This window comes from Taudactylus pleione, unplaced genomic scaffold, assembly GCF_031769625.1.
Source record: "Taudactylus pleione unplaced genomic scaffold, aTauple2 ptg000461l, whole genome shotgun sequence".
NCBI lineage: Eukaryota > Metazoa > Chordata > Amphibia > Anura > Myobatrachidae > Taudactylus > Taudactylus pleione.
The window spans coordinates 1,885,635-1,957,723 of NW_028284863.1; the positions used below are offsets into that span (position 1 = coordinate 1,885,635).

Here is a 72,089-nt window from a genome sequence, read left to right on the forward strand (position 1 = left end):
AGAGAGAGGTCACAGTGTCACATACAGCAGAGACCCAGAGAGGGGAACACTGAGAGTGATTAGATAAGTAGGATGAGACACAGGATAGGACAGTGACCTGAGGACCTGGGGATGTAGTGTATGTATGAGGAGAGAGCAGTCACAGTGTCACATACAGCAGAGACACAGAGAGGGGAACACTGAGAGAGTGATTAGATAAGTAGGATGAGACACAGGATAGGACAGTGACATGAGGACCTGGGGATGTAGTGTCTGTATGAGGAGAGAGAGGTCACAGTGTCACATACAGCAGAGAGACCCAGAGAGGGGAACACTGAGAGTGATTAGATAAGTAGGATGAGACACAGGATAGGACAGTGACCTGAGGATGTAGTGTCTGTATGAGGAGAGAGCAGTCACAGTGTCACATACAGCAGAGACCCAGAGAGGGAAACACAGAGAGAGTGATTAGATAAGTAGGATGAGACACAGGGTAGGACAGTGACCTGAGGACCTGGGGGTGTAGTGTCTATATGAGGAGAGAGCAGTCACAGTGTCACATACAGCAGAGACCCAGAGAGGGGAACACAGAGAGAGTGATTAGATAAGTAGGATGAGACACAGGATAGGAGAGTGACCTGAGGACCTGGGGATGTAGTGTCTGTATGAGGAGAGAGAGGTCACAGTGTCACATACAGCAGAGACCCAGAGAGGGGAACACAGAGAGTGATTAGATAAGTAGGATGAGACCCAGGATAGAACAGTAACCTGAGGACCTGGGGATGTAGTGTCTGTATGAGAGAGAGGTCACAGTGTCACATACAGCTGAGAGACCCAGAGAGGGGAACACTGAGAGAGTGATTAGATAAGTAGGATGAGACCCAGGATAGGACAGTGACCTGAGGACCTGGGGATGTAGTGTCTGTATGAAGAGAGAGCAGTCACAGTGTCACATACAGCAGAGACCCAGAGAGGGGAACACAGAGAGAGTGATTAGATAAGTAGGATGAGACACAGGGTAGGACAGTGACCTGAGGACCTGGGGATGTAGTGTCTGTATGAGGAGAGAGAGGTCACAGTGTCACATACAGCAGGGACCCAGAGAGGGGAACACAGAGAGTGATTAGATAAGTAGGATGAGACACAGGATAGGACAGTGACCTGAGGACCTGGGGATGTAGTGTCTGTATGAGGAGAGAGCAGTCACAGTGTCACATACAGCAGAGACCCAGAGTGGGGAACACTGAGAGTGATTAGATAAGTAGGATGAGACACAGGATAGGACAGTGACCTGAGGACCTGGGGGTGTAGTGTCTATATGAGGAGAGAGCGGTCACAGTGTCACCTACAGCAGAGGCCCAGAGAGGGGAACACTGAGAGTGATTAGATAAGTAGGATGAGACACAGGATAGGACAGTGACCTGAGGACCTGGGGGTGTAGTGTCTGTATGAGGAGAGAGCAGTCACAGTGTCACATACAGCAGAGACCCAGAGAGGGGAACACTGAGGGAGTGATTAGATAAGTAGGATGAGACACAGGATAGGACAGTGACCTGAGGACCTGGGGATGTAGTGTCTGTATGAGGAGAGAGCAGTCACAGTATCACATACAGCAGAGACACAGAGAGGGGAACACTGAGAGAGTGATTAGATAAGTAGGATGAGACACAGGATAGGACAGTGACATGAGGACCTGGGGATGTAGTGTCTGTATGAGGAGAGAGATGTCACAGTGTCACATACAGCAGAGAGACCCAGAGAGGGGAACACTGAGAGTGATTAGATAAGTAGGATGAGACACAGGATAGGACAGTGACCTGAGGATGTAGTGTCTGTATGAGGAGAGAGCAGTCACAGTGTCACATACAGCAGAGACACAGAGAGGGGAACACAGAGTGATTAGATAAGTAGGATGATACACAGGATAGGAGAGTGACCTGAGGACCTGGGGGTGTAGTGTCTATATGAGGAGAGAGCGGTCACAGTGTCACATACAGCAGAGACCCAGAGAGGGGAACACTGAGAGAGTGATTAGATAAGTAGGATGAGACACAGGATAGGACAGTGACCTGAGGACCTGGGGATGTAGTGTATGAATGAGGAGAGAGCGGTCACAGTGTCACATACAGCAGAGAGACCCAGAGAGGGGAACACTGAGAGTGATTAGATAAGTAGGATGAGACACAGGATAGGACAGTGACCTGAGGACCTGGGGATGTAGTGTCTGTATGAGGAGAGAGCAGTCACGGTGTCTCAAACAGCAGAGACCCAGAGAGGGGAACAGAGAGAGAGTGATTAGATAAGTAGGATGAGACACAGGATAGGACAGTGACCTGAGGACCTGGGGATGTAGTGTCTGTATGAGGAGAGAGAGGTCACAGTGTCACATACAGCAGAGACCCAGAGAGGGGAACACAGAGAGTGATTAGATAAGTAGGATGAGACACAGGAGAGGACAGTGACCTGAGGACCTGGGGATGTAGTGAAATATGAGGAGAGAGCGGTCACAGTGTCACATACAGCAGACACCCAGAGAGGGGAACACTGAGAGTGATTAGATAAGTAGGATGAGACACAGGATAGGACAGTGACCTGAGGACCTGGGGATGTAGTGTCTGTATGAGGAGAGAGCAGTCACAGTGTCACATACAGAAGAGACCCAGAGAGGGGAACACTGAGAGAGTGATTAGATAAGTAGGATGAGACACAGGATAGGACAGTGACCTGAGGACCTGGGGATGTAATGTCTGTATGAGGAGAGAGCAGCCATAGTGTCACATACAGCAGAGACCCAGAGAGGGGAACACTGAGAGTGATTAGATAAGTAGGATGAGACACAGGATAGGACAGTGACCTGAGGACCTGGGGATGTAGTGTCTATATGAGGAGAGAGCGGTCACAGTGTCACATACAGCAGAGACCCAGAGAGGGGAACACTGAGAGTGATTAGATAAGTAGGATGAGACACAGGATAGGACAGTGACCTGAGGACCTGGGGATGTAGTGTCTATATGAGGAGAGAGCGGTCACAGTGTCACATACAGCAGAGACCCAGAGAGGGGAACACTGAGAGTCATTAGATAAGTAGGATGAGACACAGGATAGGACAGTGACCTGAGGACCTGGGGATGTAGTGTCTGTATGAGGAGAGAGCAGTCACAGTGTCACATACAGCAGAGACCCAGAGAGGGGAACACAGAGAGAGTGATTAGATAAGTAGGATGAGACACAGGATAGGAGAGTGACCTGAGGACCTGGGGATGTAGTGTCTGTATGAGGAGAGAGAGGTCACAGTGTCACATACAGCAGAGACCCAGAGAGGGGAACACAGAGAGTGATTAGATAAGTAGGATGAGACCCAGGATAGAACAGTGACATGAGGACCTGGGGATGTAGTGTCTGTATGAGAGAGAGGTCACAGTGTCACATACAGCTGAGAGACCCAGAGAGGGGAACACTGAGAGAGTGATTAGATAAGTAGGATGAGACCCAGGATAGGACAGTGACCTGAGGACCTGGGGATGTAGTGTCTGTATGAAGAGAGAGCAGTCACAGTGTCACATACAGCAGAGACCCAGAGAGGGGAACACAGAGAGAGTGATTAGATAAGTAGGATGAGACACAGGGTAGGACAGTGACCTGAGGACCTGGGGTTGTAGTGTCTGTATGAGGAGAGAGAGGTCACAGTGTCACATACAGCAGAGACCCAGAGAGGGGAACACAGAGAGTGATTAGATAAGTAGGATGAGACACAGGATAGGACAGTGACCTGAGGACTTGGAGATGTAGTGTCTGTATGAGGAGAGAGCGGTCACAGTATCACATACAGCAGAGAACCAGAAAGGGGAACACAGAGAGTGATTAGATAAGTAGGATGAGACACAGGATAGGACAGTGACCTGAGGACCTGGGGATGTAGTGTCTGTATGAGGAGAGAGCACTCACAGTGTCACATACAGCAGAGACCCAGAGAGTTGAACACTGAGGGAGTGATTAGATAAGTAGGATGAGACACAGGATAGGACAGTGACCTGAGGACCTGGGGATGTAGTGTATGTATGAGGAGAGAGCAGTCACAGTGTCACATGCAGCAGAGAGACCGAGAGAGGAGAACACAGAGTGATTAGATAAGTAGGATGAGACACAGGATAGGACAGTGACCTGAGGACCTGGGGATGTAGTGTTTGTATGAGGAGAGAGCAGTCACAGTGTCACATACAGCAGAGACCCAGAGAGGGGAACACAGAGAGAGTGATTAGATAAGTAGGATGAGACACAGGATAGGACAGTGACCTGAGGACCTGGGGATGTAGTGTCTGTATGAGGAGAGAGCAGTCACAGTGTCACATACAGCAGAGACCCAGAGAGGGGAACACTGAGAGTGATTAGATAAGTAGGATGAGACACAGGATAGGACAGTAACCTGAGGACCTGGGGATGTAGTGTCTGTATGAGGAGAGAGCAGTCACAGTGTCACATACAGCAGAGACCCAGAGAGGGGAAAACTGAGAGTGATTAGATAAGTAGGATGAGACACAGGATAGGACAGTAACCTGAGGACTTGGGGATGTAGTGTCTGTATGAGGAGAAAGCAGTCACAGTGTCACATACAGCAGAGACCCAGAGAGGGGAACACAGAGAGTGATTAGATAAGTAGGATGAGACCCAGGATAGGACAGTGACCTGAGGACCTGGGGATGTAGTGTCTGTATGAGGAGAGAGCAGTCACAGTGTCACATACAGCAGAGAGACCCAGAGAGGGGAACACAGAGAGAGTGATTAGATAAGTAGGATGAGACACAGGATAGGACAGTGACCTGAGGACCTGGGAATGTAGTGTCTGTATGAGGAGAGAGCAGTCACAGTGTCACATACAGCAGAGACCCAGAGAGGGGAACACTGAGAGAGTGATTAGATAAGTACAATGAGACACAGGATAGGACAGTGACCTGAGGACCTGGGGATGTAGTGTCTGTATGAGGAGAGAGCAGTCACAGTGTCACATACAGCAGAGACCCAGAGAGGGGAACACAGAGAGTGATTAGATAAGTAGGATGAGACCCAGGATCTGACAGTGACCTGAGGACCTGGGGATGTAATGTCTGTATGAGGAGAGAGCGGTCACAGTGTCACATACAGCAGAGACCCAGAGAGGGGAACACAGAGAGTGATTAGATAAGTAGGATGAGACACAGGATAGGACAGTGACCTGAGGACCTGGGGATGTAGTGTCTGTATGAGGAGAGAGAGGTCACAGTGTCACATACAGCAGAGACCCAGAGAGGGGAACACTGAGAGAGTGATTAGATAAGTAGGATGAGACACAGGATAGGACAGTGACCTGAGGACCTGGGGATGTAGTGTCTGTATGAGGAGAGAGCAGTCACAGTGTCACATACAGCAGAGACCCAGAGAGGGGAACACTGAGAGTGATTAGATAAGTAGGATGAGACACAGGATAGGACAGTGACCTGAGGACCTGGGGATGTAGTGTCTGTATGAGGAGAGAGCGATCACAGTGTCACATACAGCAGAGACCCAGAGAGGGGTACACTGAGAGTGATTAGATAAGTAGGATGAGACACAGGATAGGACAGTGACCTGAGGACCTGGGGATGTAGTGTCTGTATAAGGAGAGAGCAGTCACAGTGTCACTTACAGCAGAGAGACCCAGAGACGGGAACACTGAGAGAGTGATTAGATAATTAGGATGAGACACAGGATAGGACAGTGACCTGAGGACCTGGGGATGTAGTGTCTGTATGAGGAGAGAGCAGTCACAGTGTCACATACAGCAGAGAGACCCAGAGAGGGGAACACAGAGAGAGTGATTAGATAAGTAGGATGAGACACAGGATAGGACAGTGACCTGAGGACCTGGGGATGTAGTGTCTGTATGAGGAGAGAGCAGTCACAATGTCACATACAGCAGAGAGACCCAGAGAAGGGAACACAGAGAGAGTGATTAGATAAGTAGGATGAGACACAGGATAGGACAGTGACATGAGGACCTGGGGATGTAGTGTCTGTATGAGGAGAGAGCAGTCACAGTGTCACATACAGCAGAGACCCAGAGAGGGGAACACAGAGAGTGATTAGATAAGTAGGATGAGACACAGGATAGGACAGTGACCTGAGGATGTAGTGTCTGTATGAGGAGAGAGCAGTCACAGTGTCACATATAGCAGAGACACAGAGAGGGGAACACTGAGAGTGATTAGATAAGTAGGATGATACACAGGATAGGAGAGTGACCTGAGGACCTGGGGGTGTAGTGTCTATATGAGGAGAGAGCGGTCACAGTGTCACATACAGCAGAGACCCAGAGAGGGGAACACTGAGAGAGTGATTAGATAAGTAGGATGAGACACAGGATAGGACAGTGACCTTAGGACCTGGGGATGTAGTGTATGAATGAGGAGAGAGCGGTCACAGTGTCACATACAGCAGAGAGACCCAGAGAGGGGAACACTGAGAGTGATTAGATAAGTAGGATGAGACACAGGATAGGACAGTGACCTGAGGACCTGGGGATGTAGTGTCTGTATGAGGAGAGAGCAGTCACAGTGTCATATACAGAAGAGACCCAGAGAGGGGAGCACTGAGAGAGAGATTAGATAAGTAGGATGAGACACAGGATAGGAGAGTGACCTGAGGACCTGGGGATGTAGTGTCTATATGAGGAGAGAGCGGTCACAGTGTCACATACAGCAGAGACCCAGAGAGGGGAACACTGAGAGTGATTAGATAAGTAGGATGAGACCCAGGATAGGACAGTGACCTGAGGACCTGGGGATATAGTGTCTGTATGAGGAGAGAGAGGTCACAGTGTCACATACAGCAGAGACCCAGAGAGGGGAACACTGAGAGAGTGATTAGATAAGTAGGATGAGACCCAGGATAGGACAGTGACCTGAGGACCTGGGGATGTAGTGTCTGTATGAAGAGAGAGCAGTCACAGTGTCACATACAGCAGAGACCCAGAGAGGGGAACACAGAGTGATTAGATAAGTAGGATGAGACACAGGATAGGACAGTGACCTGAGGACCTGGGGATGTAGTGTCTATATGAGGAGAGAGCGGTCACAGTGTCACATACAGCAGAGAGACCCAGAGAGGGGAACACTGAGAGTGATTAGATAAGTAGGATGAGACACAGGATAGGACAGTGACCTGAGGACCTGGGGATGTAGTGTTTATATGAGGAGAGACCGGTCACAGTGTCACATACATCAGAGACCCAGAGAGGGGAACACTGAGAGTGATTAGATAAGTAGGATAAGACACAGGATAGGACAGTGACCTGAGGACCTGGGGATGTAGTGTCTGTATGAGGAGAGAGCAGTCACAGTGTCACATACAGCAGAGACCCAGAGAGGGGAACACAGAGAGAGTGATTAGATAAGTAGGATGAGACACAGGATAGGAGAGTGACCTGAGGACCTGGGGATGTAGTGTCTGTATGAGGAGAGAGAGGTCACAGTGTCACATACAGCAGAGACCCAGAGAGGGGAACACAGAGAGTGATTAGATAAGTAGGATGAGACCCAGGATAGAACAGTGACCTGAGGACCTGGGGATGTAGTGTCTGTATGAGAGAGAGGTCACAGTGTCACATACAGCAGAGACCCAGAGAGGGGAACACAGAGAGAGTGATTAGATAAGTAGGATGAGACACAGGGTAGGACAGTGACCTGAGGACCTGGGGATGTAGTGTCTGTATGAGGAGAGAGAGGTCACAGTGTCACATACAGCAGAGACCCAGAGAGGGGAACACAGAGAGTGATTAGATAAGTAGGATGAGACACAGGATAGGACAGTGACCTGAGGACCTGGGGATGTAGTGTCTGTATGAGGAGAGAGCAGTCACAGTGTCACATACAGCAGAGGCCCAGAGAGGGGAACACTGAGAGTGATTAGATAAGTAGGATGAGACACAGGATAGGACAGTGACCTGAGGACCTGGGGGTGTAGTGTCTGTATGAGGAGAGAGCAGTCACAGTGTCACATACAGCAGAGACCCAGAGAGGGGAACACTGAGGGAGTGATTAGATAAGTAGGATGAGACACAGGATAGGACAGTGACCTGAGGACCTGGGGATGTAGTGTCTGTATGAGGAGAGAGCAGTCACAGTGTCACATACAGCAGAGACCCAGAGAGGGGAACACTGAGAGAGTAATTAGATAAGTAGGATGAGACACAGGATAGGACAGTGACCTGAGGACCTGGGGATGTAGTGTATGTATGAGGAGAGAGAGGTCACAGTGTCACATACAGCAGAGACCCAGAGAGGGGAACACTGAGAGTGATTAGATAAGTAGGATGAGACACAGGATAGGACAGTGACCTGAGGACCTGGGGATGTAGTGTATGTATGAGGAGAGAGCAGTCACAGTGTCACATACAGCAGAGACACAGAGAGGGGAACACTGAGAGAGTGATTAGATAAGTAGGATGAGACACAGGATAGGACAGTGACATGAGGACCTGGGGATGTAGTGTCTGTATGAGAGAGATGTCACAGTGTCACATACAGCAGAGAGACCCAGAGAGGGGAACACTGAGAGTGATTAGATAAGTAGGATGAGACACAGGATAGGACAGTGACCTGAGGATGTAGTGTCTGTATGAGGAGAGAGCAGTCACAGTGTCACATACAGCAGAGACACAGAGAGGGGAACACAGAGTGATTAGATAAGTAGGATGATACACAGGATAGGAGAGTGACCTGAGGACCTGGGGGTATAGTGTCTATATGAGGAGAGAGCGGTCACAGTGTCACATACAGCAGAGACCCAGAGAGGGGAACACTGAGAGAGTGATTAGATAAGTAGGATGAGACACAGGATAGGACAGTGACCTGAGGACCTGGGGATGTAGTGTATGAATGAGGAGAGAGCGGTCACAGTGTCACATACAGCAGAGAGACCCAGAGAGGGGAACACTGAGAGTGATTAGATAAGTAGGATGAGACACAGGATAGGACAGTGACCTGAGGACCTGGGGATGTAGTGTCTGTATGAGGAGAGAGCAGTCACAGTGTCATATACAGAAGAGACCCAGAGAGGGGAGCACTGAGAGAGTGATTAGATAAGTAGGATGAGACACAGGATAGGACAGTGACCTGAGGACCTGGGGATGTAGTGTCTATATGAGGAGAGAGCGGTCACAGTGTCACATACAGCAGAGACCCAGAGAGGGGAACACTGAGAGTGATTAGATAAGTAGGATGAGACACAGGATAGGACAGTGACCTGAGGACCTGGGGATGTAGTGTCTATATGAGGAGAGAGCGGTCACAGTGTCACATACAGCAGAGACCCAGAGAGGGGAACACTGAGAGTGATTAGATAAGTAGGATGAGACACAGGATAGGACAGTGACCTGAGGACCTGGGGATGTAGTGTCTGTATGAGGAGAGAGCAGTCACGGTGTCACATACAGCAGAGACCCAGAGAGGGGAACACTGAGAGAGAGATTAGATAAGTAGGATGAGACACAGGATAGGAGAGTGACCTGAGGACCTGGGGATGTAGTGTCTGTATGAGGAGAGAGAGGTCACAGTGTCACATACAGCAGAGACCCAGAGAGGGGAACACAGAGAGTGATTAGATAAGTAGGATGAGACCCAGGATAGGACAGTGACCTGAGGACCTGGGGATATAGTGTCTGTATGAGGAGAGAGAGGTCACAGTGTCACATACAGCAGAGAGACCCAGAGAGGGGAACACTGAGAGAGTGATTAGATAAGTAGGATGAGACCCAGGATAGGACAGTGACCTGAGGACCTGGGGATGTAGTGTCTGTATGAAGAGAGAGCAGTCACAGTGTCACATACAGCAGAGACCCAGAGAGGGGAACACAGAGTGATTAGATAAGTAGGATGAGACACAGGATAGGACAGTGACCTGAGGACCTGGGGATGTAGTGTCTGTATGAGGAGAGAGAGGTCACAGTGTCACATACAGCAGAGACCCAGAGAGGGGAACACAGAGAGTGATTAGATAAGTAGGATGAGACACAGGAGAGGACAGTGACCTGAGGACCTGGGGATGTAGTGTCTGTATGAGGAGAGAGAGGTCACAGTGTCACATACAGCAGAGACCCAGAGAGGGGAACACAGAGAGTGATTAGATAAGTAGGATGAGACACAGGAGAGGACAGTGACCTGAGGACCTGGGGATGTAGTGAAATATGAGGAGAGAGCGGTCACAGTGTCACATACAGCAGACACCCAGAGAGGGGAACACTGAGAGTGATTAGATAAGTAGGATGAGACACAGGATAGGACAGTGACCTGAGGACCTGGGGATGTAGTGTCTGTATGAGGAGAGAGCAGTCACAGTGTCACATACAGAAGAGACCCAGAGAGGGGAACACCTAGAGAGTGATTAGATAAGTAGGATGAGACACAGGATAGGACAGTGACCTGAGGACCTGGGGATGTAATGTCTGTATGAGGAGAGAGCAGTCATAGTGTCACATACAGCAGAGACCCAGAGAGGGGAACACTGAGAGTGATTAGATAAGTAGGATGAGACACAGGATAGGACAGTGACCTGAGGACCTGGGGATGTAGTGTCTGTATGAGGAGAGAGAGGTCACAGTGTCACATACAGCAGAGACCCAGAGAGGGGAACACAGAGAGTGATTAGATAAGTAGGATGAGACCCAGGATAGAACAGTGACCTGAGGACCTGGGGATGTAGTGTCTGTATGAGAGAGAGGTCACAGTGTCACATACAGCTGAGAGACCCAGAGAGGGGAACACTGAGAGAGTGATTAGATAAGTAGGATGAGACCCAGGATAGGACAGTGACCTGAGGACCTGGGGATGTAGTGTCTGTATGAAGAGAGAGCAGTCACAGTGTCACATACAGCAGAGACCCAGAGAGGGGAACACAGAGAGAGTGATTAGATAAGTAGGATGAGACACAGGGTAGGACAGTGACCTGAGGACCTGGGGTTGTAGTGTCTGTATGAGGAGAGAGAGGTCACAGTGTCACATACAGCAGAGACCCAGAGAGGGGAACACAGAGAGTGATTAGATAAGTAGGATGAGACACAGGATAGGACAGTGACCTGAGGACTTGGAGATGTAGTGTCTGTATGAGGAGAGAGCGGTCACAGTATCACATACAGCAGAGAACCAGAGAGGGGAACACAGAGAGTGATTAGATAAGTAGGATGAGACACAGGATAGGACAGTGACCTGAGGACCTGGGGATGTAGTGTCTGTATGAGGAGAGAGCACTCACAGTGTCACATACAGCAGAGACCCAGAGAGTTGAACACTGAGGGAGTGATTAGATAAGTAGGATGAGACACAGGATAGGACAGTGACCTGAGGACCTGGGGATGTAGTGTATGTATGAGGAGAGAGCAGTCACAGTGTCACATGCAGCAGAGAGACAGAGAGAGGAGAACACAGAGTGATTAGATAAGTAGGATGAGACACAGGATAGGACAGTGACCTGAGGACCTGGGGATGTAGTGTTTGTATGAGGAGAGAGCAGTCACAGTGTCACATACAGCAGAGACCCAGAGAGGGGAACACAGAGAGAGTGATTAGATAAGTAGGATGAGACACAGGATAGGACAGTGACCTGAGGACCTGGGGATGTAGTGTCTGTATGAGGAGAGAGCAGTCACAATGTCACATACAGCAGAGAGACCCAGAGAGGGGAACACAGAGAGAGTGCTTAGATAAGTAGGATGAGACACAGGATAGGACAGTGACCTGAGGACCTGGGGATGTAGTGTCTGTATGAGAAGAGAGCAGTCACAGTGTCACATACAGCAGAGACCCAGAGAGGGGAACACTGAGAGTGATTAGATAAGTAGGATGAGACACAGGATAGGACAGTAACCTGACGACCTGGGGATGTAGTGTCTGTATGAGGAGAGAGCAGTCACAGTGTCACATACAGCAGAGACCCAGAGAGGGGAAAACTGAGAGTGATTAGATAAGTAGGATGAGACACAGGATAGGACAGTAACCTGAGGACTTGGGGATGTAGTGTCTGTATGAGGAGAAAGCAGTCACAGTGTCACATACAGCAGAGACCCAGAGAGGGGAACACAGAGAGTGATTAGATAAGTAGGATGAGACCCAGGATAGGACAGTGACCTGAGGACCTGGGGATGTAGTGTATGTATGAGGAGAGAGTGGTCACAGTGTCCCATACAGCAGAGACCCAGAGAGGGGAACACAGAGAGTGATTAGATAAGTAGGATGAGACACAGGATAGAACAGTGACCTGAGGACCTGGGGATGTAGTGTCTGTATGAGGAGAGAGCGGTCACAGTATCACATACAGCAGAGACCCAGAGAGGAGAACACAGAGAGTGATTAGATAAGTACAATGAGACACAGGATAGGACAGTGACCTGAGGACCTGGGGATGTAGTGTATGTATGAGGAGAGAGCAGTCACAGTGTCACATGCAGCAGAGAGACCGAGAGAGGAGAACACAGAGTGATTAGATAAGTAGGATGAGACACAGGATAGGACAGTAACCTGAGGACTTGGGGATGTAGTGTCTGTATGAGGAGAAAGCAGTCACAGTGTCACATACAGCAGAGACCCAGAGAGGGGAACACAGAGAGTGATTAGATAAGTAGGATGAGACCCAGGATAGGACAGTGACCTGAGGACCTGGGGATGTAGTGTCTGTATGAGGAGAGAGCAGTCACAGTGTCACATACAGCAGAGACCCAGAGAGGGGAACACTGAGAGAGTGATTAGATAAGTACAATGAGACACAGGATAGGACAGTGACCTGAGGACCTGGGGATGTAGTGTCTGTATGAGGAGAGAGCACTCACAGTGTCACATACAGCAGAGACCCAGAGAGTTGAACACTGAGGGAGTGATTAGATAAGTAGGATGAGACACAGGATAGGACAGTGACCTGAGGACCTGGGGATGTAGTGTCTGTATGAAGAGAGAGCAGTCACAGTGTCACATACAGCAGAGACCCAGAGAGGGGAACACAGAGAGAGTGATTAGATAAGTAGGATGAGACACAGGATAGGACAGTGACCTGAGGACCTGGGGATGTAGTGTCTGTATGAGGAGAGAGCAGTCACAGTGTCACATACAGCAGAGACCCAGAGAGGGGAACACAGAGAGTGATTAGATAAGTAGGATGAGACCCAGGATAGGACAGTGACCTGAGGACCTGGGGATGTAATGTCTGTATGAGGAGAGAGCGGTCACAGTGTCACATACAGCAGAGACCCAGAGAGGGGAACACAGAGAGTTATTAGATAAGTAGGATGAGACACAGGATAGGACAGTGACCTGAGGACCTGGGGATGTAGTGTCTGTATGAGGAGAGAGCGATCACAGTGTCACATACAGCAGAGACCCAGAGAGGGGTACACTGAGAGTGATTAGATAAGTAGGATGAGACACAGGATAGGACAGTGACCTGAGGACCTGGGGATGTAGTGTCTGTATAAGGAGAGAGCAGTCACAGTGTCACTTACAGCAGAGAGACCCAGAGACGGGAACACTGAGAGAGTGATTAGATAATTAGGATGAGACACAGGATAGGACAGTGACCTGAGGACCTGGGGATGTAGTGTCTGTATAAGGAGAGAGCAGTCACAGTGTCACTTACAGCAGAGAGACCCAGAGACGGGAACACTGAGAGAGTGATTAGATAAGTAGGATGAGACACAGGATAGGACAGTGACATGAGGACCTGGGGATGTAGTGTCTGTATGAGGAGAGAGCAGTCACAATGTCACATACAGCAGAGAGACCCAGAGAAGGGAACACAGAGAGAGTGATTAGATAAGTAGGATGAGACACAGGATAGGACAGTGACATGAGGACCTGGGGATGTAGTGTCTGTATGAGGAGAGAGCAGTCACAGTGTCACATACAGCAGAGACCCAGAGAGGGGAACACAGAGAGTGATTAGATAAGTAGGATGAGACACAGGATAGGACAGTGACCTGTAGACCTGGGGATGTAGTGTCTGTATGAGGAGAGAGCAGTCACAGTGTCACATACAGCAGAGACCCAGAGAGGGGAACACTGAGAGTGATTAGATAAGTAGGATGAGACACAGGATAGGACAGTGACCTGAGGACCTGGGGATGTAGTGTATGTATGAGGAGAGAGCAGTCACAGTGTCACATACAGCAGAGACACAGAGAGGGGAACACTGAGAGAGTGATTAGATAAGTAGGATGAGACACAGGATAGGACAGTGACATGAGGACCTGGGGATGTAGTGTCTGTATGAGGAGAGAGAGGTCACAGTGTCACATACAGCAGAGAGACCCAGAGAGGGGAACACTGAGAGTGATTAGATAAGTAGGATGAGACACAGGATAGGACAGTGACCTGAGGATCTAGTGTCTGTATGAGGAGAGAGCAGTCACAGTGTCACATACAGCAGAGACACAGAGAGGGGAACACTGAGAGTGATTAGATAAGTAGGATGATACACAGGATAGGAGAGTGACCTGAGGACCTGGGGGTGTAGTGTCTATATGAGGAGAGAGCGGTCACAGTGTCACATACAGCAGAGACCCTGAGAGGGGAACAATGAGAGAGTGATTAGATAAGTAGGATGAGACACAGGATAGGACAGTGACCTGAGGACCTGGGGATGTAGTGTATGAATGAGGAGAGAGCGGTCACAGTGTCACATACAGCAGAGAGACCCAGAGAGGGGAACACTGAGAGTGATTAGATAAGTAGGATGAGACACAGGATAGGACAGTGACCTGAGGACCTGGGGATGTAGTGTCTGTATGAGGAGAGAGCAGTCACAGTGTCATATACAGAAGAGACCCAGAGAGGGGAGCACTGAGAGAGAGATTAGATAAGTAGGATGAGACACAGGATAGGAGAGTGACCTGAGGACCTGGGGATGTAGTGTCTATATGAGGAGAGAGCGGTCACAGTGTCACATACAGCAGAGACCCAGAGAGGGGAACACTGAGAGTGATTAGATAAGTAGGATGAGACCCAGGATAGGACAGTGACCTGAGGACCTGGGGATATAGTGTCTGTATGAGGAGAGAGAGGTCACAGTGTCACATACAGCAGAGACCCAGAGAGGGGAACACAGAGAGTGATTAGATAAGTAGGATGAGACCCAGGATAGGACAGTGACCTGAGGACCTGGGGATGTAGTGTCTGTATGAGGAGAGAGCAGTCACAGTGTCACATACAGCAGAGACCCAGAGAGGGGAACACTGAGAGAGTGATTAGATAAGTACAATGAGACACAGGATAGGACAGTGACCTGAGGACCTGGGGATGTAGTGTCTGTATGAGGAGAGTGCACTCACAGTGTCACATACAGCAGAGACCCAGAGAGTTGAACACTGAGGGAGTGATTAGATAAGTAGGATGAGACACAGGATAGGACAGTGACCTGAGGACCTGGGGATGTAGTGTCTGTATGAAGAGAGAGCAGTCACAGTGTCACATACAGCAGAGACCCAGAGAGGGGAACACAGAGAGAGTGATTAGATAAGTAGGATGAGACACAGGATAGGACAGTGACCTGAGGACCTGGGGATGTAGTGTCTGTATGAGGAGAGAGCAGTCACAGTGTCACATACAGCAGAGACCCAGAGAGGGGAACACAGAGAGTGATTAGATAAGTAGGATGAGACCCAGGATAGGACAGTGACCTGAGGACCTGGGGATGTAATGTCTGTATGAGGAGAGAGCGGTCACAGTGTCACATACAGCAGAGACCCAGAGAGGGGAACACAGAGAGTTATTAGATAAGTAGGATGAGACACAGGATAGGACAGTGACCTGAGGACCTGGGGATGTAGTGTCTGTATGAGGAGAGAGAGGTCACAGTGTCACATACAGCAGAGACCCAGAGAGGGGAACACTGAGAGAGTGATTAGATAAGTAGGATGAGACACAGGATAGGACAGTGACCTGAGGACCTGGGGATGTAGTGTCTGTATGAGGAGAGAGCAGTCAGAGTGTCACATACAGCAGAGACCCAGAGAGGGGAACACTGAGAGTGATTAGATAAGTAGGATGAGACACAGGATAGGACAGTGACCTGAGGACCTGGGGATGTAGTGTCTGTATGAGGAGAGAGCGATCACAGTGTCACATACAGCAGAGACCCAGAGAGGGGAACACAGAGAGTGATTAGATAAGTAGGATGAGACACAGGATAGGACAGTGACCTGAGGACCTGGGGATGTAGTGTCTGTATAAGGAGAGAGCAGTCACAGTGTCACTTACAGCAGAGAGACCCAGAGACGGGAACACTGAGAGAGTGATTAGATAATTAGGATGAGACACAGGATAGGACAGTGACCTGAGGACCTGGGGATGTAGTGTCTGTATAAGGAGAGAGCAGTCACAGTGTCACTTACAGCAGAGAGACCCAGAGACGGGAACACTGAGAGAGTGATTAGATAAGTAGGATGAGACACAGGATAGGACAGTGACATGAGGACCTGGGGATGTAGTGTCTGTATGAGGAGAGAGCAGTCACAATGTCACATACAGCAGAGAGACCCAGAGAAGGGAACACAGAGAGAGTGATTAGATAAGTAGGATGAGACACAGGATAGGACAGTGACATGAGGACCTGGGGATGTAGTGTCTGTATGAGGAGAGAGCAGTCACAGTGTCACATACAGCAGAGACCCAGAGAGGGGAACACAGAGAGTGATTAGATAAGTAGGATGAGACACAGGATAGGACAGTGACCTGTGGACCTGGGGATGTAATGTCTGTATGAGGAGAGAGCAGTCACAGTGTCACATACAGCAGAGACCCAGAGAGGGGAACACTGAGAGTGATTAGATAAGTAGGATGAGACACAGGATAGGACAGTGACCTGTAGACCTGGGGATGTAGTGTCTGTATGAGGAGAGAGCAGTCACAGTGTCACATACAGCAGAGACCCAGAGAGGGGAACACTGAGAGTGATTAGATAAGTAGGATGAGACACAGGATAGGACAGTGACCTGAGGACCTGGGGATGTAGTGTATGTATGAGGAGAGAGCAGTCACAGTGTCACATACAGCAGAGACACAGAGAGGGGAACACTGAGAGAGTGATTAGATAAGTAGGATGAGACACAGGATAGGACAGTGACATGAGGACCTGGGGATGTAGTGTCTGTATGAGGAGAGAGAGGTCACAGTGTCACATACAGCAGAGAGACCCAGAGAGGGGAACACTGAGAGTGATTAGATAAGTAGGATGAGACACAGGATAGGACAGTGACCTGAGGATCTAGTGTCTGTATGAGGAGAGAGCAGTCACAGTGTCACATACAGCAGAGACACAGAGAGGGGAACACTGAGAGTGATTAGATAAGTAGGATGATACACAGGATAGGAGAGTGACCTGAGGACCTGGGGGTGTAGTGTCTATATGAGGAGAGAGCGGTCACAGTGTCACATACAGCAGAGACCCAGAGAGGGGAACACTGAGAGAGTGATTAGATAAGTAGGATGAGACACAGGATAGGACAGTGACCTGAGGACCTGGGGATGTAGTGTATGAATGAGGAGAGAGCGGTCACAGTGTCACATACAGCAGAGAGACCCAGAGAGGGGAACACTGAGAGTGATTAGATAAGTAGGATGAGACACAGGATAGGACAGTGACCTGAGGACCTGGGGATGTAGTGTCTGTATGAGGAGAGAGCAGTCACAGTGTCATATACAGAAGAGACCCAGAGAGGGGAGCACTGAGAGAGAGATTAGATAAGTAGGATGAGACACAGGATAGGAGAGTGACCTGAGGACCTGGGGATGTAGTGTCTATATGAGGAGAGAGCGGTCACAGTGTCACATACAGCAGAGACCCAGAGAGGGGAACACTGAGAGTGATTAGATAAGTAGGATGAGACCCAGGATAGGACAGTGACCTGAGGACCTGGGGATATAGTGTCTGTATGAGGAGAGAGAGGTCACAGTGTCACATACAGCAGAGACCCAGAGAGGGGAACACTGAGAGAGTGATTAGATAAGTAGGATGAGACCCAGGATAGGACAGTGACCTGAGGACCTGGGGATGTAGTGTCTGTATGAAGAGAGAGCAGTCACAGTGTCACATACAGCAGAGACCCAGAGAGGGGAACACAGAGAGAGTGATTAGATAAGTAGGATGAGACACAGGATAGGACAGTGACCTGAGGACCTGGGGATGTAGTGTCTGTATGAGGAGAGAGAGGTCACAGTGTCACATACAGCAGAGACCCAGAGAGGGGAACACAGAGAGTGATTAGATAAGTAGGATGAGACACAGGAAAGGACAGTGACCTGAGGACCTGGGGATGTAGTGTCTATATGAGGAGAGAGCAGTCACAGTGTCACATACAGCAGAGACCCAGAGAGGGGAACACTGAGAGTGATTAGATAAGTAGGATGAGACAGAGGATAGGACAGTGACCAGTGGACCTGGGGGTGTAATGTCTATATGAGGAGAGAGCGGTCACAGTGTCACATACAGCAGAGACCCAGAGAGGGGAACACTGAGAGTGATTAGATAAGTAGGATGAGACAAAGGATAGGACAGTGACCTGAGGACCTGTGGATGTAGTGTCTGTATGAGGAGAGAGCGGTCACAGTGTCACATACAGCAGAGACCCAGAGAGGGGAACACTGAGAGTGATTAGATAAGTAGGATGAGACACAGGATAGGACAGTGACCTGAGGACCTGGGGGTGTAGTGTCTATATGAGGAGAGAGCGGTCACAGTGTCACATACAGCAGAGACCCAGAGAGGGGAACACAGAGTGATTAGATAAATAGGATGATACACAGGATAGGACAGTGACCTGAGGACCTGGGGATGTAGTGTCTGTATGAGGAGAGAGAGGTCACAGTGTCACATACAGCAGAGACCCAGAGAGGGGAACACAGAGAGAGTGATAAGATAAGTAGGATGAGACACAGGATAGGAGAGTGACCTGAGGACCTGGGGATGTAGTGTCTGTATGAGGAGAGAGCAGTCACAGTGTTACATACAGCAGAGAGACCCAGAGAGGGGAACACTGAGAGAGTGAATAGATAAGTAGGATGAGACACAGGATAGGACAGTGACCTGAGGACTTGGGGATGTAGTGTCTGTATGAGGAGAGAGCGGTCACAGTATCACATACAGCAGAGAACCAGAGAGGGGAACACAGAGAGTGATTAGATAAGTAGGATGAGACACAGGATAGGACAGTGACCTGAGGACCTGGGGATGTAGTGTCTGTATGAGGAGAGAGCACTCACAGTGTCACATACAGCAGAGACCCAGAGAGTTAAACACTGAGGGAGTGATTAGATAAGTAGGATGAGACACAGGATAGGACAGTGACCTGAGGACCTGGGGATGTAGTGTCTGTATGAGGAGAGAGCAGTCACAGTGTCACATACAGCAGAGACCCAGAGAGGGGAACACTGAGAGTGATTAGATAAGTAGGATGAGACACAGGATAGGACAGTGACCTGAGGATGTAGTGTCTGTATGAGGAGAGAGCAGTCACAGTGTCACATACAGCAGAGACCCAGAGAGGGGAACACAGAGAGAGTGATTAGATAAGTAGGATGAGACACAGGATAGGACAGTAACCTGAGGACCTGGGGATGTAGTGTCTGTATGAGGAGAGAGCGGTCACAGTGTCACATACAGCAGAGACCCAGAGAGGGGAAAACTGAGAGTGATTAGATAAGTAGGATGAGACACAGGATAGGACAGTAACCTGAGGACTTGGGGATGTAGTGTCTGTATGAGGAGAAAGCAGTCACAGTGTCACATACAGCAGAGACCCAGAGAGGGGAACACAGAGAGTGATTAGATAAGTAGGATGAGACCCAGGATAGGACAGTGACCTGAGGACCTGGGGATGTAGTGTCTGTATGAGGAGAGAGCAGTCACAGTGTCACATACAGCAGAGAGACCCAGAGAGGGGAACACAGGGAGAGTGATTAGATAAGTAGGATGAGACACAGGATAGGACAGTGACCTGAGGACCTGGGAATGTAGTGTCTGTATGAGGAGAGAGCAGTCACAGTGTCACATACAGCAGAGACCCAGAGAGGGGAACACTGAGAGAGTGATTAGATAAGTAGGATGAGACACAGGATAGGACAGTGACCTGAGGACCTGGGGATGTAGTGTCTGTATGAGGAGAGAGCAGTCACAGTGTCACATACAGCAGAGACCCAGAGAGGGGAACACAGAGAGTGATTAGATAAGTAGGATGAGACCCAGGATAGGACAGTGACCTGAGGACCTGGGGATGTAATGTCTGTATGAGGAGAGAGCGGTCACAGTGTCACATACAGCAGAGACCCAGAGAGGGGAACACAGAGAGTGATTAGATAAGTAGGATGAGACACAGGATAGGACAGTGACCTGAGGACCTGGGGATGTAGTGTCTGTATGAGGAGAGAGAGGTCACAGTGTCACATACAGCAGAGAGACCCAGAGAGGGGAACACTGAGAGTGATAGATAAGTAGGATGAGACACAGGATAGGACAGTGACCTGAGGACCTGGGGATGTAGTGTCTGTATGAGGAGAGAGCAGTCACAATGTCACATACAGCAGAGAGACCCAGAGAGGGGAACACAGAGAGAGTGATTAGATAAGTAGGATGAGACACAGGATAGGACAGTGACCTGAGGACCTTGGGATGTAGTGTCTGTATGAGGAGAGAGAGGTCACAGTGTTACATACAGCAGAGACCCAGAGAGGGGAACACTGAGAGTGATTAGATAAGTAGGATGAGACACAGGATAGGACAGTGACCTGAGGACCTGGGGATGTAGTGTCTGTATGAGGAGAGAGCAGTCACAGTGTCACATACAGCAGAGACCCAGAGAGGGGAACACAGAGAGTGATTAGATAAGTAGGATGAGACACAGGATAGGACAGTGACCTGTAGACCTGAGGATGTAGTGTCTGTATAAGGAGAGAGCAGTCACAGTGTCACTTACAGCAGAGAGACCCAGAGACGGGAACACTGAGAGAGTGATTAGATAAGTAGGATGAGACACAGGATAGGACAGTAACCTGAGGACCTGGGGATGTAGTGTCTGTATGAGGAGAGAGCAGTCACAGTGTCACATACAGCAGAGACCCAGAGAGGGGAACACGGAGAGAGTGATTAGATAAGTAGGATGAGACACAGGATAGGACAGTGACCTGAGGACCTGGGGATGTAGTGTCTGTATGAGGAGAGAGCAGTCACAGTGTCACATACAGCAGAGAGACCCAGAGAGGGGAACACTGAGAGTGATAGATAAGTAAGATGAGACACAGGATAGGACAGTGACCTGAGGACCTGGGGATGTAGTGTCTGTATGAGGAGAGAGCAGTCACAATGTCACATACAGCAGAGACCCAGAGAGGGGAACACAGAGAGTGATTAGATAAGTAGGATGAGACACAGGATAGGACAGTGACCTGAGGACCTGGGGATGTAGTGTCTGTATGAGGAGAGAGCAGTCACAGTGTCACATACAGCAGAGACCCAGAGAGGGGAACACAGAGAGTGATTAGATAAGTAGGATGAGACACAGGATAGGACAGTGACCTGTAGACCTGAGGATGTAGTGTCTGTATGAGGAAAGAGCAGTCACAGTGTCACATACAGCAGAGACCCAGAGAGGGGAACACAGAGAGTGATTAGATAAGTAGGATGAGACACAGGATAGGACAGTGACCTGAGGACCTGGGGATGTAGTGTCTGTATGAGGAGAGAGCAGTCACAGTGTCACATACAGCAGAGACCCAGAGAGGGGAACACTGAGAGAGTGATTAGATAAGTAGGATGAGACACAGGATAGGACAGTGACCTGTAGACCTGGGGATGTAGTGTCTGTATGAGGAGAGAGCAGTCACAGTGTCACATACAGCAGAGACCCAGAGAGGGGAACACAGAGAGTGATTAGATAAGTAGGATGAGACACAGGATAGGACAGTGACCTGAGGACCTGGTGATGTAGTGTCTGTATGAGGAGAGAGCAGTCACAGTGTCACATACAGCAGAGACCCAGAGAGGGGAACACTGAGAGTGATTAGATAAGTAGGATGAGACACAGGGTAGGACAGTGACCTGAGGACCTGGGGATGTAATGTCTGTATGAGGAGAGAGCAGTCACAGTGTCATATACAGAAGAGACCCAGAGAGGGGAGCACTGAGAGAGTGATTAGATAAGTAGGATGAGACACAGGATAGGAGAGTGACCTGAGGACCTGGGGATGTAGTGTCTGTATGAGGAGAGAGAGGTCACAGTGTCACATACAGCGGAGACCCAGAGAGGGAACACAGAGAGTGATTAGATAAGTAGGATGAGACCCAGGATAGGACAGTGACCTGAGGACCTGGGGATATAGTGTCTGTATGAGGAGAGAGAGGTCACAGTGTCACATACAGCAGAGAGACCCAGAGAGGGGAACACTGAGACAGTGATTAGATAAGTAGGATGAGACCCAGGATAGGACAGTGACCTGAGGACCTGGGGATGTAGTGTCTGTATGAAGAGAGAGCAGTCACAGTGTCACATACAGCAGAGACCCAGAGAGGGGAACACTGAGAGTGATTAGATAAGTAGGATGAGACAGAGGATAGGACAGTGACCAGTGGACCTGGGGGTGTAATGTCTATATGAGGAGAGAGCGGTCACAGTGTCACATACAGCAGAGACCCAGAGAGGGGAACACTGAGAGTGATTAGATAAGTAGGATGAGACAAAGGATAGGACAGTGACCTGAGGACCTGTGGATGTAGTGTCTGTATGAGGAGAGAGCGGTCACAGTGTCACATACAGCAGAGACCCAGAGAGGGGAACACTGAGAGTGATTAGATAAGTAGGATGAGACACAGGATAGGACAGTGACCTGAGGACCTGGGGGTGTAGTGTCTATATGAGGAGAGAGCGGTCACAGTGTCACATACAGCAGAGACCCAGAGAGGGGAACACAGAGTGATTAGATAAATAGCATGATACACAGGATAGGACAGTGACCTGAGGACCTGGGGATGTAGTGTCTGTATGAGGAGAGAGCAGTCACAGTGTCACATGCAGCAGAGAGACCGAGAGAGGAGAACACTGAGAGTGATTAGATAAGTAGGATGAGACACAGGATAGGACAGTGACCTGAGGACCTGGGGATGTAGTGTTTGTATGAGGAGAGAGCAGTCACAGTGTCACATACAGCAGAGACCCAGAGAGGGGAACACAGAGAGAGTGATTAGATAAGTAGGATGAGACACAGGATAGGACAGTGACCTGAGGACCTGGGGATGTAGTGTCTGTATGAGGAGAGAGCAGTCACAATGTCAGATACAGCAGAGAGACCCAGAGAGGGGAACACTGAGAGAGTGCTTAGATAAGTAGGATGAGACACAGGATAGGACAGTGACCTGAGGACCTGGGGATGTAGTGTCTGTATGAGGAGAGAGCAGTCACAGTGTCACATACAGCAGAGACCCAGAGAGGGGAACACTGAGAGTGATTAGATAAGTAGGATGAGACACAGGATAGGACAGTAACCTGAGGACTTGGGGATGTAGTGTCTGTATGAGGAGAAAGCAGTCACAGTGTCACATACAGCAGAGACCCAGAGAGGGAACACAGAGAGTGATTAGATAAGTAGGATGAGACCCAGGATAGGACAGTGACCTGAGGACCTGGGGATGTAGTGTCTGTATGAGGAGAGAGCAGTCACAGTGTCACATACAGCAGAGAGACCCAGAGAGGGGAACACAGAGAGAGTGATTAGATAAGTAGGATGAGACACAGGATAGGACAGTGACCTGAGGACCTGGGAATGTAGTGTCTGTATGAGGAGAGAGCAGTCACAGTGTCACATACAGCAGAGACCCAGAGAGGGGAACACTGTGAGAGTGATTAGATAACTAGGATGAGACACAGGATAGGACAGTGACCTGAGGACCTGGGGATGTAGTGTCTGTATGAGGAGAGAGCAGTCACAGTGTCACATACAGCAGAGACCCAGAGAGGGGAACACAGAGAGTGATTAGATAAGTAGGATGAGACCCAGGATAGGACAGTGACCTGAGGACCTGGGGATGTAATGTCTGTATGAGGAGAGAGCGGTCACAGTGTCACATACAGCAGAGACCCAGAGAGGGGAACACAGAGAGTGATTAGATAAGTAGGATGAGACACAGGATAGGACAGTGACCTGAGGACCTGGGGATGTAGTGTCTGTATGAGGAGAGAGAGGTCACAGTGTCACATACAGCAGAGACCCAGAGAGGGGAACACTGAGAGAGTGATTAGATAAGTAGGATGAGACACAGGATAGGACAGTGACCTGAGGACCTGGGGATGTAGTGTCTGTATGAGGAGAGAGCAGTCACAGTGTCACATACAGCAGAGACCCAGAGAGGGGAACACTGAGAGTGATTAGATAAGTAGGATGAGACACAGGATAGGACAGTGACCTGAGGACCTGGGGATGTAGTGTCTGTATGAGGAGAGAGCGATCACAGTGTCACATACAGCAGAGACCCAGAGAGGGGAACACTGAGAGTGATTAGATAAGTAGGATGAGACACAGGATAGGACAGTGACCTGAGGACCTGGGGATGTAGTGTCTGTATAAGGAGAGAGCAGTCACAGTGTCACTTACAGCAGAGAGACCCAGAGACGGGAACACTGAGAGAGTGATTAGATAAGTAGGATGAGACACAGGATAGGACAGTGACCTGAGGACCTGGGGATATAGTGTCTGTATGAGGAGAGAGCGGTCACAGTGTCACATACAGCAGAGACCCAGAGAGGGGAACACAGAGAGTGATTAGATAAGTAGGATCAGACCCAGGCAGGGCATTTCTAGATAGGAGAGGGCCCGTGTGCAGTCTCCGACACGGGCCCCCTCCTCTCCGCCCGGTGGCGCACTGTGCTGTGCGCGGCCAGCACCGGAGTTATAGACTCTGGGCACTAGAGTGTGCCCAGAGTCTAATAATGTATGCACTGGTCACCATGAAAATGGCCGCGGCGGCCATTTTCTCTGTACTGCGCATATGCAAATGACGGGAAAATGGCCGCCGCGGCCATTTTCCAGTCGTTTTACAGCGCCGGACCCCCGTGCTGGCGTGGGACTCCTGAGAGATAAGTAATATAATGGGTGCAGGCAGGGGCGGATCCAGACTGTTGTATTTGGGGGGGGCGAGTTAATGATTAATTCTGCCCCCCCTCGCGGCAACCCCCCTCTCCCACATGACCCCCCGTCGTGGCAACCTCCCCCCTCTACTTTCACTTACCTCCGCTGCTCCGTTGATGTTCTCCCTCCGGGCTTCAGTCAGCTGCTCTCCCTTCCTGCACTGTGACCCGGTCAGTTGTGTAATGCAGCAGCTGACCAGGCACACAGTACAGGAGCTGGGTGACCAGCTGACTGGAGGGAGGACATCACCAGAGCCCCGATCTTCGTTCCCTGGACAGAGGTAAGTTGTTTTTTTTAGCAATGATCAGCATGTGGTCTATTTAGACCACACAGCTGATCACAGGGTGTGAGGAGCCAGCTGTGAGCGCTTCCTCCCCAGCTCCCGAGCCAGGTGACAGCCTGTCACTGACACATCCCCCTAACTGGGAGACGCCAGGAGCTCCAATCACAGCACAGCCATTATCATCTCTCTCCTCTGAACTTAATGATGCAATGGAGAGAGATGATAATGGTCAGAAAAACTGTTCTAGGGGGGGCGATCTCTCCAATCCCCCCCCTGGATCCGCCACTGAGTGCAGGGTGTGCGGTGCGGGGCCCCCCTGGACACCCATGTTCCCCGCACACCCTGCGCCAATTATAGATACGCCGCTGGACCCAGGATAGAACAGTGACCTAAGGACCTAGGGTTGTAGGGTTAGACAACCCGTTATACACCTCACATCCCCATATACACCTCTCACGCACCCCATACACACCTCACACACCCCGTACACCCCTCACCACAGTCCCCATATACCTCTCATACACCTTACTCTCCCCATATACACCTCACACACACCTGATACACCCTGTATACAGCTCACACAACCCGTACACATCTCTCACACACACCATATACAGCACACACACCTCTCACACACCCCGTATATATAGATCTTAGTAAAACATGGTCAGTGTGTTACCAGGGAGACAACAGCTGACTTTAGACCCCCTCCGTAGATGGCGGGCCATCATCAGTTACTGTAAAACGTCATTCCCTACTATCCACACAGAGGGGGAATATAAATCTGTGGTTAGGGGACAAATGTCTTCATTTGGGTAGTCTAGATTCCATACGCAGAGAGGACCCCGAGTCATTCCTTACCATCCACGTAGACATAGAGGGGGAATATAAACCGTGTGGCGAGCGCAGCAGTTTCTGTTGAGCCTATTTCCCCTTTGCGCTAGGGACTTGGAAGTGCAGTTCCATGCCCATAAAGTCCACCTAGAGAAGAAACTTGTCCCCTCGCCATGCTTCGGGCACAGTGGATCGCTGTCATTCCCTACCATCCAAGTGGGCATAGAGGGAGAATATAATCATGTGGGGAATGAAGCGAGCCACCGAGCCCGCAAGGGGCCAAGTTTCTTATTTTCCTGGACAGTGTGGGCCACTTCCGCCCTCACTCACGTCACTTCCAGGTACAGCTACTGAAGGGTTGCTGCTATTTCCTATCTGGCTAAACGACCTCTGTGACGTATCCACTACGTGACCGCTGCAGGAGGCTGGACCACTCCTGTGTTACCATCCACGTGGGCATAGAGGGGGAATATTTGTGGCGAGCGTAGCGAGCCCGCGACGAGACACTGTTGGTCCCCCGTTAGCATCCCCGCCCCTCCCCCTTTCAGGTCGGGTCACGTGGGTGTGACGTCACAGGTCCATCAGCGCTGTATAGTCTAGACCTAACCGCTACTGAAGGGGTTTTATGCTCTTCCATGGCCACGTGAATGGTAGGAAATGACGTTAGCTGATGACGTCAGGGTCCTCTCCGCAAAGGGAATCTAGACACACCCGACCAGTTACTTCTCCAGATCAGAGGTTCTCAAACTCGCTCCTCAGGACCCCACACAGGTCACGTTTTCCAGGTCACCCAGCAGGTGCTCAGGTGTACTCATTACTCACTGACACATTTTGAAAGAGCCACAGGTAAAGCTAATTATATCACTAGTGATTGTGAGGAGACCTGGAAAACATGCCCTGTGTGGGGACCTGAGGACAGAGTTTGGGAACCTGTGCTCTAGATGGACTTTATGGGCATGGAACCTGACTTCCGCCCTCACTGACGTCACCTCCGGGTCCCTAGCGCCAAGGGGACATAAGATCAATCTCTGCACTTGGCGGCCTGTATGGGCATGGTGTCACCGCACTTCCGGCCTCACTGACGTCACTTCCGGGGACACAGACTGAAGGGGATCTGTACCTCTCCTATCCCTTACATACCTAATGACGAGCACTTCCTGTTTGCGGTGGCGGCAAAGCATTCTGGGAGATCCATGTTGCGCCTGACGTCAATTGACACGATCCCAGCATGCAGTGTGTCCGGAAGTCCGGTGTGTCTGTGCGATTTCACTGTTGGCTGCTTCGTCACTTGTGACCCTGTCGGCCAAATATCGCGACATGTCGGCCCTACAGGTATATCAGATGTCATGGGGGCAACACAGGTGACATGGGGTAACAGTAATGGGGGCAACACAGGTGACATGGGGTAACAGCAGTGGGGAGGATACAGGTGACATGGGGTAACAGCAGTGGGGAGGATGCAGGTGACATGAGATAACAGCAGTGGGGAGGATGCAGGTGACATGGGGTAACAGCAGTGGGGAGGATGCAGGTGACATGGGGTAACAGCAGTGGGGAGGATACAGGTGACATGGGGTAACAGCAGTGGGGGAGGATACAGGTGACATGGGGTAACAGCAGTGGGGAGGATACAGGTGACATGAGGTAACAGCAGTGGGGAGGATGCAGGTGACATGGGGTAACAGCAGTGGGGAGGATGCAGGTGACATGGGGTAACAGCAGTGGGGAGGATGCAGGTGACATGGGGTAACAGCAGTGGGGAGGATACAGGTGACATGGGGTAACAGCAGTGGGGGAGGATACAGGTGACATGGGGTAACAGCAGTGGGGAGGATACAGGTGACATGAGGTAACAGCAGTGGGGAGGATACAGGTGACATGGGGTAACAGCAGTGGGGAGGATGCAGGTGACATGAGGTAACAGCAGTGGGGAGGATACAGGTGACATGGGGTAACAGCAGTGGGGAGGATGCAGGTGACATGGGGTAACAGCAGTGGGGAGGATACAGGTGACATGGGGTAACAGCAGTGGGGGAGGATACAGGTGACATGGGGTAACAGCAGTGGGGAGGATACAGGTGACATGAGGTAACAGCAGTGGGGAGGATGCAGGTGACATGGGGTAACAGCAGTGGGGAGGATGCAGGTGACATGGGGTAACAGCAGTGGGGAGGATGCAGGTGACATGGGGTAACAGCAGTGGGGAGGATACAGGTGACATGGGGTAACAGCAGTGGGGGAGGATACAGGTGACATGGGGTAACAGCAGTGGGGAGGATACAGGTGACATGAGGTAACAGCAGTGGGGAGGATACAGGTGACATGGGGTAACAGCAGTGGGGAGGATGCAGGTGACATGAGGTAACAGCAGTGGGGAGGATACAGGTGACATGGGGTAACAGCAGTGGGGAGGATGCAGGTGACATGGGGTAACAGCAGTGGGGAGGATGCAGGTGACATGGGGTAACAGCAGTGGGGAGGATACAGGTGACATGGGGTAACAGCAGTGGGGGAGGATACAGGTGACATGGGGTAACAGCAGTGGGGAGGATACAGGTGACATGAGGTAACAGCAGTGAGGAGGATGCAGGTGACATGAGGTAACAGCAGTGGGGAGGATGCAGGTGACATGAGATAACAGCAGTGGGGGAGGATACAGGTGACATGGGGTAACAGCAGTGGGGGAGGATACAGGTGACATGAGGTAACAGTAATGGGGCAGCACAGGTGACATGGGGTAACAGCAGTGGGGAGGATACAGGTGACATGGGGTAACAGTGGGGAGGATGCAGGTGACATGGGGTAACAGCAGTGGGGAGGATACAGGTGACATGAGATAACAGCAGTGGGGAGGATGCAGGTGACATGAGATAACAGCAGTGGGGAGGATACAGGTGACATGAGATAACAGCAGTGGGGAGGATGCAGGTGACATGAGGTAACAGCAGTGGGGAGGATACAGGTGACATGAGGTAACAGCAGTGGGGAGGATGCAGGTGACATGAGGTAACAACAGTGGGGAGGATGCAGGTGACATGGGGTAACAGCAGTGGGGGAGGGCGCAGGTGACATGAGGTAACAGTGGGGAGGATACAGGTGACATGAGATAACAGCAGTGGGGAGGATGCAGGTGACATGAGATAACAGCAGTGGGGAGGATGCAGGTGACATGGGGTAACAGCAGTGGGGAGGATGCAGGTGACATGAGGTAACAGCAGTGGGGAGGATGCAGGTGACATGGGGTAACAGCAGTGGGGAGGATACAGGTGACATGGGGTAACAGCAGTGGGGAGGATGCAGGTGACATGGGGTAACAGCAGTGGGGAGGATGCAGGTGACATGGGGTAACAGCAGTGGGGAGGATACAGGTGACATGGGGTAACAGCAGTGGGGAGGATACAGGTGACATGAGGTAACAGCAGTGGGGAGGATACAGGTGACATGGGGTAACAGCAGTGGGGAGGATGCAGGTGACATGGGGTAACAGCAGTGGGGAGGATGCAGGTGACATGGGGTAACAGCAGTGGGGAGGATACAGGTGACATGGGGTAACAGCAGTGGGGGAGGATACAGGTGACATGGGGTAACAGCAGTGGGGAGGATACAGGTGACATGAGGTAACAGCAGTGGGGAGGATGCAGGTGACATGAGGTAACAGCAGTGGGGAGGATGCAGGTGACATGGGGTAACAGCAGTGGGGGAGGATACAGGTGACATGGGGTAACAGCAGTGGGGGAGGATACAGGTGACATGAGGTAACAGTAATGGGGCAGCACAGGTGACATGGGGTAACAGCAGTGGGGAGGATACAGGTGACATGGGGTAACAGTGGGGAGGATGCAGGTGACATGGGGTAACAGCAGTGGGGAGGATACAGGTGACATGAGATAACAGCAGTGGGGAGGATGCAGGTGACATGAGATAACAGCAGTGGGGAGGATACAGGTGACATGAGATAACAGCAGTGGGGAGGATGCAGGTGACATGAGGTAACAGCAGTGGGGAGGATACAGGTGACATGAGGTAACAGCAGTGGGGAGGATGCAGGTGACATGAGGTAACAACAGTGGGGAGGATGCAGGTGACATGGGGTAACAGCAGTGGGGGAGGGCGCAGGTGACATGAGGTAACAGTGGGGAGGATACAGGTGACATGAGATAACAGCAGTGGGGAGGATGCAGGTGACATGAGATAACAGCAGTGGGGAGGATGCAGGTGACATGGGGTAACAGCAGTGGGGAGGATGCAGGTGACATGAGGTAACAGCAGTGGGGAGGATGCAGGTGACATGGGGTAACAGCAGTGGGGAGGATACAGGTGACATGGGGTAACAGCAGTGGGGAGGATGCAGGTGACATGGGGTAACAGCAGTGGGGAGGATGCAGGTGACATGGGGTAACAGCAGTGGGGAGGATACAGGTGACATGGGGTAACAGCAGTGGGGAGGATGCAGGTGACATGGGGTAACAGCAGTGGGGAGGATGCAGGTGACATGGGGTAACAGCAGTGGGGAGGATACAGGTGACATGGGGTAACAGCAGTGGGGAGGATGCAGGTGACATGGGGTAACAGCAGTGGGGAGGATGCAGGTGACATGGGGTAACAGCAGTGGGGAGGATGCAGGTGACATGGGGTAACAGCAGTGGGGAGGATGCAGGTGACATGGGGTAACAGCAGTGGGGAGGATGCAGGTGACATGGGGTAACAGCAGTGGGGAGGATGCAGGTGACATGGGGTAACAGCAGTGGGGAGGATGCAGGTGACATGGGGTAACAGCAGTGGGGAGGATGCAGGTGACATGGGGTAACAGCAGTGGGGAGGATGCAGGTGACATGGGGTAACAGCAGTGGGGAGGATGCAGGCGACATGGGGTAACAGCAGTGGGGAGGATGCAGGCGACATGGGGTAACAGCAGTGGGGAGGGCGCAGGTGGCATTGGGTAACAGCAGTGGGGAGGATGCAGGTGACATGGGGTAACAGCAGTGGGGAGGATACAGGTGACATGAGATAACAGCAGTGGGGAGGATACAGGTGACATGAGATAACAGCAGTGGGGAGGATGCAGGTGACATGGGGTAACAGCAGTGGGGAGGATACAGGTGACATGGGGTAACAGCAGTGGGGAGGATGCAGGTGACATGGGGTAACAGCAGTGGGGAGGATGCAGGTGACATGGGGTAACAGCAGTGGGGAGGATACAGGTGACATGAGATAACAGCAGTGGGGAGGATACAGGTGACATGAGATAACAGCAGTGGGGATGGCGCAGGTGACATGGGGTAACAGCAGTGGGGATGGCGCAGGTGACATGGGGTAACAGCAGTGGGGAGGATGCAGGTGACATGGGGTAACAGCAGTGGGGAGGATGCAGGTGACATGGGGTAACAGCAGTGGGGAGGATGCAGGTGACATGGGGTAACAGCAGTGGGGAGGATGCAGGTGACATGGGGTAACAGCAGTGGGGAGGATGCAGGTGACATGGGGTAACAGCAGTGGGGAGGATGCAGGTGACATGGGGTAACAGCAGTGGGGAGGATGCAGGTGACATGAGATAACAGCAGTGGGGAGGATGCAGGTGACATGGGGTAACAGCAGTGGGGAGGATGCAGGTGACATGGGGTAACAGCAGTGGGGAGGATACAGGTGACATGGGGTAACAGCAGTGGGGAGGATACAGGTGACATGAGATAACAGCAGTGGGGAGGATGCAGGTGACATGAGATAACAGCAGTGGGGAGGATACAGGTGACATGAGGTAACAGCAGTGGGGAGGATGCAGGTGACATGAGGTAACAACAGTGGGGAGGATGCAGGTGACATGGGGTAACAGCAGTGGGGGAGGGCGCAGGTGACATGAGGTAACAGTGGGGAGGATACAGGTGACATGAGATAACAGCAGTGGGGAGGATACAGGTGACATGAGATAACAGCAGTGGGGAGGATGCAGGTGACATGGGGTAACAGCAGTGGGGAGGATGCAGGTGACATGAGGTAACAGCAGTGGGGAGGATGCAGGTGACATGGGGTAACAGCAGTGGGGAGGATACAGGTGACATGGGGTAACAGCAGTGGGGAGGATGCAGGTGACATGGGGTAACAGCAGTGGGGAGGATGCAGGTGACATGGGGTAACAGCAGTGGGGAGGATACAGGTGACATGGGGTAACAGCAGTGGGGAGGATGCAGGTGACATGGGGTAACAGCAGTGGGGAGGATGCAGGTGACATGGGGTAACAGCAGTGGGGAGGATACAGGTGACATGGGGTAACAGCAGTGGGGAGGATGCAGGTGACATGGGGTAACAGCAGTGGGGAGGATGCAGGTGACATGGGGTAACAGCAGTGGGGAGGATGCAGGTGACATGGGGTAACAGCAGTGGGGAGGATGCAGGTGACATGGGGTAACAGCAGTGGGGAGGATGCAGGCGACATGGGGTAACAGCAGTGGGGAGGATGCAGGCGACATGGGGTAACAGCAGTGGGGAGGGCGCAGGTGGCATTGGGTAACAGCAGTGGGGAGGATGCAGGTGACATGGGGTAACAGCAGTGGGGAGGATACAGGTGACATGAGATAACAGCAGTGGGGAGGATACAGGTGACATGAGATAACAGCAGTGGGGAGGATGCAGGTGACATGGGGTAACAGCAGTGGGGAGGATACAGGTGACATGGGGTAACAGCAGTGGGGAGGATGCAGGTGACATGGGGTAACAGCAGTGGGGAGGATGCAGGTGACATGGGGTAACAGCAGTGGGGAGGATACAGGTGACATGAGATAACAGCAGTGGGGAGGATACAGGTGACATGAGATAACAGCAGTGGGGAGGGCGCAGGTGACATGGGGTAACAGCAGTGGGGAGGATGCAGGTGACATGGGGTAACAGCAGTGGGGAGGATACAGGTGACATGAGATAACAGCAGTGGGGAGGATACAGGTGACATGAGATAACAGCAGTGGGGAGGATGCAGGTGACATGGGGTAACAGCAGTGGGGAGGATGCAGGTGACATGGGGTAACAGCAGTGGGGAGGATGCAGGTGACATGGGGTAACAGCAGTGGGGAGGATGCAGGTGACATGGGGTAACAGCAGTGGGGAGGATGCAGGTGACATGGGGTAACAGCAGTGGGGAGGATGCAGGTGACATGGGGTAACAGCAGTGGGGAGGATGCAGGTGACATGGGGTAACAGCAGTGGGGAGGATACAGGTGACATGAGATAACAGCAGTGGGGAGGATGCAGGTGACATGAGATAACAGCAGTGGGGAGGATACAGGTGACATGAGGTAACAGCAGTGGGGAGGATGCAGGTGACATGAGGTAACAGCAGTGGGGAGGATGCAGGTGACATGGGGTAACAGCAGTGGGGGAGGGCGCAGGTGACATGAGGTAACAGTGGGGAGGATACAGGTGACATGAGATAACAGCAGTGGGGAGGATACAGGTGACATGAGATAACAGCAGTGGGGAGGATGCAGGTGACATGGGGTAACAGCAGTGGGGAGGATGCAGGTGACATGAGGTAACAGCAGTGGGGAGGATGCAGGTGACATGGGGTAACAGCAGTGGGGGAGGGCGCAGGTGACATGAGGTAACAGTGGGGAGGATACAGGTGACATGAGATAACAGCAGTGGGGAGGATACAGGTGACATGAGATAACAGCAGTGGGGAGGATGCAGGTGACATGGGGTAACAGCAGTGGGGAGGATGCAGGTGACATGGGGTAACAGCAGTGGGGAGGATGCAGGTGACATGAGATAACAGCAGTGGGGAGGATGCAGGTGACATGAGATAACAGCAGTGGGGAGGATACAGGTGACATGAGATAACAGCAGTGGGGAGGATGCAGGTGACATGGGGTAACAGCAGTGGGGAGGATGCAGGTGACATGAGATAACAGCAGTGGGGAGGATGCAGGTGACATGGGGTAACAGCAGTGGGGAGGAACAGGTGACATGAGATAACAGCAGTGGGGAGGATACAGGTGACATGAGATAACAGCAGTGGGGAGGATGCAGGTGACATGGGGTAACAGCAGTGGGGAGGATGCAGGTGACATGGGGTAACAGCAGTGGGGAGGATGCAGGTGACATGGGGTAACAGCAGTGGGGAGGATGCAGGTGACATGGGGTAACAGCAGTGGGGAGGATGCAGGTGACATGGGGTAACAGCAGTGGGGAGGATACAGGTGACATGAGATAACAGCAGTGGGGAGGATACAGGTGACATGAGATAACAGCAGTGGGGAGGATGCAGGTGACATGGGGTAACAGCAGTGGGGAGGATACAGGTGACATGGGGTAACAGCAGTGGGGAGGATGCAGGTGACATGGGGTAACAGTGGGGAGGATACAGGTGACATGAGGTAACAGCAGTGGGGAGGATGCAGGTGACATGGGGTAACAGCAGTGGGGAGGATGCAGGTGACATGAGATAACAGCAGTGGGGAGGATGCAGGTGACATGAGATAACAGCAGTGGGGAGGATACAGGTGACATGAGGTAACAGCAGTGGGGAGGATGCAGGTGACATGGGGTAACAGCAGTGGGGAGGATGCAGGTGACATGAGGTAACAGCAGTGGGGAGGATGCAGGTGACATGGGGTAACAGCAGTGGGGGAGGGCGCAGGTGACATGAGGTAACAGTGGGGAGCATACAGGTGACATGAGATAACAGCAGTGGGGAGGATACAGGTGACATGAGATAACAGCAGTGGGGAGGATGCAGGTGACATGGGGTAACAGCAGTGGGGAGGATGCAGGTGACATGGGGTAACAGCAGTGGGGAGGATGCAGGTGACATGAGATAACAGCAGTGGGGAGGATACAGGTGACATGAGATAACAGCAGTGGGGAGGATACAGGTGACATGAGATAACAGCAGTGGGGCAACACAGGTGACATGGGGTAACAGCAGTGGGGGAGGATACAGGTGACATGGGGTAACAGCAGTGGGGAGGATGCAGGTGACATGGGGTAACAGCAGTGGGGAGGATGCAGGTGACATGGGGTAACAGTGGGGAGGATACAGGTGACATGAGGTAACAGCAGTGGGGAGGATGCAGGTGACATGGGGTAACAGCAGTGGGGAGGATGCAGGTGACATGAGGTAACAGTGGGGAGGATACAGGTGACATGAGGTAACAGCAGTGGGGAGGATGCAGGTGACATGGGGTAACAGCAGTGGGGGAGGGCGCAGGTGACATGAGGTAACAGTGGGGAGGATACAGGTGACATGAGATAACAGCAGTGGGGAGGATACAGGTGACATGAGATAACAGCAGTGGGGAGGATGCAGGTGACATGGGGTAACAGCAGTGGGGAGGATGCAGGTGACATGGGGTAACAGCAGTGGGGGAGGGCGCAGGTGACATGAGGTAACAGTGGGGAGGATACAGGTGACATGAGATAACAGCAGTGGGGAGGATACAGGTGACATGAGATAACAGCAGTGGGGAGGATGCAGGTGACATGGGGTAACAGCAGTGGGGAGGATGCAGGTGACATGGGGTAACAGCAGTGGGGAGGATGCAGGTGACATGGGGTAACAGCAGTGGGGAGGATGCAGGTGACATGAGATAACAGCAGTGGGGAGGATACAGGTGACATGAGATAACAGCAGTGGGGAGGATACAGGTGACATGAGATAACAGCAGTGGGGAGGATGCAGGTGACATGGGGTAACAGCAGTGGGGAGGATGCAGGTGACATGGGGTAACAGCAGTGGGGAGGATGCAGGTGACATGGGGTAACAGTGGGGAGGATACAGGTGACATGGGGTAACAGCAGTGGGGAGGATGCAGGTGACATGAGGTAACAGCAGTGGGGAGGATACAGGTGACATGAGATAACAGCAGTGGGGAGGATGCAGGTGACATGGGGTAACAGCAGTGGGGAGGATACAGGTGACATGAGGTAACAGCAGTGGGGAGGATACAGGTGACATGGGGTAACAGTAATGGGGGCAACACAGGTGGCATGGGGTAACAGCAGTGGGGGAGGATACAGGTGACATGGGGTAACAGCAGTGGGGAGGATGCAGGTGACATGGGGTAACAGCAGTGGGGAGGAACAGGTGACATGAGATAACAGCAGTGGGGAGGATACAGGTGACATGAGATAACAGCAGTGGGGAGGATGCAGGTGACATTGGGTAACAGCAGTGGGGAGGATGCAGGTGACATGGGGTAACAGCAGTGGGGAGGATACAGGTGACATGAGGTAACAGCAGTGGGGGAGGGCGCAGGTGACATGGGGTAACAGCAGTGGGGAGGATACAGGTGACATGGGGTAACAGCAGTGGGGAGGATACAGGTGACATGGGGTAACAGCAGTGGGGGAGGATACAGGTGACATGGGGTAACAGCAGTGGGGAGGATACAGGTGGCATGGGGTAACAGCAGTGGGGAGGATACAGGTGGCATGGGGTAACAGCAGTGGGGAGGATACAGGTGGCATGGGGTAACAGTAATGGGGGCAACACAGGTGACATGGGGTAACAGCAGTGGGGGAGGATACAGGTGACATGGGGTAACAGCAGTGGGGGAGGATACAGGTGACATGGGGTAACAGCAGTGGGGAGGATACAGGTGGCATGGGGTAACAGCAGTGGGGGAGGATACAGGTGACATGGGGTAACAGCAGTGGGGAGGATACAGGTGGCATGGGGTAACAGCAGTGGGGAGGATACAGGTGGCATGGGGTAACAGCAGTGGGGAGGATACAGGTGGCATGGGGTAACAGTAATGGGGGCAACACAGGTGACATGGGGTAACAGCAGTGGGGGAGGATACAGGTGACATGGGGTAACAGCAGTGGGGAGGATACAGGTGGCATGGGGTAACAGCAGTGGGGGAGGATACAGGTGACATGGGGTACCAGCAGTGGGGAGGATACAGGTGGCATGGGGTAACAGCAGTGGGGAGGATACAGGTGGCATGGGGTAACAGCAGTGGGGAGGATACAGGTGGCATGGGGTAACAGTAATGGGGGCAACACAGGTGACATGGGGTAACAGCAGTGGGGGAGGATACAGGTGACATGGGGTAACAGCAGTGGGGGAGGATACAGGTGACATGGGGTAACAGCAGTGGGGAGGATACAGGTGGCATGGGGTAACAGCAGTGGGGAGGATACAGGTGACATGGGGTAACAGTAATGGGGGCAACACAGGTGACATGGGGTAACAGCAGTGGGGGAGGATACAGGTGACATGAGGTAACAGTAATGGGGCAGCACAGGTGACATGGGGTAACAGCAGTGGGGAGGATACAGGTGACATGGGGTAACAGCAGTGGGGAGGATGCAGGTGACATGAGGTAACAGCAGTGGGGAGGATGCAGGTGACATGAGGTAACAGCAGTGGGGAGGATGCAGGTGACATGAGATAGCAGTGGGGAGGATACAGGTGACATGAGGTAACAGCAGTGGGGAGGATACAGGTGACATGGGGTAACAGCAGTGGGGAGGAACAGGTGACATGAGATAACAGCAGTGGGGAGGATACAGGTGACATGAGATAACAGCAGTGGGGAGGATACAGGTGACATGGGGTAACAGCAGTGGGGAGGATACAGGTGACATGGGGTAACAGCAGTGGGGAGGAACAGGTGACATGGGGTAACAGCAGTGGGGAGGATGCAGGTGACATGGGGTAACAGCAGTGGGGGAGGGCGCAGGTGACATGAGGTAACAGTGGGGAGGATACAGGTGACATGGGGTAACAGCAGTGGGGAGGATGCAGGTGACATGAGGTAACAGCAGTGGGGAGGATGCAGGTGACATGGGGTAACAGCAGTGGGGAGGATGCAGGTGACATGAGGTAACAGCAGTGGGGAGGATGCAGGTGACATGGGGTAACAGCAGTGGGGAGGATGCAGGTGACATGGGGTAACAGCAGTGGGGAGGAACAGGTGACATGAGATAACAGCAGTGGGGAGGATACAGGTGACATGAGATAACAGCAGTGGGGAGGATACAGGTGACATGGGGTAACAGCAGTGGGGAGGATCGCAGGTGACATGAGATAACAGCAGTGGGGAGGATACAGGTGACATGAGATAACAGCAGTGGGGAGGATACAGGTGACATGGGGTAACAGCAGTGGGGAGGAACAGGTGACATGAGATAACAGCAGTGGGGAGGATACAGGTGACATGAGATAACAGCAGTGGGGAGGATACAGGTGACATGGGGTAACAGCAGTGGGGAGGATGCAGGTGACATGGGGTAACAGCAGTGGGGAGGATACAGGTGACATGGGGTAACAGTGGGGAGGATACAGGTGACATGGGGTAACAGTGGGGAGGATACAGGTGACATGGGGTAACAGCAGTGGGGAGGATACAGGTGACATGGGGTAACAGCAGTGGGGAGGATACAGGTGACATGAGGTAACAGCAGTGGGGAGGATACAGGTGACATGGGGTAACAGCAGTGGGGAGGATACAGGTGACATGGGGTAACAGTGGGGAGGATACAGGTGACATGGGGTAACAGTGGGGAGGATACAGGTGACATGGGGTAACAGCAGTGGGGAGGATACAGGTGACATGGGGTAACAGCAGTGGGGAGGATACAGGTGACATGGGGTAACAGCAGTGGGGAGGATACAGGTGACATGGGGTAACAGCAGTGGGGAGGATGCAGGTGACATGAGGTAACAGCAATGGGGAGGATATAGGTGACGGAGGATGCAGGTGACATGAGGTAACAGCAGTGGGGAGGATACAGGTGACATGGGGTAACAGCAGTGGGGAGGATGCAGGTGACATAGGGTAACAGCAGTGGGGAGGATATAGGTGACGGAGGATGCAGGTGACATGAGGTAACAGCAGTGGGGAGGATACAGGTGACATGGGGTAACAGCAGTGAGGGAGGATACAGGTGACATGGGATAACAGCAGTGGGGGGATACAGGTGACATGGGGTAACAGCAGTGGGGGAGGGCGCAGGTGGCATGGGGTAACAGCAGTGGGGAGGGCACAGGTGGCATGGGGTAACAGCAGATGGGGAGGACGCAGGTGACATGGGGTAACAGCAGTAGGGGAGGGCGCAGGTGGCATTGGGTAACAGCAGCGGGGAGGATGCAGGTGACATGGGGTAACAGCAGTGGGGAGGATGCAGGTGACATGGGGTAACAGCAGTGGGGGAGGGCGCAGGTGACATGGGATAACAGCAGTGGGGAGGATACAGGTGGCATGGGGTAACAGCAGTGGGGAGGATACAGGTGGCATGGGATAACAGCAGTAGGGGAGGGCGCAGGTGACATGGGGTAACAGCAGTGGGGAGGGCGCAGGTGGCATTGGGTAACAGCAGTGGGGAGGATGCAGGTGACATGGGGTAACAGCTGTGGGGAGGATGCAGGTGACATGGGGTAACAGCAGTGGGGGAGGGCGCAGGTGACATGGGGTAACAGCAGTGGGGAGGATACAGGTGACATGGGGTAACAGCAGTGGGGGAGGATACAGGTGGCATGGGGTAACAGCAGTGGGGGAGGATACAGGTGGCATGGGGTAACAGCAGTGGGGAGGATACAGGTGGCATGGGGTAACAGCAGTGGGGGAGGGCACAGGTGGCATATAAGAGATTGAGTTGATGGTAATGTATCACTGATGATTGTGATTCTCTGGTAGGAGTCGGTCAGTTTCGATGAGATTGCTGTGGTCTTCTCAGAGGATGAGTGGGGGCGTCTAGATGATGAGCAGCGCAACCTTTATAAACAAGTCATGTTGGACAATTACCAGACGCTGGTCTCTGTGTGTAAGTTGTTTATCATACTGGTCTCACGTGTTCTGCAGCGTGTAGGGATTTATAACGTGAACTCAGGTTCCTGTCATCAACCCCAGAGCATAGGAGCACATGGTGTGCGTAATGGAGAGCAAGGCCCTGAAATGTCCATTTATGGGGTGTCATAGTAAAATAAAATTCTGAAGACGCTCCATCGGCCGGGTGCTCTCGATTAATCCATTGCAAATCTTCAGGCTGCTCCGCATGCGTCAGGAATGAGGGCGCCCATCCGGCCCCATCCCCGAACCGGGCTGCCCCCAGGAAGGATGCTTACAAAGTAGTTAAGTAACGCATCCTGAGACCATTCATTTGTGGGGTTACTTCTCAGCCAAGGGAGTGGGATCACTCACAATTTTGCCTAAGAACAGCAGCCATGAATATAGAATGATACCAAAATATCCTCCAAGAGCAACTTCTCCCAACCATCCAAGAACAGTTTGGTGAGGAACAATGGCCTTCTCCAGCATGATGGAGCACCTTTCCATAAGGCAAAAGTGATAACTAAGTGGCTCGGGGAACAAAACATCAAAATTTTGGGTCCATGGCCAGGGAACTCCCCAGACCTTAATCCCATTGGGAACTTGTGGTCAATCCTCAAGAGGCGGGTGGGCAAACAAAACCCCACAAATTCTGACACACTCCAAGCAATGATGAGGTAAGAATGGGCGGCCACCTGTCAATATGTGGCCCAGAAGGTGAGTGACAGCTGCCAGGGCCAATTGCAGAGGTCTGGAAAAAGAAGGGTCAACACTGCAAATACTGACTCTTTGTATAAACTTTATGTAATAATCAATAAAAGCCTCTGACACTTATGTAATGCTGTAATGTTACCTCAGTATACCATAGTAACATCTGACACTTATGTCATGCTGTAATTATACATCAGTATACCATAGTAACATCTGACACTTATGTAATGCTGTAATTATACATCAGTATACCATAGTAACATCTGACACTTATGTAATGCTGTAATGTTACCTCAGTATACCATAGTAACATCTAACACTTATGTAATGCTGTAATGTTACCTCAATATACCACAGTAACATCTGACACTTATGTAATGCTACGTCAGTATACTATAGTAACATCTAACACTTATGTAATGTTACTATGGTATGCTGATGTAGCATTACATGTGTCAGATGTTACTATGATTTACTGAGGTAATATTACAGCATTACATAAGTGTCAGATGTTACTATGGTATACTGAGGTAGCATTACATAAGTGTCAGATGTTACTGTGGTATACTGAGGTCTCAATACAGCATTACATAAGTGTCAGATGTTACTATGGTATACTGACGTAGCATCTGACACTTATGTCATGCTGTAATATTACCTCAGTATACATAGTAACATCTGACACTTATGTAATGTTACCTCAGTATACCATAGTAACATCTGACACTTGTGTAATATTACCTCAGTGTACCATAGTAACATCTGACACTTATGTCATGCTGTCATGTTACCTCAGTATACCATAGTAACATCTGACACTTATGTAATGCTGTAATATAACCTCAGTATACCATAGTAACATCTGACACTTATATAATGCTGTAATGTTACCTCTGTATACCATAGTAACATCTGACACTTATGTAATGCTGTAATGTTACCTCAGTATACCATAGTAACATCTGACACTTATGTAATGTTACCTCAGTATACCATAGTAACATCTGACACTTATGTAATGCTGTAATATAACCTCAGTATACCATAGTAACATCTGACACTTATATAATGCTGTAATGTTACCTCAGTATACCATAGTAACCTCTGACACTTATGTAATGCTGTAATGTTACCTCTGTATACCATAGTAACATCTGACACTTATGTAATGCTGTAATGTTACCTCATTATACCATAGTAACATCTGACACTTATATAATGCTACCTCAATATACCATAGTAACATCTGACACTTATATAATGCTACCTCAGTATACCATAGTAACATCTGACACTTATGTAATGCTACCTCATTATACCATAGTAACATCTGACACTTATGTAATGTTACCTCAGTATATCATAGTAACATCTGACACTTATGTAATATTACCTCAGTATACCATAGTAACATCTGACACTTATGTCATGCTGTAATTATACATCAGTATACCATAGTAACATCTGACACTTATGTAATGCTGTAATTATACATCAGTATACCATAGTAACATCTGACACTTATGTAATGCTGTGATGTTACCTCAGTATACCATAGTAACATCTGACACTTATGTAATGCTGTAATTCTACATCAGTATACCATAGTAACATCTGACACTTATGTAATGCTGTAATTATACATCAGTATACCATAGTAACATCTGACACTTATGTAATGCTGTAATTATACATCAGTATACCATAGTAACATCTGACACTTATGTAATGCTGTAATATAACCTCAGTATACCATAGTAACATCTGACACTTATATAATGCTGTAATGTTACCTCAGTATACCATAGTAACCTCTGACACTTATGTAATGCTGTAATGTTACCTCTGTATACCATAGTAACATCTGACACTTATGTAATGCTGTAATGTTACCTCATTATACCATAGTAACATCTGACACTTATATAATGCTACCTCAGTATACCATAGTAACATCTGACACTTATATAATGCTACCTCAGTATACCATAGTAACATCTGACACTTATGTAATGCTACCTCATTATACCATAGTAACATCTGACACTTATGTAATGCTACCTCAGTATACCATAGTAACATCTGACACTTATGTAATATTACCTCAGTATACCATAGTAACATCTGACACTTATGTCATGCTGTAATTATACATCAGTATACCATAGTAACATCTGACACTTATGTCATGCTGTAATTATACATCAGTATACCATAGTAACATCTGACACTTATGTAATGCTGTGATGTTACCTCAGTATACCATAGTAACATCTGACACTTATGTAATGCTGTAATTCTACATCAGTATACCATAGTAACATCTGACACTTATGTAATGCTGTAATTATACATCAGTATACCATAGTAACATCTGACACTTATGTAATGCTGTAATTATACATCAGTATACCATAGTAACATCTGACACTTATGTAATGTTACCTCAGTATACCATAGTAACATCTGACACTTATGTAATGTTACCTCAGTATACCATAGTAACATCTGACACTTATGTAATGCTGTAATGTTACCTCAGTATACTATAGTAACATCTGACACTTATGAAATGCTGTAATGTTACCTCAGTATTCCATAGTAACATCTGACACTTATGTAATGCTACCTCAGTATACCATAGTAACATCTGACACTTATGTAATGCTGTAATGTTACCTTAGTATACCATAGTAACATCTGACACTTATGTCATGCTGTAATATTACCTCAGTATATATAGTAACATCTGACACTTATGTAATGCTGTAATGTTACCTCAGTATACCATATTAACATCTGACACTTATGTCATGCTGTAATGTTACCTCAGTATACCATAGTAACATCTGACACTTATGTCATGCTGTCATGTTACCTAGGTATACCATAGTAACATCTGACACTTATGTAATGCTGTAATGTTACCTCAGTATACCATAGTAACATCTGACACTTATGAAATGCTGTAATGTTACCTCAGTATTCCATAGTAACATCTGACACTTATGTAATGCTACCTCAGTATACCATAGTAACATCTGACACTTATGTCATGCTGTAATATTACCTCAGTATACATAGTAACATCTGACACTTATGTAATGCTACCTCAGTATACCATAGTAACATCTGACACTTATGTAATATTACCTCAGTATACCATAGTAACATCTGACACTTATGTCATGCTGTAATTATACATCAGTATACCATAGTAACATCTGACACTTATGTAATGCTGTAATTATACATCAGTATACCATAGTAACATCTGACACTTATGTAATGCTGTGATGTTACCTCAGTATACCATAGTAACATCTGACACTTATGTAATGCTGTAATTCTACATCAGTATACCATAGTAACATCTGACACTTATGTAATGCTGTAATTATACATCAGTATACCATAGTAACATCTGACACTTATGTAATGCTGTAATTATACATCAGTATACCATAGTAACATCTGACACTTATGTAATGTTACCTCAGTATACCATAGTAACATCTGACACTTATGTAATGCTGTAATTATACCTCAGTATACCATAGTAACATCTGACACTTATGTAATGTTACCTCAGTATACCATAGTAACATCTGACACTTATGTAATGCTGTAATGTTACCTCAGTATACCATAGTAACATCTGACACTTATGTAATGCTGTAATGTTACCTCAGTATTCCATAGTAACATCTGACACTTATGTAATGCTGTAATGTTACCTCAGTATACCATAGTAACATCTGACACTTATGTCATGCTGTAATATTACCTCAGTATACATAGTAACATCTGACACTTATGTAATGCTACCTCAGTATACCATAGTAACATCTGACACTTATGTAATATTACCTCAGTATACCATAGTAACATCTGACACTTATGTAATGTTACCTCAGTATACCATAGTAACATCTGACACTTATGTAATGCTGTAATTATACCTCAGTATACCATAGTAACATCTGACACTTATGTAATGTTACCTCAGTATACCGTAGTAACATCTGACACTTATGTAATGCTGTAGTGTTACCTCAGTATACCATAGTATCATCTGACACTTATGTAATGCTGTAATTATACCTCAGTATACCATAGTAACATCTGACACTTATGTAATGCTGTAATGTTACCTCAGTATACCATAGTAACATCTGACACTTATGTAATGCTGTAATTCTACATCAGTATACCATAGTAACATCTGACACTTATGTAATGCTGTAATTATACCTCAGTATACCATAGTAACATCTGACACTTATGTAATGTTACCTCAGTATACCATAGTAACATCTGACACTTATGTAATGCTGTAGTGTTACCTCAGTATACCATAGTAACATCTGACACTTATGAAATGCTGTAATGTTACCTCAGTATTCCATAGTAACATCTGACACTTATGTAATTATGTAATGTTACCTCAGTATACCATAGTAACATCTGACACTTATGTAATGCTGTAATGTTACCTCAGTATTCCATAGTAACATCTGACACTTATGTAATATTACCTCAGTATTCCATAGTAACATCTGACACTTATGTAATGCTACCTCAGTATATATAGTAACATCTGACACTTATGTAATGTTACCTCAGTATACCATATTAACATCTGACACTTATGTCATGCTGTAATATTACCTTAGTATACATAGTAACATCTGACACTTATGTAATGCTACCTCAGTATACCATAGTAACATCTGACACTTATGTAATATTACCTCAGTATACCATAGTAACATCTGACACTTATGTCATGCTGTAATTATACATCAGTATACCATAGTAACATCTGACACTTATGTAATGCTGTAATTATACATCAGTATACCATAGTAACATCTGACACTTATGTAATGCTGTAATGTTACCTCAGTATACCATAGTAACATCTGACACTTATGTAATGCTGTAATTCTACATCAGTATACCATAGTAACATCTGACACTTATGTAATGCTGTAATGTTACCTCAGTATACTATAGTAACATCTGACACTTATGTAATGTTACCTCAGTATACCATAGTAACATCTGACACTTATGTAATGCTGTAATGTTACCTCAGTATACCATAGTAACATCTGACACTTATGTAATGCTGTAATGTTACCTCAGTATACCATAGTAACATCTGACACTTATGTAATGCTACCTCAGTATACCATAGTAACATCTGACACTTATGTAATGCTACCTCAGTATTCCATAGTAACATCTGACAAATAGGTCTAATAACACTGAAGCAGTAGACTTTGTGAAAACTAATACTTGTGTCATTCTCATTACTTCTGGCCATGGCTGTACAGCTTTTGTTTTAAGCACAGCGAGAGGGAAGAGAGTGCAGATTTCTTAGTGACCTCTCTGCGATGTAAAAGTGTATATTACCCTAATATTGTCTCCTGTCACTAGGTGAGCCTACAGTCATATCCAAAATACAGAGAGGACATGAACCTTGGATGAACAGCGGCTGGAGTGTGGATGGGGTGCACTTAGCAGGTGTGTTTCCATATAAAGAGCCACTTTTCCTATTGTGCGTAATGAGATTACTGGGGAGTTGGTGCTTTTCTTGTTTAGCGGAGGGATTTTTCCTGCTACTCTAAAACATCTCAATGCATGTTAGGGACACCTAGGATTGTCCCCTCTCCTGATTCATTTACCACATAAATGAGGCTGGAATGGACTGAGTGCAGAGAAGGGACTTATTGCGGGCAGGACCTCAGTGGGACACATCTACCGCTAGACCCACAACAATGCTCTACACCTACCTTAAGTACATGCTTGTACACAATATAAAATACACTGCAGAGCTGGCTTTTTCCACTTCGTATTTGAGGCTCGATAATCCGTAGTTCAAAATCCAAAGAAGACTACAGTCCCCAGGGATAATGCAGGTTGTACCCTGAGGAATTTATTTTACTAAATCAATAGAAGAAAACCTCATCCACAGCAGAACTATTCAGTAACACACGCTGCCAACCTCCATATACTGACGCCCCTCTGCGGGTCCTCCATATACTGACGCCCCGGAGCAGTGTGGGTCACATTACTGTTTGAGTAATGGCTTGTGGTTCCCCAGCTAGTCTATCACAGTAATACACAAGCCGCCCTCTGCCTGTCCTCCATATACTGACCCCGGAGCAGTTTGGGTCACATTACTGTAGGAGTAATGGCTTGTCGTTCCCCGGCTAGTCTATCACAGTAATACACAAGCCGCCCTCTGCCTGTCCCCCATATACTGACGCCCCGGAGCAGTGTGGGTCACATTACTGTAGGAGTAATGGCTTGTGGTTCCCCAGCTAGTCTATCACAGTAATACACAAGCCGCCCTCTGCGTGTCCTCCATATACTGACGCCCCGGAGCAGTGTGGGTCACATTACTGTAGGAGTAATGGCTTGTGGTTCCCCAGCTAGTCTATCACAGTAATACACAAGCCGCCCTCTGCCTGTCCCCCATATACTGACGTCCCGGAGCAGTGTGGGTCACATTACTGTAGGAGTAATGGCTTGTGGTTCCCCAGCTAGTCTATCACAGTAATACACAAGCCGCCCTCTGCCTGTCCTCCATACACTGACTCCCCGGAGCAGTGTGGGTCACATTACTGTAGGAGTAATGACTTGTGGTTCCCCGGCTAGTCTATCACAGTAATACACAAGCCGCCCTCTGCCTGTCCTCCATATACTGACGCCCCGGAGCAGTGTGGGTCACATTACTGTAGGAGTAATGGCTTGTGGTTCCCCGGCTAGTCTATCACAGTAATACACAATCGCCCTCTTCAGATTAAGGGCCTGATTCAGAATTCCCGGTAAACCGCACGTAATGGCGAAGTTTGCGTAGTCGATCTATTATTTGCTGCTATATATGTGAAATATGCTGAGAACCCGTACAGCGCTTGTTACCCTGAGCGTACAAACAAATGCGCTGTTGTGTACAGAGCCGATGGTAACAGAAATGATGATTTAAAACGATGGCGTTTCTGCGCTATGTTTTACTACATTTTACATCCATTTTCCTAGCAGTTGTATTTGGCCTCATAATGTCTGCGCCCTACAGATACCCATGAAATCATGGCACAGGCGACACCATGTAACCTCATAGCGTCTGTCACTGTGACTTGGAGCATAGTAAATACAATTCCTGTGTTGTCTCACTTCTTCTTTTCCCATCACACAGATATCGCTTCTCTGTATGATGCAGCGCAGAGTCCAGGTGACCACAATTCACAGTTGAATAAGAAGAATAAAGGTGGTTTTCTGCCTCCATCCGTGGACAGGTCTCAGAGGGCCGCACTGGACAAGTCTTTTGAAAGGACAGTAAAAAATCACAGAGAGCTAATTGTGCGTCTGCAGAAATTACCAGGAGCAGAGGAAGCCACAATCTCTAAGCAGGGACTGGGTTCCAGAGTATTGTCTGTGAGTGACCATCCGCGGATCTCGGGGCCTGCGGAGAGCAGTGTACAGGTTCATCACTTCAACACCACCTCGCTTAGCAAAAGGCAGTGCCGGCACCATATAAGATCAAAATTAAATGTTACAATAATAAAGTGGTCAGAGCAGCCAGATCATATGCGGAGCGTCACCCGTTCCGGAGATGAGATCAGAGACTCCTCTTCTGTTTATGCAGGTGGGAGTGTAGAGAACTCTCTGCGTAAACACCAGGGACATCCCACAGCAAGTGGCAAAATGAAAACAAAACAGGTGCAACTGTCCGAAAATGTGAGTAGAACTCGGCTTCAAAAGAAATTACAATCAAAAATAATTAGTTCTACAAAAATGTCAGAATCTGCTCGTGGTGTTCCTCAAATTCACCCCAAACTGACAGAAACAATAAAAAGTACAAGTAGAACAGCGGAAACAGATGAAGTGCATTATGAGAAAACTGCCGTACCTGGAGAGTCAGGGGAACCGCAAGTTACCACGAGCAGTGTTGGCTCAGATCTGCAGGTCTATCCATCCAGATTTCATGTTCACCAAGCTCTGGAAAGTAATGACCTGGCGTTTGGACAAAATGCTGTTATCAAGAAAAAGAAGTTGGCTTTCCGGGTTGTCTCTTCAGGGACATGCACGAAAGACGAGAAATTATGTAATAGAGAAATCAAGAAAAAGGCTCACCTGTCTAGAACCAAGGCTCAATCTGAAATAAATGTTACTTTAAGTGAGAAGGTTGTAACCAAAACAAGAGAGTCACAAGGCAGTCACCTTAATTCTTTGTTGTCAAGAAGTCCCACTAATAGTGAGCAAGATTCCAGTGGTCAGACTGTTGGTTATAAACTAGTTCCATCTGAAAACCAAATGCCTGATACAAAAAGTACCAACACGCTAGAAGCATGTTCTAAAGGTGAGAACTTTAGGCTTGTTTTAGTGAACACCCCCAAACGGTCAAGAAACCGTGTTCATCTGAAGAAAAATGTGCGTAGGAGAACAAGTGATTCACTATGCAAGATAAAATCAATTTCTGCTGGTGACCGGAAGAAACCAATGGTCACCTACCCTGGAAAGCGACCTTGTACCTGTGTGCTGGACACTGAGAAACCTGAGCCGTGCACAGATAGGGCTGAGGAGCGAAACGCGCTTACCGGAGTGAGATGTGTGCTGGACACAAAGAAATCTGAGCTGTGCACAGATAGGGTTGAGGAGCGATGTGTGCTGGACACTGAGAAACATGAGCTGTGCATAGATAGGGCTGAGGAGCGAAACGCGCTTACCGGAGTGAGATGTGTGCTGGGCACTGAGAAACCTGAGCAGTGCACAGATAGGGCTGAGGAGCGAAATGCGCTTACCAGAGTGAGATGTGTGGTGGATACTGAGAAATCTGAGCTGCGCACAGATAGGGCTGAGAAGCGAAACGCGCTTACTGGAGTGAGATGTGTGCTGGATACTGAGAAACCTGAGCTGTGCACAGATAGGGCTGAGAAGCGAAACGCGCTTACTGGAGTGAGATGTGTGCTGGATACTGAGAAACCTGAGCTGTGCACAGATAGGGCTGAGGAGCGAAACGCGCTTACTGGAGTGAGATGTGTGCTGGACACTGAGAAATCTGAGCTGTGCACAGATAGGGCTGGGCGGCAAAGTGCGCTTACCGGATTGAGAACAGATCTGAATTGCTTCTCTAATAATTGCAGTTTTCCAAAAGTAGAAGCTATTGAACCACATTCCATGAAGACCTGCTCCGTTCATACTGGTAGTTTAGGCAAAGTGCACACTAACCGCACGATATGTAAAAGTGTGGGGAGAAGAATTTGCAGCAATCAATATTCTGTTTGTAGGAAAAAATGCGAACATAAGAAATTAAATGATTTAGCCAAAAAGAAAGGCCGTCTGGTCAGATACAAGGGGAAACCTTTGAAAAGCAAAAGAAAAAACGTTACAAAGGTGGTCTGGGTCTCTGAGGAATGCAAGAAATGTAGGAAAAAATTCTCCGTTATGGTAAAGAAAACTCTCTATCGGCACAGTGGTCCCAATTGGAAGACACGCGTGTGTAACATTACACGGAAAAATAAAACATGTGTTGCGTGTAATAAAAGAATTAGTGCTAAAAGTGCGTCATCTAGAAAAGAGACGTATTCATGCAGTGACTGCGGTAAGCGCTTCCTCCAGCACGCGGTGCTGCTCCTCCATCAGAGAAGCCACACAGAAGAAAAGCTGCTGGTCTGTCCCAGCTGCGGGAAAAGGTTTGTCCAGCTCTCCCTGCTCATCTTACATCAGAAAACGCACAAGAACAAGAAGCCTTTTCAGTGTATGGACTGCGGCAATATGTTCTATAGTAAATCGCTCTTTGCCGAACATCAGCGGAGCCACAAAGAGGAGAAACCACATCACTGCTCGGATTGTGGGAAAGGCTTTGCTGATAGCACAACGCTTCTCATACATCAGCGAATTCATACAGGAGAGAAACCATTTAGCTGCAAAGACTGTGGCAAAAGCTTCAGTCAGCATTCAACGCTAGTTTCTCACCAACGGCTTCACACCGGCGAGAAGCCGTATGAATGCCGCCATTGTGGTAAACGATTCAGTGACCGTTCGGCTGCTGCCTGCCATCAGAGAACTCACACAGGGGACAAACCCTTCAGGTGTGAGGAGTGTGGCAAATGGTTTTCCCAAAGCTCCAACCTTCGAAAACACGAAAGGCTTCACACGGGACAGAAGCCATATGTGTGCGCTAAGTGCGGAAAAGCTTTCAATGAGTATACAAAGCTAAAATCCCATGAAAATGTGCATCTGAAGAAGGAAAACAGAGAGGCCAGCAAATAGGTTCTAGATGTGACAGTGATTCTATAAATGTCTCATTTCATGTAGAAGATGTAAATAGAGAATATTTTTCCAAATGCAAAATTTTAAGAACTATAAGGTTATTAAAGGTTTAATATATCGGAGATACCATAACTCAATAAAATGATGTAACATGACCTATATATGTTCTTCTTTCCTAACATACAGAATTATTAGGGTTCTTTCATGCCAAACTCTGATTTGCTTGGCTGTATTCCACGGGGCGGCGCCTGTGGCTGTATTCCACGGGGCGGCGCCTGTGGCTGTATTCCACGGGGCGGCGCCTGTGGCTGTATTCCACGGGGCGGCGCCTGTGGCTGTATTCCACGGGGGGGCGCCTGTGGCTGTATTAGCCTGTGGCTGTATTACACGGGGCGGCGCTTGTAGCTGTATTACACGGGGTGGCGCCTCTGGCTGTATTACACGGGGCGGCGCCTGTGGCTGTATTACACGGGGCAGGGCTTATGGCTGTATTAGCCTGTGGCTGTATTACACGGGGCGGCGCTTGTGGCTGTATTACACGGGGCGGCGCCTGTGGCTGTATTACACGGGGCAGGGCCTGCGGCTGTATTACACGGGGCAGCGCCTGTGGCTGTATTACACGGGGCAGGGCTTATGGCTGTATTAGCCTGTGGCTGTATTACACGGGGCGGCGCCTGTGGCTGTATTACACGGGGCAGGGCTTATGGCTGTATTAGCCTGTGGCTGTATTACACGGGGCGGCGCCTGTGGCTGTATTACCCGGGGCGGCGCCTGTGGCTGTATTACCCGGGGCGGCGCTTGTGGCTGTATTACACGGGGCAGGGCTTATGGCTGTATTAGCCTGTGGCTGTATTACATGGGGCGGCGCCTGTGGCTGTATTACACGGGGCAGGGCTTATGGCTGTATTAGCCTTTGGCTGTATTACACGGGGCGGCGCCTGTGGCTGTATTACACGGGGCAGGGCCTGTGGTTGCATTACACGGGGCAGGGCCTGTGGTTGCATTACACGGGGCAGGGCCTGTGGTTGCATTACACGGGGCGGCGCCTGTGGTCGCATTACACGGGGCGGCGCCTGTGGTCGCATTACACGGGGCGGCGCCTGTGGTTGCATTACACGGGGCGGCGCCTGTGGCTGTATTACACGGGGCAGGGCCTATGGCTGTATTACCCTATGTAATACAGCCATAGGCGCTGCCCTGTGAGCTTGGAGACACTGGGCCCAATCCAGAACAGCTGGAGAACGGAATAGCGTTTGGCGCAATTCTGTTGTCGCATTATTCAGATGTAGTTGTCTTAAAGGCAGGATGTTTATTGCTCAAATAGTCTTCAAAAGACTCTTGATAAGTGCTTAGGGGGTATCACAGCATACAGATTTGTTACAGCAGTTTATTCCGTGATGTCTAAAACGATTCCCCTATACAGAGCTCGCAGGCTTCTCTTATCTTACTCCAATACACATCACCTATACAGAGCTCGCAGGCTTCTCTTCTCTTACTCCAATACACATCACCTATACAGAGCTCGCAGCCTTCTCTTATCTTACTCCAATACACATCACCTATACAGAGCTCGCAGCCTTCTCTTATCTTACTCCAATACACATCACCTATACAGAGCTCGCAGGCTTCTCTTATCTTACTCCAATACACATCACCTATACAGAGCTCGCAGGCTTCTCTTATCTTACTCCAATACACATCACCTATATCTTACTCCAATACACATCACCTATACAGAGCTCGCAGGCTTCTCTTATCTTACTCCAATACATATCACCTATACAGAGCTTGCAGGCCTTCTCTTATCTTACTCCAATACACATCACCTATACAGAGCTCGCAGCCTTCTCTTATCTTACTCCAATACACATCACCTATACAGAGCTCGCAGGCTTCTCTTAGCTTACTCCAATACACATCACCTATATCTTACTCCAATACACATCACCTATACAGAGCTCGCAGGCTTCTCTTACTCCAATACACATCACCTATACAGAGCTCGCAGGCTTCTCTTATATTACTCCAATACACATCACCTATACAGAGCTCGCAGGCTTCTCTTATATTACTCCAATACACATCACCTATACAGAGCTCGCAGGCCTTATCTTACTCCAATACACATCACCTATACAGAGCTCGCAGCCTTCTCTTATCTTACTCCAATACACATCACCTATACAGAGCTCGCAGGCCTTCTCTTATCTTACTCCAATACACATCACCTATACAGAGCTCGCAGCCTTCTCTTCTCTTACTCCAATACACATCACCTATACAGAGCTCGCAGCCTTCTCTTATCTTACTCCAGTACACATCACCTATACAGAGCTCGCAGGCTTCTCTTATCTTACTCCAATACACATCACCTATACAGAGCTCGCAGCCTTCTCTTATCTTACTCCAATACACATCACCTATACAGAGCTCGCAGCCTTCTCTTATCTTACTCCAATACACATCACCTATACAGAGCTCGCAGTCATTCTCTTATCTTACTCCAATACACATCACCTATACAGCGCTCGCAGCCTTCTCTTATCTTACTCCAATACACATCACCTATACAGCGCTCGCAGCCTTCTCTTATCTTACTCCAATACACATCACCTATACAGAGCTCGCAGCCTTCTCTTATCTTACTCCAATACACATCACCTATACAGAGCTCGCAGGCTTCTCTTATCTTACTCCAATACACATCACCTATACAGAGCTCGCAGCCTTCTCTTATCTTATCTTACTCCAATACACATCACCTATACAGAGCTCGCAGCCTTCTCTTATCTTACTCCAATACACATCACCTAAACAGAGCTCGCAGCCTTCTCTTATCTTATCTTACTCCAATACACATCACCTATACAGAGCTCGCAGGCTTCTCTTATCTTATCTTACTCCAATACACATCACCTATACAGAGCTCGCAGGCTTCTCTTATCTTACTCCAATACACATCACCTATACAGAGCTCGCAGGCTTCTCTTATCTTACTCCAATGCACATCACCTATACAGAGCTCGCAGGCTTCTCTTACTCCAATACACATCACCTATACAGAGCTCGCAGGCTTCTCTTACTCCAATACACGTCACCTATACAGAGCTCGCAGGCTTCTCTTACTCCAATACACATCACCTATACAGAGCTCGCAGGCTTCTCTTGTCTTACTCCAATACACATCACCTATACTGAACTCGCATGCTTCTCTTATCTTACTCCAATACACATCACCTATACAGAGCTCGCAGGCATTCTCTTATCTTACTCCAATACACATCCCCTATACAGAGCTCGCAGGCCTTCTCTTATCTTACTCCAATACACATCACCTATACAGAGCTCGCAGCCTTCTCTTATCTTATCTTACTCCAATACACATCACCTATACAGAGCTTGCAGGCTTCTCTTATCTTACTCCAATACACATCACCTATACAGAGCTCGCAGCCTTCTCTTATCTTACTCCAATACACATCACCTATACAGAGCTCGCAGGCCTTCTCTTATCTTACTCCAATACACATCACCTATACAGATCTCGCAGCCTTCTCTTATCTTACTCCAATACACATCACCTATACAGAGCTCGCAGGCTTCTCTTATCTTACTCCAATACACATCACCTATACAGAGCTCGCAGGCCTTATCTTACTCCAATACACATCACCTATACAGAGCTCGCAGGCTTCTCTTATCTTATCTTACTCCAATACACATCACCTATACAGAGCTCGCAGGCTTCTCTTATCTTATCTTACTCCAATACACATCACCTATACAGAGCTCGCAGCCTTCTCTTATCTTACTCCAATACACATCACCTATACAGAGCTCGCAGGCTTCTCTTATCTTACGCCAATACACATCACCTATACAGCGCTCGCAGCCTTCTCTTATCTTACTCCAATACACATCACCTATACAGAGCTCGCAGGCTTCTCTTATCTTATCTTACTCCAATACACATCACCTATACAGAGCTCGCAGGCTTCTCTTATCTTATCTTACTCCAATACACATCACCTATACAGAGCTCGCAGGCTTCTCTTATCTTATCTTACTCCAATACACATCACCTATACAGAGCTCGCAGCCTTCTCTTATCTTACTCCAATACACATCACCTATACAGAGCTCGCAGGCTTCTCTTACTCCAATACACATCACCTATACAGAGCTCGCAGCCTTCTCTTATCTTTCTCCAATACACATCACCTATACAGAGCTCGCAGCCTTCTCTTATCTTACTCCAATACACATCACCTATACAGCGCTCGCAGCCTTCTCTTATCTTACTCCAATACACATCACCTATACAGAGCTCGCAGGCTTCTCTTATCTTATCTTACTCCAATACACATCACCTATACAGAGCTCGCAGGCTTCTCTTATCTTACTCCAATACACATCACCTATACAGAGCTCGCAGCCTTCTCTTATCTTACTCCAATACACATCACCTATATCTTACTCCAATACACATCACCTATACAGAGCTCGCAGGCCTTCTCTTATCTTACTCCAATACACATCACCTATACAGAGCTCGCAGGCTTCTCTTACTCCAATACACATCACCTATACAGAGCTCGCAGGCTTCTCTTATATTACTCCAATACACATCACCTATACAGAGCTCGCAGGCCTTATCTTACTCTAATACACATCACCTATACAGAGCTCGCAGCCTTCTCTTATCTTTCTCCAATACACATCACCTATACAGAGCTCGCAGCCTTCTCTTATCTTTCTCCAATACACATCACCTATACAGAGCTCGCAGCCTTCTCTTATCTTACTCCAATACACATCACCTATACAGAGCTCGCAGCCTTCTCTTATCTTGCTCCAATACACGTCACCTATACAGAGCTCGCAGGCCTTCTCTTATCTTACTCCAATACACGTCACCTATACAGAGCTCGCAGGCTTCTCTTATCTTACGCCAATACACATCACTTATACAGCGCTCGCAGCCTTCTCTTATCTTACTCCAATACACATCACCTATACAGAGCTCGCAGCCTTCTCTTATCTTACTCCAATACACATCACCTATACAGAGCTCGCAGCCTTCTCTTATCTTACTCCAATACACATCACCTATACAGAGCTCGCAGGTTTCTCTTATCTTACTCCAATACACATCACCTATACAGAGCTCGCAGCCTTCTCTTATCTTACTCCAATACACATCACCTATACAGAGCTCGCAGCCTTCTCTTATCTTACTCCAATACACATCACCTATACAGAGCTCGCAGCCTTCTCTTATCTTACTCCAATACACATCACCTATACAGAGCTCGCAGCCTTCTCTTATCTTACTCCAATACACATCACCTATACAGAGCTCGCAGCCTTCTCTTATCTTACTCCAATACACATCACCGATACAGAGCTCGCAGCCTTCTCTTATCTTACTCCAATACACATCACCTATACAGAGCTCGCAGGCTTCTCTTAGCTTACTCCAATACACATCACCTATATCTTACTCCAATACACATCACCTATACAGAGCTCGCAGGCTTCTCTTACTCCAATACACATCACCTATACAGAGCTCGCAGGCTTATCTTATCTTACTCCAATACACATCACCTATACAGAGCTCGCAGGCTTCTCTTATCTTATCTTACTCCAATACACATCACCTATACAGAGCTCGCAGGCTTCTCTTATCTTACTCCAATACACATCACCTATACAGAGCTCGCAGGCTTCTCTTACTCCAATACACATCACCTATACAGAGCTCGCAGGCTTCTCTTACTCCAATACACATCACCTATACAGAGCTTGCAGGCTTCTCTTACTCCAATACACATCACCTATACAGAGCTCGCAGGCTTCTCTTACTCCAATACACATCACCTATACAGAGCTCGCAGGCTTCTCTTATCTTATCTTACTCCAATACACATCACCTATACAGAGCTCGCAGGCTTATCTTATCTTACTCCAATACACATCACCTATACAGAGCTCGCAGCCTTCTCTTATCTTACTCCAATACACATCACCTATACAGAGCTCGCAGTCATTCTCTTATCTTACTCCAATACACATCACCTATACAGCGCTCGCAGCCTTCTCTTATCTTACTCCAATACACATCACCTATACAGCGCTCGCAGCCTTCTCTTATCTTACTCCAATACACATCACCTATACAGAGCTCGCAGGCTTCTCTTATCTTATCTTACTCCAATACACATCACCTATACAGAGCTCGCAGGCTTCTCTTATCTTACTCCAATACACATCACCTATACTGAACTCGCAGCCTTCTCTTATCTTACTCCAATACACATCACCTATACAGAGCTCGCAGCCTTCTCTTATCTTACTCCAATACACATCACCTATACAGAGCTCGCAGCCTTCTCTTATCTTACTCCAATACACATCACCTATACAGAGCTCGCAGCCTTCTCTTATCTTACTCCAATACACATCACCTATACAGAGCTCGCAGCCTTCTCTTATCTTACTCCAATACACATCACCTATACAGAGCTCGCAGGCTTCTCTTATCTTACTCCAATACACATCACCTATACAGAGCTCGCAGCCTTCTCTTATCTTACTCCAATACACATCACCTATACAGAGCTCGCAGCCTTCTCTTATCTTACTCCAATACACATCACCTATACAGAGCTCGCAGCCTTCTCTTATCTTACTCCAATACACATCACCTATACAGAGCTCGCAGCCTTCTCTTATCTTACTCCAATACACATCACCTATACAGAGCTCGCAGCCTTCTCTTATCTTACTCCAATACACATCACCTATACAGAGCTCGCAGCCTTCTCTTACTCCAATACACGTCACCTATACAGAGCTTGCAGGCTTCTCTTACTCCAATACACATCACCTATACAGAGCTCGCAGGCTTCTCTTATCTTACTCCAATACACATCACCTATACAGAGATCGCAGGCTTCTCTTCTCTTACTCCAATACACATCACCTATACAGAGCTCGCAGCCTTCTCTTATCTTACTCCAATACACATCACCTATACAGAGCTCGCAGCCTTCTCTTACTCCAATACACGTCACCTATACAGAGCTTGCAGGCTTCTCTTATCTTTCTCCAATACACATCACCTATACAGAGCTCGCAGGCTTCTCTTATCTTACTCCAATACACATCACCTATACAGAGCTTGCAGGCTTCTCTTACTCCAATACACATCACCTATACAGAGCTCGCAGCCTTCTCTTATCTTACTCCAATACACATCACCTATACAGCGCTCGCAGCCTTCTCTTACTCCAATACACGTCACCTATACAGAGCTCGCAGGCTTCTCTTACTCCAATACACATCACCTATACAGAGCTCGCAGCCTTCTCTTATCTTACTCCAATACACATCACCTATACAGAGCTCGCAGCCTTCTCTTATCTTACTCCAATACCCATCACCTATACAGAGCTCGCAGCCTTCTCTTAGCTTACTCCAATACACATCACCTATACAGAGCTCGCAGCCTTCTCTTAGCTTACTCCAATACACATCACCTATACAGAGCTCGCAGGCTTCTCTTATCTTACGCCAATACACATCACCTATACAGAGCTCGCAGGCCTTCTCTTATCTTTCTCCAATACACGTCACCTATACAGAGCTCGCAGGCTTCTCTTATCTTACTCCAATACACATCACCTATACAGAGCTCGCAGGCCTTATCTTACTCTAATACACATCACCTATACAAAGCTCGCAGCCTTCTCTTATCTTACTCCAATACACATCACCTATACAGAGATCGCAGGCTTATCTTACTCCAATACACATCACCTATACAGAGCTCGCAGGCCTTATCTTACTCTAATACACATCACCTATACAGAGCTCGCAGCCTTCTCTTATCTTACTCCAATACACATCACCTATACAGAGCTCGCAGCCTTCTCTTATCTTACTCCAATACACATCACCTATACAGAGCTCGCAGGCCTTCTCTTATCTTACTCCAATACACATCACCTATACAGATCTCGCAGCCTTCTCTTATCTTACTCCAATACACATCACCTATACAGAGCTCGCAGCCTTCTCTTATCTTACTCCAGTACACATCACCTATACAGAGCTCGCAGCCTTCTCTTATCTTACTCCAATACACATCACCTATACAGAGCTCGCAGCCTTCTCTTATCTTACTCCAATACACATCACCTATACAGAGCTCGCAGGCCTTCTCTTATCTTACTCCAATACACATCACCTATACAGAGCTCGCAGCCTTCTCTTATCTTACTCCAATACACATCACCTATACAGAGCTCGCAGGCTTCTCTTATCTTACTCTAATACACATCACCTATACAGAGCTCGCAGTCATTCTCTTATCTTACTCCAATACACATCACCTATACAGCGCTCGCAGCCTTCTCTTACTCCAATACACGTCACCTATACAGAGCTCGCAGGCTTCTCTTACTCCAATACACATCACCTATACAGAGCTCGCAGGCTTCTCTTATCTTACTCCAATACACGTCACCTATACAGAGCTCGCTGGCTTCTCTTACTCCAATACACATCACCTATACAGAGCTCGCAGGCATTCTCTTATCTTACTCCAATACACATCCCCTATACAGAGCTCGCAGGCCTTCTTTTATCTTACTCCAATACACATCACCTATACAGAGCTCGCAGGCCTTCTCTTATCTTACTCCAATACACATCACCTATACAGAGCTCGCAGCCTTCTCTTATCTTACTCCAATACACATCATCTATACAGAGCTCGCAGCCTTCTCTTATCTTACTCCAATACACATCACCTATACAGAGCTCGCAGCCTTCTCTTATCTTACTCCAATACACATCACCTATACAGAGCTCGCAGCCTTCTCTTATCTTATCTTACTCCAATACACATCACCTATACAGAGCTCGCAGCCTTCTCTTATCTTACTCCAATACACATCACCTATACAGAGCTCGCAGGCTTCTCTTATCTTACTCCAATACACATCACCTATACAGAGCTCGCAGGCTTCTCTTATCTTACTCCAATACACGTCACCTATACAGAGCTCGCAGCCTTCTCTTATCTTACTCCAATACACGTCACCTATACAGAGCTCGCAGCCTTCTCTTATCTTACTCCAATACACGTCACCTATACAGAGCTCGCAGCCTTCTCTTATCTTACTCCAATACACGTCACCTATACAGAGCTCGCAGCCTTCTCTTATCTTACTCCAATACACGTCACCTATACAGAGCTCGCAGGCCTTCTCTTACTCCAATACACATCACCTATACAGAGCTCGCAGCCTTCTCTTATCTTACTCCAATACACATCACCTATACAGAGCTCGCAGCCTTCTCTTATCTTACTCCAATACACATCACCTATACAGAGCTCGCAGCCTTCTCTTATCTTACTCCAATACACATCACCTATACAGAGCTCGCAGCCTTCTCTTATCTTACTCCAATACACATCACCTATACAGAGCTCGCAGCCTTCTCTTATCTTACTCCAATACACATCACCTATACAGAGCTCGCAGCCTTCTCTTATCTTACTCCAATACACATCACCTATACAGAGCTCGCAGCCTTCTCTTATCTTACTCCAATACACATCACCTATACAGAGCTCGCAGCCTTCTCTTATCTTACTCCAATACACATCACCTATACAGAGCTCGCAGCCTTCTCTTATCTTACTCCAATACACATCACCTATACAGAGCTCGCAGCCTTCTCTTATCTTACTCCAATACACATCACCTATACAGAGCTCGCAGGCTTCTCTTATCTTACTCCAATACACATCACCTATACAGAGCTCGCAGGCTTCTCTTACTCCAATACACATCACCTATACAGAGCTCGCAGCCTTCTCTTATCTTACTCCAATACACATCACCTATACAGAGCTCGCAGCCTTCTCTTACTCCAATACACGTCACCTATACAGAGCTCGCAGGCTTCTCTTATCTTACTCCAATACACGTCACCTATACAGAGCTCGCAGGCTTCTCTTACTCCAATACACATCACCTATACAGAGCTCGCAGCCTTCTTTTATCTTACTCCAATACACATCATCTATACAGAGCTCGCAGCCTTCTCTTATCTTACTCCAATACACATCACCTATACAGAGCTCGCAGCCTTCTCTTATCTTACTCCAATACACATCACCTATACAGAGCTCGCAGCCTTCTCTTATCTTATCTTACTCCAATACACATCACCTATACAGAGCTCGCAGGCTTCTCTTATCTTACTCCAATACACATCACCTATACAGAGCTCGCAGGCTTCTCTTATCTTACTCCAATACACATCACCTATACAGAGCTCGCAGGCTTCTCTTATCTTACTCCAATACACATCACCTATACAGAGCTCGCAGCCTTCTCTTATCTTACTCCAATACACATCACCTATACAGAGCTCGCAGGCTTCTCTTATCTTACTCCAATACACGTCACCTATACAGAGCTCGCAGGCTTCTCTTATCTTACTCCAATACACGTCACCTATACAGAGCTCGCAGGCTTCTCTTATCTTACTCCAATACACGTCACCTATACAGAGCTCGCAGGCTTCTCTTATCTTACTCCAATACACGTCACCTATACAGAGCTCGCAGGCTTCTCTTATCTTACTCCAATACACGTCACCTATACAGAGCTCGCAGGCTTCTCTTATCTTACTCCAATACACGTCACCTATACAGAGCTCGCAGGCTTCTCTTATCTTACTCCAATACACGTCACCTATACAGAGCTCGCAGGCTTCTCTTATCTTACTCCAATACACGTCACCTATACAGAGCTCGCAGCCTTCTCTTATCTTACTCCAATACACGTCACCTATACAGAGCTCGCAGGCTTCTCTTATCTTACTCCAATACACGTCACCTATACAGAGCTCGCAGGCTTCTCTTACTCCAATACACATCACCTATACAGAGCTCGCAGGCTTCTCTTATCTTACTCCAATACACGTCACCTATACAGAGCTCGCAGGCTTCTCTTACTCCAATACACATCCCCTATACAGAGCTCGCAGGCCTTCTCTTATCTTACTCCAATACACATCACCTATACAGAGCTCGCAGGCTTCTCTTATCTTACGCCAATACACATCACCTATACAGAGCTCGCAGCCTTCTCTTATCTTACGCCAATACACATCACTTATACAGCGCTCGCAGCCTTCTCTTAGCTTACTCCAATACACATCACCTATACAGAGCTCGCAGCCTTCTCTGATCTTACTCCAATACACATCACCTATACAGAGCTCGCAGGCTTCTCTTATCTTACTCCAATACACATCACCTATACAGAGATCGCAGGCTTCTCTTATCTTACTCCAATACACATCACCTATACAGAGCTCGCAGCCTTCTCTTATCTTACTCCAATACACATCACCTATACAGAGCTCGCAGGCCTTCTCTTATCTTACTCCAATACACATCACCTATACAGAGCTCGCAGGCTTCTCTTATCTTATCTTACTCCAATACACATCACCTATACAGAGCTCGCAGGCTTCTCTTATCTTATCTTACTCCAATACACATCACCTATACAGAGCTCGCAGTCATTCTCTTATCTTACTCCAATACACATCACCTATACAGCGCTCGCAGCCTTCTCTTACTCCAATACACGTCACCTATACAGAGCTCGCAGGCTTCTCTTACTCCAATACACATCACCTATACAGAGCTCGCAGGCTTCTCTTATCTTACTCCAATACACGTCACCTATACAGAGCTCGCAGGCTTCTCTTACTCCAATACACATCACCTATACAGAGCTCGCAGGCATTCTCTTATCTTACTCCAATACACATCCCCTATACAGAGCTCGCAGGCTTCTCTTATCTTACTCCAATACACGTCACCTATACAGAGCTCGCAGGCTTCTCTTACTCCAATACACATCACCTATACTGAACTCACATGCTTCTCTTATCTTACTCCAATACACGTCACCTATACAGAGCTCGCAGGCTTCTCTTACTCCAATACACATCACCTATACAGAGCTCGCAGCCTTCTTTTATCTTACTCCAATACACATCATCTATACAGAGCTCGCAGCCTTCTCTTATCTTACTCCAATACACATCACCTATACAGAGCTCGCAGCCTTCTCTTATCTTACGCCAATACACATCACCTATACAGAGCTCGCAGCCTTCTTTTATCTTACTCCAATACACATCATCTATACAGAGCTCGCAGCCTTCTCTTATCTTACTCCAATACACATCACCTATACAGAGCTCGCAGCCTTCTCTTATCTTACTCCAATACACATCACCTATACAGAGCTCGCAGCCTTCTCTTATCTTATCTTACTCCAATACACATCACCTATACAGAGCTCGCAGGCTTCTCTTATCTTACTCCAATACACATCACCTATACAGAGCTCGCAGGCTTCTCTTATCTTACTCCAATACACATCACCTATACAGAGCTCGCAGGCTTCTCTTATCTTACTCCAATACACATCACCTATACAGAGCTCGCAGCCTTCTCTTATCTTACTCCAATACACATCACCTATACAGAGCTCGCAGGCTTCTCTTATCTTACTCCAATACACGTCACCTATACAGAGCTCGCAGGCTTCTCTTATCTTACTCCAATACACGTCACCTATACAGAGCTCGCAGCCTTCTCTGATCTTACTCCAATACACATCACCTATACAGAGCTCGCAGGCTTCTCTTATCTTACTCCAATACACATCACCTATACAGAGATCGCAGGCTTCTCTTATCTTACTCCAATACACATCACCTATACAGAGCTCGCAGCCTTCTCTTATCTTACTCCAATACACATCACCTATACAGAGCTCGCAGGCCTTCTCTTATCTTACTCCAATACACATCACCTATACAGAGCTCGCAGGCTTCTCTTATCTTATCTTACTCCAATACACATCACCTATACAGAGCTCGCAGGCTTCTCTTATCTTATCTTACTCCAATACACATCACCTATACAGAGCTCGCAGTCATTCTCTTATCTTACTCCAATACACATCACCTATACAGCGCTCGCAGCCTTCTCTTACTCCAATACACGTCACCTATACAGAGCTCGCAGGCTTCTCTTACTCCAATACACATCACCTATACAGAGCTCGCAGGCTTCTCTTATCTTACTCCAATACACGTCACCTATACAGAGCTCGCAGGCTTCTCTTACTCCAATACACATCACCTATACAGAGCTCGCAGGCATTCTCTTATCTTACTCCAATACACATCCCCTATACAGAGCTCGCAGGCTTCTCTTATCTTACTCCAATACACGTCACCTATACAGAGCTCGCAGGCTTCTCTTACTCCAATACACATCACCTATACTGAACTCACATGCTTCTCTTATCTTACTCCAATACACGTCACCTATACAGAGCTCGCAGGCTTCTCTTACTCCAATACACATCACCTATACAGAGCTCGCAGCCTTCTTTTATCTTACTCCAATACACATCATCTATACAGAGCTCGCAGCCTTCTCTTATCTTACTCCAATACACATCACCTATACAGAGCTCGCAGCCTTCTCTTATCTTACGCCAATACACATCACCTATACAGAGCTCGCAGCCTTCTTTTATCTTACTCCAATACACATCATCTATACAGAGCTCGCAGCCTTCTCTTATCTTACTCCAATACACATCACCTATACAGAGCTCGCAGCCTTCTCTTATCTTACTCCAATACACATCACCTATACAGAGCTCGCAGCCTTCTCTTATCTTATCTTACTCCAATACACATCACCTATACAGAGCTCGCAGGCTTCTCTTATCTTACTCCAATACACATCACCTATACAGAGCTCGCAGGCTTCTCTTATCTTACTCCAATACACATCACCTATACAGAGCTCGCAGGCTTCTCTTATCTTACTCCAATACACATCACCTATACAGAGCTCGCAGCCTTCTCTTATCTTACTCCAATACACATCACCTATACAGAGCTCGCAGGCTTCTCTTATCTTACTCCAATACACGTCACCTATACAGAGCTCGCAGGCTTCTCTTATCTTACTCCAATACACGTCACCTATACAGAGCTCGCAGGCTTCTCTTATCTTACTCCAATACACGTCACCTATACAGAGCTCGCAGGCTTCTCTTATCTTACTCCAATACACGTCACCTATACAGAGCTCGCAGGCTTCTCTTATCTTACTCCAATACACGTCACCTATACAGAGCTCGCAGGCTTCTCTTATCTTACTCCAATACACGTCACCTATACAGAGCTCGCAGGCTTCTCTTATCTTACTCCAATACACGTCACCTATACAGAGCTCGCAGGCTTCTCTTATCTTACTCCAATACACGTCACCTATACAGAGCTCGCAGCCTTCTCTTATCTTACTCCAATACACGTCACCTATACAGAGCTCGCAGGCTTCTCTTATCTTACTCCAATACACGTCACCTATACAGAGCTCGCAGGCTTCTCTTACTCCAATACACATCACCTATACAGAGCTCGCAGGCTTCTCTTATCTTACTCCAATACACGTCACCTATACAGAGCTCGCAGGCTTCTCTTACTCCAATACACATCACCTATACAGAGCTCGCAGGCATTCTCTTATCTTACTCCAATACACATCCCCTATACAGAGCTCGCAGGCTTCTCTTATCTTACTCCAATACACGTCACCTATACAGAGCTCGCAGGCTTCTCTTACTCCAATACACATCACCTATACTGAACTCACATGCTTCTCTTATCTTACTCCAATACACGTCACCTATACAGAGCTCGCAGGCTTCTCTTACTCCAATACACATCACCTATACAGAGCTCGCAGGCCTTCTCTTATCTTACGCCAATACACATCACCTATACAGAGCTCGCAGCCTTCTTTTATCTTACTCCAATACACATCATCTATACAGAGCTCGCAGCCTTCTCTTATCTTACTCCAATACACATCACCTATACAGAGCTCGCAGCCTTCTCTTATCTTACTCCAATACACATCACCTATACAGAGCTCGCAGCCTTCTCTTATCTTATCTTACTCCAATACACATCACCTATACAGAGCTCGCAGGCTTCTCTTATCTTACTCCAATACACATCACCTATACAGAGCTCGCAGGCTTCTCTTATCTTACTCCAATACACATCACCTATACAGAGCTCGCAGGCTTCTCTTATCTTACTCCAATACACATCACCTATACAGAGCTCGCAGCCTTCTCTTATCTTACTCCAATACACATCACCTATACAGAGCTCGCAGGCTTCTCTTATCTTACTCCAATACACGTCACCTATACAGAGCTCGCAGGCTTCTCTTATCTTACTCCAATACACGTCACCTATACAGAGCTCGCAGGCTTCTCTTATCTTACTCCAATACACGTCACCTATACAGAGCTCGCAGGCTTCTCTTATCTTACTCCAATACACATCACCTATACAGAGCTCGCAGGCTTCTCTTATCTTACTCCAATACACGTCACCTATACAGAGCTCGCAGGCTTCTCTTATCTTACTCCAATACACGTCACCTATACAGAGCTCGCAGGCTTCTCTTATCTTACTCCAATACACGTCACCTATACAGAGCTCGCAGGCTTCTCTTATCTTACTCCAATACACGTCACCTATACAGAGCTCGCAGCCTTCTCTTATCTTACTCCAATACACGTCACCTATACAGAGCTCGCAGGCTTCTCTTATCTTACTCCAATACACATCACCTATACAGAGCTCGCAGCCTTCTCTTAGCTTACTCCAATACACATCACCTATACAGAGCTCGCAGGCTTCTCTTAGCTTACTCCAATACACATCACCTATACAGAGCTCGCAGCCTTCTATTATCTTACTCCAATACACATCACCTATACAGAGCTCGCAGGCTTCTCTTATCTTACTCCAATACACATCACCTATACAGAGCTCGCAGGCTTCTCTTAGCTTACTCCAATACACATCACCTATACAGAGCTCGCAGCCTTCTCTTAGCTTACTCCAATACACATCACCTATACAGAGCTCGCAGCCTTCTCTTATCTTACTCCAATACACATCACCTATATCTTACTCCAATACACATCACCTATACAGAGCTCGCAGCCTTCTCTTATCTTACTCCAATACACATCACCTATACAGAGCTCGCAGGCTTCTCTTAGCTTACTCCAATACACATCACCTATACAGAGCTCGCAGCCTTCTCTTATCTTACTCCAATACACATCACCTATACAGAGCTCGCGGCCTTCTATTATCTTACTCCAATACACATCACCTATACAGAGCTCGCAGGCTTCTCTTAGCTTACTCCAATACACATCACCTATACAGAGCTCGCAGGCTTCTCTTAGCTTACTCCAATACACATCACCTATACAGAGCTCGCAGGCTTCTCTTATCTTACTCCAATACACATCACCTATACAGAGCTCGCAGGCTTCTCTTATCTTACTCCAATACACATCACCTATACAGAGCTCGCAGGCTTCTCTTTGCTTACTCCAATACACATCACCTATACAGAGCTCGCAGGCTTCTCTTACTCCAATACACATCACCTATACAGAGCTCGCAGGCTTCTCTTACTCCAATACACATCACCTATACAGAGCTCGCAGCCTTCTCTTATCTTACTCCAATACACGTCACCTATACAGAGCTCACAGCCTTCTCTTATCTTACTCCAATACACGTCACCTATACAGAGCTCGCAGGCCTTCTCTTACTCCAATACACATCACCTATACAGAGCTCGCAGCCTTCTCTTATCTTACTCCAATACACATCACCTATACAGAGCTCGCAGCCTTCTCTTATCTTACTCCAATACACATCACCTATACAGAGCTCGCAGCCTTCTCTTATCTTACTCCAATACACATCACCTATACAGAGCTCGCAGGCTTCTCTTAGCTTACTCCAATACACATCACCTATACAGAGCTCGCAGCCTTCTCTTATCTTACTCCAATACACATCACCTATACAGCGCTCGCAGCCTTCTCTTATCTTACTCTAATACACATCACCTATACAGAGCTCGCAGCCTTCTCTTAGCTTACTCCAATACACATCACCTATACAGAGCTCGCAGGCTTCTCTTAGCTTACTCCAATACACATCACCTATACAGAGCTCGCAGGCTTCTCTTAGCTTACTCCAATACACATCACCTATACAGAGCTCGCAGGCTTCTCTTATCTTACTCCAATACACATCACCTATACAGAGCTCGCAGGCTTCTCTTAGCTTACTCCAATACACATCACCTATACAGAGCTCGCAGGCTTCTCTTAGCTTACTCCAATACACATCACCTATACAGAGCTCGCAGCCTTCTATTATCTTACTCCAATACACATCACCTATACAGAGCTCGCAGGCTTCTCTTAGCTTACTCCAATACACATCACCTATACAGAGCTCGCAGGCTTCTCTTAGCTTACTCCAATACACATCACCTATACAGAGCTCGCAGCCTTCTCTTAGCTTACTCCAATACACATCACCTATACAGAGCTCGCAGCCTTCTCTTATCTTACTCCAATACACATCACCTATATCTTACTCCAATACACATCACCTATACAGAGCTCGCAGCCTTCTCTTATCTTACTCCAATACACATCACCTATACAGAGCTCGCAGGCTTCTCTTAGCTTACTCCAATACACATCACCTATACAGAGCTCGCAGCCTTCTCTTATCTTACTCCAATACACATCACCTATACAGAGCTCGCGGCCTTCTATTATCTTACTCCAATACACATCACCTATACAGAGCTCGCAGGCTTCTCTTAGCTTACTCCAATACACATCACCTATACAGAGCTCGCAGGCTTCTCTTATCTTACTCCAATACACATCACCTATACAGAGCTCGCAGGCTTCTCTTTGCTTACTCCAATACACATCACCTATACAGAGCTCGCAGGCTTCTCTTACTCCAATACACATCACCTATACAGAGCTCGCAGGCTTCTCTTACTCCAATACACATCACCTATACAGAGCTCGCAGGCTTCTCTTATCTTACTCCAATACACATCACCTATACTGAACTCGCAGCCTTCTCTTATCTTACTCCAATACACATCACCTATACAGAGCTCGCAGGCCTTCTCTTATCTTACTCCAATACACGTCACCTATACAGAGCTCGCATGCTTCTCTTACTCCAATACACATCACCTATACAGAGCTCGCAGGCATTCTCTTATCTTACTCCAATACACATCACCTATACAGAGCTCGCAGCCTTCTCTTATCTTACTCCAATACACATCACCTATACAGAGCTCGCAGCCTTCTCTTACTCCAATACACGTCACCTATACAGAGCTCGCAGGCTTCTCTTATCTTACTCCAATACACATCACCTATACAGAGCTCGCAGGCTTCTCTTATCTTACTCCAATACACATCACCTATACAGAGCTCGCAGCCTTCTCTTACTCCAATACACGTCACCTATACAGAGCTCGCAGCCTTCTCTTATCTTACTCTAATACACGTCACCTATACAGAGCTCGCAGCCTTCTCTTATCTTACTCCAATACACATCACCTATACAGAGCTCGCAGCCTTCTCTTATCTTACTCCAATACACATCACCTATACAGAGCTCGCAGCCTTCTCTTATCTTACTCCAATACACATCACCTATACAGAGCTCGCAGCCTTCTCTTAGCTTACTCCAATACACATCACCTATACAGAGCTCGCAGCCTTCTCTTATCTTACTCCAATACACATCACCTATACAGAGCTCGCAGCCTTCTCTTATCTTACTCCAATACACATCACCTATACAGAGCTCGCAGGCTTCTCTTATCTTACTCCAATACACATCACCTATACAGAGCTCGCAGGCTTCTCTTACTCCAATACACGTCACCTATACAGAGCTCGCAGCCTTCTCTTAGCTTACTCCAATACACATCACCTATACAGAGCTCGCAGGCTTCTCTTATCTTACTCCAATACACATCACCTATACAGAGCTCGCAGGCTTCTCTTATCTTACTCCAATACACATCACCTATACAGAGCTCGCAGCCTTCTCTTAGCTTACTCCAATACACATCACCTATACAGAGCTCGCAGCCTTCTCTTAGCTTACTCCAATACACATCACCTATACAGAGCTCGCAGCCTTCTCTTATCTTACTCCAATACACATCACCTATACAGAGCTCGCAGCCTTCTCTTATCTTACTCCAATACACATCACCTATACAGAGCTCGCAGGCTTCTCTTATCTTACTCCAATACACTTCACCTATACAGAGCACGCAGGCTTCTCTTATCTTACTCCAATACACTTCACCTATACTGAACTCGCAGGCTTCTCTTAGCTTACTCCAATACACATCACCTATACAGAGCTCGCAGGCTTCTGTTACTCCAATACACATCACCTATACAGAGCACGCAGGCTTCTCTTATCTTACTCCAATACACTTCACCTATACTGAACTCGCAGGCTTCTCTTATCTTACTCCAATACACATCACCTATACAGAGCTCGCAGGCTTCTCTTATCTTACTCCAATACACGTCACCTATACAGAGCTCGCAGGCTTCTCTTATCTTACTCCAATACACATCACCTATACAGAGCTCGCAGGCTTCTCTTATCTTACTCCAATACACGTCACCTATACAGAGCTCGCAGGCTTCTCTTACTCCAATACACATCACCTATACAGAGCTCGCAGGCATTCTCTTATCTTACTCCAATACACATCACCTATACAGAGCTCGCAGCCTTCTCTTATCTTACTCCAATACACATCACCTATACAGAGCTCGCAGGCTTCTCTTACTCCAATACACATCACCTATACAGAGCTCGCAGGCTTCTCTTATATTACTCCAATACACATCACCTATACAGAGCTCGCAGGCCTTCTCTTATCTTACTCCAATACACGTCACCTATACAGAGCTCGCAGGCTTCTCTTATCTTACTCCAATACACATCACCTATTCAGAGCTCGCAGGCTTCTCTTATCTTATATTACTCCAATACACATCACCTATACAGAGCTCGCAGGCCTTATCTTATCTTACTCCAATACACGTCACCTATACAGAGCTCGCAGGCTTCTCTTATCTTACTCCAATACACATCACCTATACAGAGCTCGCAGGCTTCTCTTATCTTATATTACTCCAATACACATCACCTATACAGAGCTCGCAGGCCTTATCTTACTCTAATACAAATCACCTATACAGAGCTCGCAGCCTTCTCTTATCTTACTCTAATACACATCACCTGTACAGAGCTCGCAGCCTTCTCTTATCTTACTCCAATACACATCACCTGTACAGAGCTCGCAGCCTTCTCTTATCTTACTCCAATACACATCACCTATACAGAGCTCGCAGGCTTCTCTTAGCTTACTCTAATACACATCACCTATACTGAGCTCGCAGCCTTCTCTTAGCTTACTCCAATACACATCACCTATACAGAGCTCGCAGGCTTCTCTTAACTTACTCCAATACACGTCACCTATACAGAGCTCGCAGCCTTCTCTTATCTTACTCCAATACACGTCACCTATACAGAGCTCGCAGGCTTCTCTTATCTTACTCCAATACACATCACCTATACAGAGCTCGCAGGCTTCTCTTATCTTACTCCAATACACATCACCTATACAGAGCTCGCAGGCTTCTCTTATCTTACTCCAATACACATCACCTATACAGAGCTCGCAGGCTTCTCTTATCTTACTCCAATACACGTCACCTATACAGAGCTCGCAGCCTTCTCTTATCTTGCTCCAATACACATCACCTATACAGAGCTCGCAGCCTTCTCTTACTCCAATACACATCACCTATACAGAGCTCGCAGGCTTCTCTTAGCTTACTCCAATACACATCACCTATACAGAGCTCGCAGGCTTCTCTTAGCTTACTCCAATACACATCACCTATACAGAGCTCGCAGCCTTCTCTTATCTTACTCCAATACACATCACCTATACAGAGCTCGCAG

At 48.1% G+C, this 72,089-nt stretch overlaps 1 protein-coding gene across 1 annotated transcript; it reads left to right on the forward strand.

Annotated features, from left to right (window-relative positions):
* The first annotated feature begins 27,310 nt into the window (after nt 1-27,310).
* LOC148504693 (uncharacterized) lies at nt 27,311-51,166 on the forward strand. Its single transcript, XM_088448612.1, has 4 exons — nt 27,311-27,585; nt 39,885-40,011; nt 46,173-46,259; nt 47,935-51,166. The coding sequence occupies exons 1-4, from the start codon at nt 27,571-27,573 to the stop codon at nt 51,009-51,011; spliced, it is 3,306 nt and encodes a 1,101-aa protein (XP_088304738.1). The 5' UTR covers nt 27,311-27,570; the 3' UTR covers nt 51,012-51,166.
* The last annotated feature ends 20,923 nt before the right edge of the window (nt 51,167-72,089 follow it).

Bases quoted from the DNA above. Each gene is read 5' to 3' on its own strand.
- LOC148504693 (XM_088448612.1), top strand. The intron at 40,012-46,172 runs GTAAGTTGTTTA...TCCTGTCACTAG, and splicing joins CCAGACGCTGGTCTCTGTGT to GTGAGCCTACAGTCATATCC. The intron at 46,260-47,934 runs GTGTGTTTCCAT...CCCATCACACAG, and splicing joins GGATGGGGTGCACTTAGCAG to ATATCGCTTCTCTGTATGAT.